The sequence below is a fragment of the Watersipora subatra genome, chromosome 7 (assembly GCF_963576615.1).
Source record: "Watersipora subatra chromosome 7, tzWatSuba1.1, whole genome shotgun sequence".
In the NCBI taxonomy this organism is placed as follows: Eukaryota; Metazoa; Bryozoa; class Gymnolaemata; order Cheilostomatida; family Watersiporidae; genus Watersipora; species Watersipora subatra.
The window spans coordinates 65,825,856-65,897,944 of record NC_088714.1 but is presented as its reverse complement, the minus strand read 5'-3'; the positions used below and the strand labels follow the sequence as shown (position 1 = coordinate 65,897,944).

General features: G+C 37.1%; 3 protein-coding genes across 7 annotated transcripts in view; all 3 read right to left on the bottom strand.

Moving 5' to 3' along the window:
- The window catches only part of LOC137399500 (streptococcal hemagglutinin-like), a 42,706-nt gene extending 22,444 nt beyond the window's left edge, over positions 1 to 20,262 (bottom strand). Inside the window, exons 1-6 of one of the 3 annotated variants that reach the window (XM_068085641.1) lie at positions 20,133 to 20,262; positions 14,304 to 14,539; positions 12,248 to 12,390; positions 10,450 to 10,544; positions 10,142 to 10,195; positions 5,861 to 6,040 (exon numbers count right to left, since the gene is read on the bottom strand). In XM_068085641.1, the coding sequence (XP_067941742.1) occupies positions 5,861 to 6,040; positions 10,142 to 10,195; positions 10,450 to 10,544; positions 12,248 to 12,390; positions 14,304 to 14,539; positions 20,133 to 20,184 (760 nt within the window). In that variant the 5' untranslated portion in view covers positions 20,185 to 20,262. Of the gene's footprint in view, positions 1 to 5,860; positions 6,041 to 10,141; positions 10,196 to 10,449; positions 10,545 to 12,247; positions 12,391 to 13,655; positions 13,750 to 14,303; positions 14,540 to 20,132 lie in introns of those variants that run through there. The other 2 variants (XM_068085642.1, XM_068085643.1) reach the window with 2 other exon arrangements.
- An 11,030-nt stretch (positions 20,263 to 31,292) lies between these two features.
- On the bottom strand, positions 31,293 to 36,884 carry LOC137399710 (ovochymase-like). Its single transcript, XM_068085912.1, has 11 exons — positions 36,830 to 36,884; positions 35,787 to 35,965; positions 35,405 to 35,552; positions 35,013 to 35,227; positions 34,648 to 34,792; positions 34,364 to 34,492; positions 33,558 to 33,747; positions 33,376 to 33,472; positions 32,204 to 32,357; positions 31,847 to 32,001; positions 31,293 to 31,489 (listed from the first exon to the last, which is right to left on the bottom strand). Exons 1-11 carry the CDS (start codon positions 36,873 to 36,875, stop codon positions 31,313 to 31,315), a joined length of 1,635 nt encoding a protein of 544 aa, XP_067942013.1. The 5' UTR covers positions 36,876 to 36,884; the 3' UTR covers positions 31,293 to 31,312.
- Positions 36,885 to 38,001: 1,117 nt separating this feature from the next.
- Positions 38,002 to 69,443, bottom strand: LOC137399966 (cubilin-like). Of its 3 annotated transcripts, XM_068086246.1 has the most exons (13): positions 69,295 to 69,439; positions 69,108 to 69,201; positions 57,811 to 58,036; positions 51,202 to 51,659; positions 45,102 to 45,240; positions 42,533 to 42,771; positions 42,240 to 42,349; positions 41,504 to 41,613; positions 40,927 to 41,132; positions 40,738 to 40,836; positions 40,542 to 40,634; positions 40,334 to 40,454; positions 38,002 to 38,486 (listed from the first exon to the last, which is right to left on the bottom strand). In XM_068086246.1, the coding sequence occupies exons 2-13, from the start codon at positions 69,166 to 69,168 to the stop codon at positions 38,282 to 38,284; spliced, it is 2,067 nt and encodes a 688-aa protein (XP_067942347.1). In that variant the 5' UTR covers positions 69,169 to 69,201; positions 69,295 to 69,439; the 3' UTR covers positions 38,002 to 38,281. The 3 variants fall into 3 exon arrangements, with proteins under 3 accessions (XP_067942347.1, XP_067942346.1, XP_067942348.1); XM_068086245.1 differs by having other exon boundaries at positions 69,108 to 69,439; XM_068086247.1 differs by lacking the exon at positions 38,002 to 38,486 and adding an exon at positions 39,260 to 39,342 and having other exon boundaries at positions 69,108 to 69,443.
- Positions 69,444 to 72,089: the final 2,646 nt, after the last annotated feature.

Below are 72,089 nucleotides of genomic sequence, written 5' to 3'. Positions count from 1 at the left end.
CAACGTCACATATATAATAGTATATCACATTAAAGATCTGTCACGCAAAAACCTGGAATATTGGAATAGTATGGATTTTAATATAGCAACGCAGAGTCATAACCCATTTGGTAAAAAAGAACTTGATTTGAAGGTGTGTGTGAATACTTGCAAACAGACGGCATATTTTAAAACTGATAATCATACTACAAAGGGCAAAATTTGCTGGTTGAATCTGACAAATTTAATATTTAACATTGAGATTTATAATGCGTTTATTAAATTTTGCTTAGATAAGTGATGTAAACAATTGAAACTGGCTAATATAAGCTGATTAGCAGATCATTGTTTCTAGAAATGATTTCAATGCAGCCATGGTTTAAAAAGCGTCCAAGTTTGTGATTTATGGACTTAACAAAAATCTACAAGATTGCTGAAGTATTTTGGTCACTCAGTATGCGTGAGAAGGATAGGTCTATGGATGCTCAGGTGAAAACAGATATATTTTATATATGTAGTCTAGTTGGTGTTGCATCGAGTGAAACAATGCTTTGAACATTGTTTAATGCAGGAGTTCCCAACCTTTATCATTCAGTTCCCTCTTATACCTTTTCATAAATTTGATTCCCAACGCACTTTTGACTCGCATGACTAAAAACCACCGATACAAACTATAATCCCATTTTATTATACATATCTAAACATATAACAACATATTATTAATTTTTATACAGCACACATAAATACATGACCTTCGGCATGGCGGTGAATTGGTTTATGACTAGGTTAACTCACTATCCAATCAAAATCTGGATGGATGTGTTCATATATATCTGGGTTCTGACTAGTAGCTCATTATTAACCACTAGTGTTATAGATAAAACCAAAATGTTAACTGCACTGCAAACAAATTAAAAATTTAACAAAGCGGACACCTCTCTGTTCCCCTTGTATATTCAAAATTCCTCCAGAGGAGAATTCCTCCCTGGTTGGGAACCCCAGGGTTAATACTTTCAAAGTACCGTATTTTTCGGACTAGTAGCCCATACTTTTTCTGACGTTTTGAGCCATGCGGCTTATAAAAGGGTGTGGCTATTCTGTGGTTTTTTCTATCGCCGCTAGGGCGCATTAACCGGAATCTCCGGTTAGTGCTCCTCAAGCGGTGAAAGAAAAAATGAAACAATGCCTAACAGTACTGTTCCGTTAGGCACTGGGTTAAAAAGCGTCGGTTAATACGAAACAGTGCCTAACGGCACTGTTCCGTTTTAACCAGCAGAGTTGCGGCCGTGTTAAAAAGCACCGTTATGAGTTCTGCGGCCTATACAAAGGTGTGGCCTATGTATTGTTTATTATCATTTTTTTAAATAAAGCAAATGCGGCTTATATAGGGGTGTGGTTAATAGTCCGAAAAGTATGGTATAACATTGTTTCAAACCGAATAAGCCTGAACAAAAACTATGTTTATATTTTAAATTTTGAAAAACTTGAGTTATGTAGTTACAATTAAACAAACTTAAATTGACTATTTACTGTTGATATAATTGGCTGCTTGTAATAGCACGATAAACTGCAGTGAAGAAAGAGATGCAGCTTCTATTCACCGCTTTAGTGTAAGGATCAAACATGACTATACTAAGTGCATGTAGATCGGTACCAAATATCAAGTGTGTTATGAGAACTGCATTTTTTGACTAAGATAGTTTTGATAGACCTATGCACTGTAATTTCTTATGAATATCAGATTTGGTGATGATGACCAGACCAGCATCGTGAATAACTAGAGAACTAAAAAGTTGGCCAGGGTGCAAACATGATTCGTATTTTCATTGCAAACACCAAGGCTGCCTAATTTGAACTTTTGGTTGGAAAATCATGGTAGAAGGTATAACTAGCTTCTAAGGAATGTCATCAGAAACTGGCTGAATTGATGCCATCTCCAGCCTCATTTTTACAGCTTTCAACAGACCAGGAAATAAAAAGATGCTATCTATACTATCTCACAAGTTTGAATCTTCTTCATTTTCTATTTTGTTGCTTAAAACTGGTTTTACACACTTAACCCTTTCGCGGGCGAATTTTCAAAACTAAATCAGACCCCTATGGGCGAATTAATTTGCCAAAAATCAATTTTTTTTAAAAGGTTCATACACTTTTCTGTGTGTTATTATGTGCATATATCTATGTTTAAAGGTGCAAATGTATACATGTATATGTCCATAGGCATATATATATATATATATATATTATAAACGAATAAAAATGTATAACATAAAATATATGCTTTTCATAATAATTCTCTATTTACAAATGATATTTTCGAAAGCATTCTCCTTTACAAAGGTCCACATCACAGTCTTTGCACCATGTATTTATTCGTGTAACAAAGAGCTCCCACAAAGATGTACTTCCTGGATTGACAGGCTCAAAAAACTTTTCAAAATACTCTACTGGTTGAGCATCTACTGGAGTAAATACTGGGCCTGTCACTGCTATAAACTGCTGAATTGTAGGAGATTTATCTCTGTTCATGTTGGTTATATTCTTCCAGGCACTGGCATCACTCTTACGCACATCCTCATCATTACTGCTACCAGCCTTTTCATCACTGTCACTTCCAGATGTAAAGTCATTCCAATCACAATCCGAATCTGATTCACTGCCATCTCTTGCTACTAAATCTAAAAAGTCACTGTCAGCTCTGAATCTCTTAGTAATTTCGGTACTAGTACTTGCTTTATTAGAATAATCTCGGGAGGTCCTTTTAGAAGTCGCCATGACGGTAAACTAAAATCAAACTCTCGAAAAATTCGGTAAATAAAAGCTAAAACCAAACCAAGAAAAATAAAGGTAGATAAATTATTCAAACAATTTTCTAATTTTTTTCGAAAGTTTATTTATTCATCACTGCTAAAAACGATGGTTTTTTTGTCAGCCTTAAAATCAATTTTTGAGGCTAACCGAAACTACTATATCGTAGCTTGCTATTGGTAAAAAAATTAAATCAAAAATAGCATTTAGCTAACCAGAAACTGCAATAATAAAATACATTACCGAAACGACAAAAACGTCGCACTGCCCATTAGCATCCGTATAGCAAAGCGACAAAAACGTCGCTCTGCCCGCGAAAGGGTTAACAGAATTTTATGATCTTTGTAAATTAACTTGGATACATTACTTGGCTTATAGATAAAATCAGTCTCACAACATCTCTGATGTTAATTATGGGTCTCAATGCATAGATAATAGGTTCTACATTTCCTATACTTTTACACTGGAAACCATATTGTTCCAACCATGATAAGTTGCTCCTTTGTAAGCAATTGCAAAGATTTTGATATTTGCAAACTTTTGAAGGCTCCCATATTTGTTGCAATTATATGTGACAAGAAATTCTTAGTTGACTCAAAGGGTCAATATCCTTTTATAGGCTCATTTTATTGAAAACAAGCGTCTTACAGTAAGATTTGTCCAGTGAGTTTTTAATATAAATCTAGGCTTGCTAAAGATTTCATGTCATAGTCAAAATCGACTACAATAGCCATACGAAGGTTAAGGTATCTTAGTAGAGTGTGGAGAAAACTTTTTAATTCATTGAACATAGGCATCAACAAGTAAAGAAATACCATAATAACATCAAGAGTTACGTGGATACACGACAAGAGGTCTCATAATGTTCAGTTATGCGAGTCGTATAAGATATCAGCACACATTTAAGTTAAACCCACTTCTTAGGAGGACCATCACAGTATTCAAGGGTTTAAGATCTTCCATTGTGTATTGTATCAAATGTACTTACCATTTCCAAATGTTACCAGAGAGGGCAATGTGGTCTTCTTGTCTTCTATATTGAGTCTGACAGTAATCAAAGGCTATTATAAAAGCGGTTGTAAGTAAATAATCACACCGATATGTTTCTCAACGATAGTATGTGTAGAAACAAGTCTGTTCTGATTTTCAACGATAGTATGTGTAGAAACAAGTATGTTCTGATTTTTAACGATAGTGTGTGTAGAAACAAGTCTGTTCTGATTTGGATATAAATTCAATGCAACTCTCATCAAAAACTAAATGGCTGAGAACTCGAAAAACAATACGAAAATGGGTAAAATTTTGGCTTCCAGGTGTTGAAGCGTACGTATAATCACGCCCATGTTTTGGCACGATCGCTGTGCGCGCACAATACACAATGTGTGTATGCGTGTAAAACCTTCACCTAAAGCAATTTCACAAAAGTTAACCAAATCAAGTATTGAAATCAAATACTTAGAAATAGCTGCTCAAACAGTAAATGAAAAGCAAATGAGCGGCATGCAATAGTCAACTGGTAATAAGCAGAACTAGTCGAGTGTCAACAACAGTCAAGGACAGAAAGGGGCATAGAGAGAGAGAGAGACAGAGAGAACAACTCTGTGCCATGTTTCGCATTCTTACCCTCATATCCTTTATATCGCTAGTCGACAAAAGAGGCAATCCGATCAACAGCAGGAAGGGGCACCATAGGGACATTTCATAATTGACACAGGGAATAGAAATGATGGACCGCCCATCTTACATAGCTTCACATTATAGTGAGATATATAATGAGCATCAAGCTGAAAGTGGCATTTGCAGAGGACTGTCTCATGCAAAAAATTCTGACCAGTTCTATTGAAGTGAAACCTATAGTTTAAAATATAAATGTACAAATCATGCGCTTTGGAAGAAAACTCCTCTGCTCTCACCTCCTAGTAACAACCAAGTTTTTTGTCAAAACCATTGCCTACGAAGTACGAGAAGATCATTTTTGCAATTATGGCGTATAACTTTGAGCAGTAGGATACCGTCACTATAGGTGTTCAGTCCATCAAAGTGCTCCTGAAGAAAACTGGTGGTCCTTCTAAATAGACCAGGAACTGTACTTATCAGAAACTTGAAGAAGGGACAATCATTGCTGCTGACATCATTAGTCATGACATTAATACTACAGAATTTATGGTATAGTTTAATGTGCTGTGTCTTCATCATTATTTGCATGCATGTGGTAGGGTTAAGCACAAAACTAGTGCTGCACGATATCTTTGCATGTACATTTGATTACTTGGTCTCTAAATATGTCGAAAAATATCGAACATTGGAGTTGTCTTCTTTCGATATAGTGTTAGGCTTTAACATGAACAATATGAGGGGATATTGGTTAACATCGATTGAAAAACAGGAGTTGTCCTCTCTTTACAATAAGGAGAATAGACAACTCAAGTTTTACAAAATAAAATATCGGCTTCGATATTCATATCGATTTGAAAACTGACCAAATATAAAATCATCCACTGAAATATACCGTCACATCGAATTACATCGCTTTATCATGCAGCACTACACAAAACTATAATCATGAAAAATGAGAGGGTAATTCCAAATCCATGTTATGACATTTGAAATTGAGATCAAAATCAACAACTAACTACGGCAAATTTTTCCTAGATTTTAATTTTGACACAGATGTGAACATCTTAAAGAGATTTTGAGACTTTGCTTAGCGAACTTTGAAAAGATAATTTTTATCATTCGCACTAGCACTCGTCATATAGTGCCATAAATGGCTCCATCTGCCTGTAAAAGGGTTAACAATTTTATGAAATCTTGAAAGATGTGCATGTTTTTAAATGACTTCAAGTGAACTTACCATTATAAATATGTGAATGGTTATATGTATTGTTATATTGTAGCTTTCACATAGCTCTTAGACAAAAAGGCAATATATTACTAAGCATTTAGTTTACGAACCAAAATTGTGAAACTTTATAAGTCAGATAGTACCAGTGAGTGCACCTTTGGTTGAGTGGATAAGCAACTACGTAACAATACCAAAACAAACTGAGCTGAAAGCAATGGGTAGACTTACCCAAGACATATGGAACCTGAGGCCTAGTTAGCCTTGGTCTCTTTTTCTTTTTACCGACAGGTGAGTATTGTTTGCTTGGCTTCGGGTGCACACTTTTTGCGCTTTTAAGTGAGGACTTGGGCAATCGTTCTAAGACTACCTTAGCCGACCTCAACTTGAGCTTTTCTTTCATCTGTCTCTCTGTGATTAGAATACATTTGTTACTTGACTATAGGAGCCACTTTTAGGCAGATGAAGTACTACTTTCACATACATATCCCCTAATCATTTTTAATAATATCACTCTTTTAATGAGCTTGTAGACTTCTGGAAGGTAAAACATTCCAGCAATGTGTGAGAGGAGTTTGTCATTTAAAGTCAAATTTCAAGCTAGTTCCACTAGATCATTATAAGTGACTGCATGAACATACCACTGAAGCTTTTTGCATATACTGTTAGCAAATAACTTTACTTTAGAAAAAAATCGCGAAAGAGCTGAAGTATTTAAAAATTCGGCCTAGTATTTTCTAAATATTAACCCACTATTTTTTAATGTAATTTAATATCTGGTTGTGTGCATATACAAGTCAGCTAGTTACAAAAAACTGATGCTCCAAATGACCTAGAATTTGTTTTTGAAACATAGAAGACGCTGCTGGTGTTAATAGATTGTTTCACCTGAAGATGACTCAATATAAACTGCGAAGGACCAACTAAGTAACAGCGAACTTAAAACAGCCATAAATTACTTCACAATAACTCAACTGAACCTAAAATTATAGATGTATTCAGATGTACCGTCAGAACATTTTCTCATACTATTTATTAAAACTAAATAAATGAGACAAATAGACACATTTCTAAAGACTATCTATAAACATGAAAGTGGGCAAACTCCCTAATAAAGTTGAGAATTTGAATGTATATTATATGTAGAGATTAGTAGATCATTTTAAAACAATTCTGTCATTTAATTTTCTATTAAATCATCCTAATTAATATATAGCCAAACTTGATAATTTTAGTTATAATAATGCTTACGGCCTTCATTGCATTTCAACTGTACTATTAGTTAGCTTACATTTAATGGTAAGTTCTATGTGCTAAGTTTTACATGGTAAGCTTTGCATAGTAGGTTCTAAGTGGTAAATTCTAATATGTTGACACATCTTTGTAATCTACTGCTGCAAGGCGCAAAGCGAATAGCTTCAACTGGCTGTGAACTGTTATTCTCTATTAGCTTCAACTTGGAATACAGACATCTAGAATTTCATAAGTTTAGATGAAAATGTCTAATTAGGGGAAGGTTAAGTGTGTTGATATACTGCAGGCATCATATGAAAAGAAAAATAAAAACCGCAATTTCTGGAAACAATCAACTACAGTAGATGTTCCTACAATGTAAATACAGGGAACCCTCGCCATACTACGGTATGGTTACCTTAATAGTATGTTAACCTTAGTAACTATAATTACCTACAGTGACTTTGGTGTATTTAGTGCTTATGAACTGCAGTACATAGCATAGGGAGTTCTTACCTTCGAGACAGACGTATAACATAAACATTGAACTTAATTTAAATGAATATAGCTTACTAAACACATACTTAAAGCTAGGTTTTAGAATGTATTTTACTAAACTCCAACTTAGCCATCGTCTGATATTTATCTCTTATCTATTGCCGGTTTCGTTTTCACTATAACTTATAACGAATACCGCTGAACAGAGAAAGAGCGAGCATTGTTTATTTTTCAGGCATTGTGAGAAGTTCGGCGGATAATGTATTGGCATCTTCATTATTTCGACGTGTTCATACTGCCAAATTTTAATCCCGAGAGAAAAGTTTGCTAATATCGTATGGAGAAAAAAATGACGAGGACGAAAAAACATCCTGTGTGACATCGAAGGCGAAAAAATCGTATAACATGGACATCGTAACCCAGAGGCGCACTGTAATCCATTCTGGGACGTTTTTGTTATAGGAATTTTACATTAAATACAAACTGTAAAATGCATGTCAATTGCCTAATCTGTTCCAAGATCTTCCCAAACTCAACCTTTGGCCCTTCAAGTTGAAAAAAAACAAAACTCAACTTTTTAATCTACTTCCAGCACATTAACTCTGGTATTAATGGTTTATATAGACAACTTTTCTCCTTTTTCATTACTTGACTTGGTTTTACTGTTAATGGTTACAGCAATATCCCGTCACACTAAGGGGAGAGGGCGCACACCTTCAATTTCAATCGAATTGGTTAACTTTTTTTCTAGACAGCAATGTCTATGGTGGAAATATAGAAAAATGATGTATTTGTCTAAAATAAAGCGAAACAAAGATGTTCACCATTGGAAGACAAGTGTCTGCCTACCCATCTATTTTTCTGAAGCCAGGGTTACAGTTTAGAATAAAAGACTGATTTCAATAAGAGTTCAATTCGTGACATTCAGGTTGCTAGACCGACAGTCTTACGCCTGCACCAATCGACCACCTCTGAGTATTTCTAAATAATTCTGCAACTACTTGTTCTCTTTGCTTTATTGGCACACATGACAATCACTCATGGCATGCTACACTGTGGGAATACTAGTATGTATAACAGACATCTATATGTCACACCTGACAATCACTCATGGCATACTACACTGCGGGAATACTAGTATGTATAACAGACATCTATGTCCCACCTGGCAATCACTCATGGCATGCTACACTGCGGGAATACTAGTATGTATAACAGACATCTATATGTCACACCTGACAATCACTCATGGCATGCTACACTGCAGGAATACTAGTATGTATAACAGACATCTATATGTCACACCTGACAATCACTCATGGCATGCTACACTGCAGGAATACTAGTATGTATAACAGACATCTATATGTCATACCTGACAATCACTTATGGCATGCTAGACTGCGGGAATACTAGTATCTATAACAGACATCTATATGTCGTTTAAAACCGATAGTGTGAAGGCTAACTAGGAGATTATTATATTACTAGTAATAATAATTATTAATATATACAGTGAAACATGGATAACTCAAACTTCACGAAACCGAGCAAAAGTGTTCGAGTTATCAGAGCGTCCAAGTTATCAGAGCACTGTCACAAGTGCATGTAATTATCAGTAAATACATGTACATATACAAACTATATACAAATTAAAAGCATAGATTGCTTGTTGCAAGTTAAATGGCCTCTCATGTGAAGCTTAAAAACTTTTTATCAGAAAGTATAGATATTTTTCTATCATTTGAGATTTGTTTGTTGTTTTAGGTGATCTGACTGCCAGGACGTTTTCAGATTAAAATTGGCAAAACTTGATTGCGGTTAAAACGCTCAGAAAAGACATATTTTTCTCCTGAGCGTTTTAACCAAGATCAATTTTGCCGATTTTACTTTAAAGGTTGACTTGCAACAAAATTTACATTACAGTTATTTGGTATCATAAGATTCACCATGTCTTACTCTGTTGCGTTGTAGGTGCAAAATATGTGGAAATGTGATTACAAGCTCTTAAAAGATAAAAACGAACAGTTAATCGCAGCCACACGAGACCACCGTAGTTTGGATTCTCTTTCCAAAACGGCTCAAATGTGATGTAGTCGTGAAAGATGGTTTCTGTTTACACTTTCATGCAATCTCATTCGTCGAAATATTTTCACAAATATACTTCACGCATTCAATAAAATCATGTCTATTGTTCTTACGTGTCTATTTTATCGTCATTGTAATGCTGTCACTTTTAGCACATATCTTTTAACTTACCTGAAAAATCGTTAAACTTTTTAACCTTAGCTCGAAGGAGTACATATCATTGTCTGATAATCATTACGAGCCTGTTGGTTACCTGTGATAATCAAAAAGTGCTGCAAAAATTATTTTCGAAGTATTGGGTCACATGATCAGATTACGACTTGACGATTAGTCCAAGCCGAAATAAAACTGTAAAGTAGTGAGCATCTATATTTGATACAGGGTCTTCGGTGAAACCCGAAGTGTTTGTCATAAACTAGTGCTATGATAAGTTTATATTGAGCTTTTTATTGGCCTTTCAATTCACGTGAGAATGAGAACATCACGTGACAAGACGATAACCAAACTGTAATGAATACGTCAGATAAATAAAGAGATTCCAATCTACGGCGGCTTTTCGTTTTTTAGCTTTTAAGAGCTCGTAATCACATTTCCACGTATTTGGCACCTACAACACAACAGAGTAAGACATGGTGAATCTTTTGATACCAAATAACTGTAATGTGAATTTTGTTGCAAGTCAAAGCTACTCACTCATTCTTCGCTCTCTTGCCTGCACTGACTCAGCTGTGAATCCAATCGGACATTCTGCAATAAATGCAAGTATGAAATAGGCAAACTGTACATAGATGTACATATCTACACTTGTATATATGGTATATATGGAGTACATGTAGGAGTGTATAGTACTTGTATAGGAGGTATGTATATAGAGTACATGTATGTAGGAGTGTATAATTGTATGGAAGCTACACACGGTGAATGTATATAGGGCACATGGTGAGGTACGTGTATGTAAGACACGTGAGGTAAGCAAGGTAGGTGTATGTAAGTTAACTCACCTCGGGATAGGTCAGCAACATGCTGTGTGAGGTGATGCTCTAAATTCCTTCTTGCCCCGCTTTCACTACCAAAGCTCTTGAATGTGCTCGAACAACTGGTGAGAATATAAAAAAGCATTAGCCGATGGCAAAACAAGCAGTTGCTATCTGCTTGTCAACCATGCATCTGATTTCTGACATGAATAAGTTTCATGACAGTGAAAATATTATTCTCAAACACTTTATCTAATGGGAAAAACAAAGGAGTTAATCTGAACAGTTGCAACAGACCGATAAATCCAAAATCAACCAACTCACATCAAAATGGAATGATTGAAATTAACTAAATTTACTGAATGATGAGCAGTTAACAGTGGAAAAGAAGTTCTAACTTACTTGAGTGAATATCTCAGTAGTATAGAAGAAGTTCTAACTTACTTGAGTGAATATCTCAGTAGTATAAAAGAAGTCCTAACTTACTTGAGTGAATATCTCAGCAGTATAAAAGAAGTCCTAACTTACTTGAGTGAATATCTCAGTAGTATAAAAGAAGTTTTAACTTACTTGAGTGAATATCTCAGTAGTATAAAACAAGTTCTAATTTACATGAGTGAATATTTCAGTAGTATAAAAGAGGAAACAAAATCTTTAAATTCATGACATGGTGAGTCACAAAATCATAAATAGCCGCGTTTTCTGCTAAAAACAGCCCATGTGTGGTGTAAAGCACTTGAAACTGTAAGAAAATGGTTTTTAAACTGTTTACAAAATTTAAAAAGATTAGTTGTGTGTTATCAACTCATAGCATGAGTTTTCACCATTTGTAATCTTGTTTATCATAAGTTTGTATATAAACAATATTATAACGCTCGCGACACTTACTAGATTTGAATTTTTACTCATCTTAGGCAGGTACCACTAGCTCAAAGGTCATGAATGCATATTCATACAAGCTGTTTTAGTAGAGAACTATACTTGCTAATATCGACTAAAGCTACTTCATATTCCGTGTCAAACGTAGCTACAATCATTTGAAGCAGCGTGTACTGAGAATGGTTGTAAAACAACACTAACAGACAAATTCATTTTGACATGTCCTCTAGATGTACCATCTATTACATAACTTACTAACTAGAGCTGCAGTTTCTCATAAAGAAAAAGCGAGTACTAAGCCGAAAGCGTAGCGCTCTCGTGGCCGAAAGCGTAGCGCTCTCGTGGCCGAGAGCGTAGCGCTTTCGTGGCTGAAAGCATAGCGTATTGGCTACATACATAAAGCGTAGCGTATTGGCTACCATATAGCGTCATATATCGCTTAGCAAATCTATCAAGCTTGTGTGGCTGAATTGGTAGGGTGTCGAACTGGTGAATGAGAGGTTCTAAGATCAAATTTTTTGCAATGCGGATACTTTATTCAAAGACTTTTATGGTTATAGATGGGCATATAAACAACGACAGACACACACAACCTTTGAGAAATATAGATATACGGTATGGTGAAATCTTTCTTGTTGACTATTCAAATTATGGACGAGAAACAGCTCGCACATACGGAAAGGCAATTCATCCATCGTACTAAACAAAAGCATTAATCATCCAACTGTTTTTATGTGACAATGGCAACATAGGAGTGACACAGGAGCGATACAGAAGCTATGAAGCATAATTTCATAGTCAGGCCGATCTCAGCTAACTACCAAGATATACTTTGGTATTCCTGAAAAATTGAAACGATACTTTTAGCAAAAACGATCAGCATTAGTCTTTAAACAAAACATTTCCTTATTTGCATAAAAATGACCAACAAGAGCAAAATACATACCTAGAAGGCAAAAGCTGACATTTGTAAGTAAATTGGCGAGAGATTTCGTCTGACTCAAGGATACCAAAGAGATCTCTCAAACAGGAAGCATTAATTGACTCTAATAGTGTCAGAGGTATTCTGTCCATTGCTCTTAGCGAAACCTACAAAATAAAAATTTCATGAGATGCAGGTCTACAGTAATGATATCAGAACCAATACAATGGAATCTCAAAAAACAGACCACTAGACATCAAATGGAAGTACAGCCATACCTCGACATACAAGATTAAAATGCGTTCCGAGACTGAGCTTGTCTGTCAATTTACTCGCATCTAAGGCAACATTTCCTATATAAAACGACTAAGTAAAAATTAATCCGTTACCGTATTATGAAAAACTACCTAAAGAGGATATTATGGAAGTGTTCTTAATTGTTATAATTCAGTACCTACACTGACAAAGTAACTAATACCCATTTAATTGTTATGATCTGCAATACAATGTAACATCACTATGCACACTGCCGTATGGAGTTCTTACCTTCGAGACACATGTTGTAGATAATGGTGGTCTGCAAGAGATTTATGATCAACGTGATTGGTACACTAAAGATTTGTGACCTTACGTCAATCATGTAGAAACTTTGAATCAAACTTCAATGAATTTAGCTTACTAAACACACACTTAACCCTTTTACTGCCATCTATGTACAAATTTAGCTATCGGCCTACTGCCAGCCATTTTAGCGAAAATTGCTAATTTTGCTTCATGATACATATACAATTTTTTGCAACTTCAAACTCTATCTAGAACACTTTTGTTCTATATTTTATTTTGCCAATATGTTAACAAATAGTGCTATACAAAAAATTCAATGTATCTATATTTTGTGCATTGCTAAAGCTATGTGAAGCTACGGTTGCTGCAAAGCTAAAACGATCCTCTACAATGTTCCTTACTCTTACGAAACTATTACTTTCAGGACCATCAGAGTCAGTGCTGCTACTTTAATTATCTGTGTAATCACAAAAATCTGAATCTGAATTGGCTATAATGTCATCAACATAAGTAATAATCTGTTTTCTAACTCGGAAGGTACTTACAAAAGCCACAATAACACTAAATAGTTTGAACGTCAAAAAGAAAAAAGGTTCGTTTTTATGTTGGAAACTCCCAAACAAAAATATAAAATTGCTTTGTTATTTTAGGCTACTTTTATAGAGAAGTTTTCAGACAACACTGTCAATACCATAAAAGCCCCAAAGATCGTAGGTTATGTTGTAAACGAATAATAAAATTAAGTTACTACAAAATTGCTACGAAAGTCGCAAAAATGCGTCTACGGCAGTCGACCATAGAAGATGCATAAATGCATCTACGGCGGTGAAAAGGTTCAAGCCAAGTTTTAATCTTTTACTCAACTTACTGTGATTTTGTCGTCATATTTTTTAGTATCTGTTTACGCCTTTACGGTTATGCGCTTGTGCCTCATGTTCACTACCACTATTAGCCAATCTGTTTACGCCTTTACGGTTATGCGCTTGTGCCTCATGTTCACTACCACTATTAGCCAATCTGTTTACGCCTTTACGGTTATGCGCTGGTGCCTCATGTTCACTACCACTATTAGCCAATCTGTTTACGCCTTTACGGTTATGCGCTGGTGCCTCATGTTCACTACCACTATTAGCCAATCTGTTTACGCCTTTACGGTTATGCGCTGGTGCCTCATGTTCACTACCACTATTAGCCAATCTGTTAAAAACTTTTTCAAACTGATTTGAGGAGAAAATCAGGCGATGCTGTTCTCGAATGCGGCTTCTTGCATACTTGGCCATACAGTGTAGTGGCCATAGAAAACCAGCTAGTGCGCTCATATCTCAAATATATCTCGTATCTCAAGGAAGAAACTTGCTAGAAAGTCAGCTTGTATCTCAAGTTTCTGAATGTTGGGGCAGTTATATGTAGAGGTATGATTGTAACTAATCACGATCACTATTATTTATTCGAAATCTGTAGGTTAATTACAGCGAACAAACATTTAAAAGTTTGGTGGAATTGTATATAAACAAACCTTGCTGTGAGCTATCTTTTTCTGTCGCTGTAACCCAACAGTAATAACTGTATCTGTAGGAAGAACACATGTCTCATCTGGTTCCTGTTTTATCTGATCGAACAAAGGAATGAGACATTGTTGATTTACTTTTGAAGAATTGTATTGCTGGCTTTCAGCATTGTCCGCGGTGAGACTTGCTGCTTTAAGCTCTTCTGACGGACTAGTATGTGTGTCAAGGTCATAGTCCACACTAACTGCAAAAGATACCAGAAGATGTGACCAATCCTTACTAAAACTAGAGAGAATTTTGCTAACTAGCTACATATAGCCATTTTAGTCAATGTTCTCAGAGCCACAAATTATTTAGTTTGGTCAGCAGTAGCAATAAAACAAGATTTGAATGTTACTAGCGGAAAACATTCCGTTATACTACTCGTGTTAAAGGTTCAGTTATACTACTAGTGTTAAAGGTTCAGTTATACTACTAGTGTTAAAGGTTCAGTTATACTACTAGTGTAAAAGGTTCAATTATACTACTAGTGTTAAAGGTTCAGTTATACTACTAGTGCAAAAGGTTCTGTTATACTACTAGTGTTAAAGGTTCAGTTATACTACTAGTGTTAAAGGTTCAGTTATACTACTAGTGTTAAAGGTTCAGTTATACTATTAGTGTTAAAGGTTCAATTATACTACTAGTGTTAAAGGTTCAGTTATCATAAAACCTCTAATTAAATGCCACATTTATTTGAACATCGCCTCCATTTGATCGCCACTATAAGAGAAAGGTTGAAAACTGGAGTGCCACCCTTTAATGGAGCGGCAGCCTTCATTCGCCCGCCATTTTAACATTTTATGACCTTCGTTAAACCATAATAGAAAATGATCAGTGGAAAATGGTCCACAAAATCTTACTATTAATGACTCGGTTACATCAATAACAATTAACTATTTCGTTGTTTCTGTTCCTAGAGAAGTCCGCTTCCCACTCCCAAAGCTGTTCAGTAAAACTTTGAAATCAACACCATAAAATAATTAATAACTGTCTCAGGCTAGTAGTATTTCCTTGTTTAATGCAAATTCTGATCCTTCGACATATGTGAACAACGGTTTACATTTAAAATGGTAAATTGACGACTAGTTTCAGGCTAAAAGTTGGTCTCGGCACGCATGCGGTTACAAGTTTATCATTATTTGTGTGAAATGCACCGCGTACAAATTTTGCTCTGCTAAAAAAATTGTTTGGACGTTAATATCGACTAGTTCAGCAGTGCAGAAGAAAAGCCACCATCAGAAAACATTGTGGAAGGTACTGAAACGCCAAAAGGTGTTCGTTCCATCGAAAGCTACAATCAGAATGCAACTGGCCAAGCAAATGATGCAAATATTTTGGTATGGTTCATGTATGTCACTTGTTTTTTAATATACCATAAAACCTCTAATTGAACGCCATGGCGCTTAATTTTTCAACTCTTCCTCTAGAGTGACCGTCATTTGGAGGCAGCGTTCAAATAGAGGCTGGCGGTCTATTTTTCAAATAGCTCGTCAGAATTTTTGGAAGATAAATTTAGCCCTAATACGGGCGAGGCGAATGTCGCCTATATCTTGCTCTCTTTTTCCGATGGAGCGATATTAAACCTTTTGGATGCAATAAATCTGCTGACTCATTTAAAGGTTGACTTGCAACAAAATTCACATTACAGTTATTTGGTATCATAAAATTCACCATGTCTTACTCTGTTGTGTTGTAAGTGCCAAATATGTGGAAATGTGATTACAAGCTCTTAAAAGCTCAAAAACGAAAAGCGGCCGTAGATTGGAATCTCTTTATTTCTCTGACGTAACCACGAAATTTGGTTATTGTCTTGTCACGTGATGTTCTCACGTGAATTGAAAGGCCAATACAAAGCTCAATATAAAACTTATCGTAGTACTAGTTTATGACAAACACTTCGGGTTTTACCGAAGACCCCGTATCAAATATAGATGCTCGCTACTTTACAGTTTTGTTTCGGCATTATTCAATCGTCAAGTCATTCTCTGATCATGTGACCCAATACTTCGCAAATAATTTTTGCAGAACTTTTAGATTATCACAGGTGACCAACAGGCTTGTCATGATTATCAGACAATGATATGCACTCCTTCGAGCTAAGGTTAAAAAGTTTAACGACTTTTTACAGTAAGTTATAAGATATCAGTGCTAAAAGTGACAGCATTACAATGACAATAAAACAGACGCATAAGAACAATAGACATAGTTTTATTTAATGCGTGAAGTATATTTGTGAAAAGATTTCAACGAATAAGGTTGCAAGAAATTGTAAACAGAAACCATCTCTCACAACTACATCACATTTGAGCCGTTTTGGAAAGGGAATCCAAACTACGGCGGTCTCGTGTGGCTGCGATTTTCTGTTCGTTTTTGAGCTTTCAAGAGCTTGTAATCATCTTTCCTATGGCGCCTTACAGTGCCTCGCGTTGCGTGTTCGCAACTCGAGTTGTACAACTCGAGTTAAATATATATACACATTTAAATTATGTATATTGACGATATTTGAGCATATTTATTTCTATAAATATAACGAGACAAAAACAATTGTAGAATGTAAAAAGCAAACTAAAAAACAATCTATGTGGGAGCCGGGCAACTTCTTTTTCAAATAAAAAAAGAGTTATCTCTCTAGAACCTGACAAGAAACTGAATGAACACCGAAAATGAACATAGAAATTATTTCAACGGCGTTTAATGATGCACCAAAAAAATTCCATATAGCTAGAGAAAATGAAACGATGAGATGTTCTCAAGCCGAGTTGTTGAACTCGAGTTGCTGTTGAAAGAACTCGGCTTGGGTTTTGATGAACTCGAGTTGTACAACTCGAGTTGTACAACTCGAGTTATATTTACACAACTCGAGTTGCAAGCACGGCACACTATAATTCGCCATTAGCTTTAGTTTTACAGTACATGCACACATAGCTTAATTTCTATTAGCTAACGGGTGCCTATTGATGTACCATTGTTAATATAACCAGATCTAAGGTTATGCTTCCGTAATACCAATATATTGCACCTTACTTTTACAAAGTCGCGTTGCGTGTTCACAACTCGAGTTGTGCAACTCGAGTTGTGAACACGCAACGCGAGGCACTGTAAGGCCCCATACCTTTCCACATATATTGCACTTACAACACAACAGAGTAAGACATGGTAAATCTTTTCATATCAATTAACGGTAATGTGAATTTTGTTGCAAGTCAACCTTTACGTGCAGAGTGCACATAAGTGCACTCTCCACCTAAGTGGAGTGCAAAATACAGGAAACATTTACTTTGTCCGTAAAAGGGTTAAATTTTTTTTCTCAAAATTCAAATGAGCTATTTAAAAAATACAAAACCAGCCTTTCTTTGAACGCCACCTCAATTTTGCCGCCACTAAAGGAGGGATGAAAAATAGAGCGACCTGGCATTCAAATAAAGGTTTTACGGTACACCACTAATGAAAAAGGTTCAGTTCCGTTACTAGTGTAAAAGGTTCAGTTATTCTACTAGTGTAATAGTTTCAGTTATAATACTACTAGTGGTAAAGGCTCAGTTGAACTGACAATGTGAAAAGTTTGACTGAACACATTGTTAGATTGGGTAATCAACAAATTAATTAACAGGCAAACTCTCCGTAACAATGTGACAAATAGTCCCACGAGCAAACGAGCGGAGCGATGTGTGGAAGTTTTTATGATAAATGCATGTGCACACAACTTACGAAAATTATTCATCAACAATGAGACGAACCCTTGGCTAGAAATTTCATCAAGAAATTTAAGCATCGGAATGTAAAGTCGTTAAAGTATAATAACGATACAAAACACATTTAAACCTATTTAAATCTGTTACCAAGTCTTTGTAAATTGTCGATATTATCTTTAAACTTACCCATCTGATCGGATTATACACAAATAGACAGATTTATTTGAACGAAAATTGCCACAAAAAGCTTGAAAAGCTCGGTTTAATAAAAGTTAAGACCGGAAATTGAAACGCCAATAAAGCCGTGCGACCGATTGTAGAACTATTTAGTAGTGCGTATTTCACAAGAAAACCGTGTTCATTTTACCAGTCTATGGTGCTGTTTACTTGTAATCGAATTTATTCGAAGGTTTTTGTAATAAACGTAGACCGTTTGAGGCGTAGACCGATTTACAGGTACGAAATTGTGGTACACCGTTTATCAGCCTATGTTTTTTGTCCAATCACCGAAGGTTTCATTATTTAAAACGTTAGCCGAAATTCTTTACAACTTACGTACAAGCTAGGGCCAAACTACAACGCCCCTTCATGACGAGAACATTTTTTATTTTGCTACATTTTTATACGAGTGAATGCTCCTACCCGCTTTCTGTTAAAGATCGCCTATCAAAACCATTCTACGTTCAACGCAACCAACTTTCAAACTGTGTATAGTACACAGTAGCTTGCCATTTTACTTCTAATTATGCATTTCAGAGTTATAATAAACATATTTCTTTATTGTTGTTGAATTACATACATTACAGTAAATTAGGCCCACAGCTTTATAACACTTTTATAACAGCTTTTATTTTGCTGCAGTTTGCAGAAATCTTCGAGACGCATTAACGCTCATAGGTTTTCTATTATTGCTGTATTACTATATTAACAATATTGGTTATTTTAATAATATCAGTGCATTTTACTTATAATATTGGCCAACATTGCATTTCTCCTATTGCAAGGGAGAGATATAAACGTAATATTTTCCTTTCATTGTTGTTTGTCATGACCGAACACTTTTTAAAAATAAATTTTCTAAAAACCTATATAAATACCACAACTTTTCGATATTGCTACCTATGACGTTTTGAAATGTAAACAAAATTGTGTATTGGTTTTCTATTATTACTATATTAATAAAATTGATTATTCTAAGAATATCAGTGCATTTTACTTCTAATATTGGCCAATATTGCATTTCTCCTGTTGCAGGGGGAAAATATAAACATCTTTTCCATTCATTATTGCTTATTGTTGTATATAATAACACCCAGTACATTACAGCTACCATTGCAGTTATCCTATTGCACTGCAGAGCCATTTGATTGCTAATATTGCATTTCTCAACCATTAGTACCCTTTATTTTTTTGCCAATATCTCTGGCCATCTCTCTGGTCGTGGGCTGTATGACAGTGGAATTTCTAGTATATCATATACCCAAAGATAACATGTGCGTAAAAAGCATACCATTACATTACAGAAACACAAATAATATTGAATGACGCTCGATAGTGCAACATTATCAGCCCTGACAGAAGCAAACATTTTATAGTATCATGAAAATAGGTGTATCATAATAAATAGCTGAGGTTACAACGGTTTTCTGTAATTTTTTAAAGCTTAGTTAAAAATCCCCATCGAAGAAAACTGGAATAAAATACAATTTCACTTCGGGTAGCTAATCTATTGGAAGACCTTCCATTTGAAGTTGATTTGAAACAAAATGTTAAAAACATGTTATGCAGCAGTCTTTTATAGACAACGACTATTTTTTACAAAATCTAAAGCCTGTAACTTGCCAAACGACGCACGCCCATTTGAACACAACTAAATAACTGTTTTGGTCGCTGACTAGTCATTTGACGAAGTATGTGCACTCATACATACTCGAAACCATCCAACATTAATTAAACCCATTAAATATGAATGAAATTTTGCAATGCAACAGTATATGTCTTAACGGTTTTTAATTTTTACCGCTTATTTACCAGTATCGCATATCATCGCATTACGTTTATTTTCAGTCTATTTGTCATTCGATTTAAAAACAATACACCTACCAAAGTCAGTAAATGTTTTGGTCTTTCTGGCACGTTTGGGACGCCAAGACATTGTTATTGGAAAATATAAAACGAAAATCAAAACAAAAACGTCTGATACTGTCTGCTTTGCTGTCTGTTTCTATACCTCGTTCGCGCAAGAAAATGGCGAATTTACAATTTCCGGTAGATTGAATTTACCTTGGTACTTAATTTTATTCTAAAGACGTTTGTTAAAAGTGAAAGCTCAACGGGACCAAATAATAAAACATTTTATTGTGTCTAAGCAACGTTTTTATGTGTTGATAACAATATTTAGAGATGATTTTGAGATAAAATACGAATAAGGTAGAACTTGTCACGTGATGAAAACCTAACATACATGTACATACCTGCCAACTCTTACGCATTAGGCGTGAGACTCACGCAATCACCCCAAAGAAAAAATGAAAATGCGTGAGAAATGCGTGAGATTTTTGCCCTAATTTCTACAATTTTATATATACTATCATTGATACATCAATTGCCCTAAAACCAAATCACCCGCATTGCCCCACTCTTGGGTTGGCAGGTCTGAGTGTGTGTAAGCTCTGTTTGCATATATGTTGAAAATGAAATATACATGTTTTTCCAACACTGGCGAAGGGATAATTCAACATGTAAGCAACATGTAATTCAACAGCAACATGTAAGCTGAGTTTATTTGATGATAGGCTTGCAATTAGAGGCTTTTTTATTATTTTGTTATTGATAAAATAAAATATTACTGGCTACTACTAACTAACATGTAAGCTAATATTATTGTCATTTATGGCCATTTATTGCTGAAGCTGCAGTAAGCCAGTGCCATGTGTGAGAGAGTTTGGCGACCAATGGAAGCTATATAGAGGATACTAGTTTCCAAAAAAACAAGTCACGCCCACTATTTTATATAATCTATAACGAGAGACCATACCCATACCATTAACAAACAATAATAACTCCTAATTGCAGTAGCTCTAAAATTGATTGTTGTATTATACACTGTTTAGAAGAAAAATTTCCTTATGAGATGATGCCAATAATTTTATATGTTAAAATAATATAACCTTCTTAAAGCGCAAGTCTAAGCACAAGTCTTGCCTAAATTTGCATATAGGTAACTCAAATTCTAATAGGTTTCGTATTTGTAACCAGTTTCTGATGAGTGTTTTTAGAGAAATTATATGTTTTGGTTATTGCGTAAAAACCTCAGATGGTGCTGCTCAACAGTCAACAGATATAACAACATAGTGGCTTGCAGCAGTAGTCATTTGAATACTGTATGTGGATGCCTTTCCTTAATTTGTCCGCCTCACCAATGATATACAGCCCCCTCAGGGAGGCTGTATATCATTGGTCTGACAAGCACACAAATTGCTTATCAGTCAAGCACGAGTGCAGCAGCATTTGCAATTGAAGTGTTATCTCAAAAGGTTTAGAGTATATATCGCAATACAATTTAATTGCAAAAATACAAAGGTTAGAAAAGTACCGCTCAGAGTTGGAATTGTAAGTACAAAAAACTGTTTTCCTTGCACAGCTCCATTTTTATCTACCGACACACATTTAAAGTTATTTTATATATGGTAAGCAGATTAACAGGCAGAGTTAAAAATGAAATATTAAAAACAATACTGCTTACAAGCATCAGTCATTGGGCATATTACGCAAGTATCCACATGAATATTGCCGCCAGCCATTGTGCTGTTATTGGGGTTGAGGCGATGGCAGTAATTGCAATTAAATTAATAATTAGTTAGTAGTTTATGCATATATATAAATATATATATACATGTATATATATAAATATATATACATGCATATATATAAATATATATATAAAAAATTGTTTCCTCACCCCGGTTAACCCGTATGGGTGGTAATTTCTGCTCTAACTCGGATCTCTTACCAGAGACCTGGGAGTTTAAGCACTCGCCTCAAGATCTTAGCCGTTCCCAATAGCACACTTTTCTGCAACTCACCTGAGTTGACTGCTGTTGGTATTTGGGCAAGCCACATTTTGTGCGCCGGTGTTATTGCGCCCAGTGCCCCAATGACTACTGGAATTACAGTTGTTCTTACATCCCAGCATTTTTCAATCTCTTCTCCAAGAGGGAGATATTTCTCTACCTTTTCTTTTTCTTTGTTAGCTATATTGTTGTCATTAGGTAATGCTATATCTATTATAGAAGCCCTCTTGTTCTCCTTGTCTACCACCACTATATCTGGTTGGTTTGCTAAGACATGCTTGTCAGTCCGGATGTAGAAGTTCCAGAGGATCTTAGCGCGGTCATTTTCATTGACCTTACTAGGAGCTTCCCACCAGTGTTGTGGTCTATTAAGGCTATACTCATCACATAGACTTTTATACACAACACCTGCAACATGATTATGCCGCTCAGTGTATGCGTTTCCTGCTAGCTGCTTGCAACCACTGATGATGTGTTGGATGGTCTCAGGTGCATCTTTGCACAGTCTGCATCTAGGATCGTCTCTAGTGTGATAGATTTTTGTTTGGAGTTGCCTTGTTGGAAGCACTTGCTCCTGGGCTGCCATGATTAGCGACTCTGTTTTGGCCGTTAGGTTTCCTTTGTTCAGCCACATATATGTCTGGTGAAGATCGCCAACATTAGATATTTGTCAGTGGTAAGCACCATGAAGAGGTTTCGTTTCCCAGTCAATTTCCTCATCATCAGAGCGAAGCTCCATTGTAAGAGCAGCCGATTGAAATTCAGCTAGCAACTTATCTGAAGTGGCCATGGAGGCTGCATAGGTTTTGATGCTTTGCTCTTCTTTTTTCACTGTCTGCTGTACACTTTTGAGTCCCCTAGCGCCATCTTTCCTATTGAGATACAATCTAGTAGTATAAGATTTTGGGTGAAGTGCTCCATGCATGGTCAGCAGTTTTCGAGTTGCAATATCTGTTTCCTTGATGGCTTCCTCAGTCCACTTTATTATGCCTGCTGGATATCTTATTACTGGCAGTGCGTAGGTATTTATTGCCATGACTTGGTTCTTGGCATTGAGCTGGCTCCGTAGGACCTGCCGAAGGCGTTTCTTGTATTCGGTAATGGCTTTGTCACGTACCTCAGCTTCGTGGTTGATGTTGCTTTGCATAATCCCCAAGCACTTGTACCCTTTTTCTATATCTTTGATGGTACCATTTGGCATTCTTAGGCCATCTGTGAGCATAGAATGGTCTTTCTTAAGAATTAGCCTTCGACATTTCTCAATACCGAAGGTCATTCTGATGTCTTTGCTGTATACCTGAGTGAGGTGTATTAGCGAATCAATGTCCCTTTCTTTGTTAGCGTACAGCTTGATGTCATCCATGTAGAAGAGGTGGTTTATTTTGGTGCCACTCTTAAACTGGTACCCATATTGAGTTTCCTCCAGCATATTGCTTAGACGGTTTAGGCATATGCAGAAGAGCAACGGTGATGAGGAGTCACCTTGATAGATGCCTCGCTTAATTTTTACACTCGCCAGCTTTTTGCCATTAGCCTCCAGTTCCATGTTCCATTTGGTCATTGCATCTTGATGAATGCTACAAGAGCAGGGTGAACATTGTACATACTGAAGCACTCAAGTATCCAACAATGGGAAATTGAGTCATAGGCCTTTTTGTAGTCAATCCGAGCCATAGCAAGATTGGTTCGCCTTCTCCTGCTGTCTTGACAGACCGTCCGATCTACCAGTAACTGATGTTTGGCTCCTCGGGTGTTGCGCCCAATTCCTTTCTGAGCCCTGGTCATATAGTGAATCATGTGCTTTTCCAGTTTGTCTGCAACTATTTCTGAGAGCAGTTTTCAGGGGGTGGGCAAGCAAGTTATTGGTCGATAGTTTTTGGTTTTCTTTTATCAGAAGAACAGTTCGTCCTTTGGTCAACCATTCTAGATGGTCACCTTGTTCTATTAGGCATTCCATCTGCTTAGCCATTTTAGTGTCAAGTGATGTCAATTTCTTCAACCAGAAGGCTTGATCATGTCATGGCCAGGTGCTGCCCAGTGCAGTGGTGTTATGAGTAGTCTCTTTCTCCCAGTTGTCCATCCAGAACTTTGAAGTGCTGGATTGGAGAGGATCTGACATTGGCCTCTGCAGTCCATCTTTGAACTGGGAATACACTCTAGATGGATTATTGATGAACAGATTGTTCATTCTCTTATTATCCTGCTCTTTGGTGTACCGCTTCAGTCGTGCCGAGAGTGCTACTAGCTGTTGTTTGGCAGATTCTAGAGCTTCCATTGTGGCTTCCCTTTTTGGACGCTCCAAACTGTGGTTAGATCTTTCACTGAGCCTACTAACTTTCTTGCGCAAGTCCTTGATCTTATTTTGTAGCCTCAGCTGCCAGGATGGAATGGCTTGAAGCCTTGTTGGCAGTGGCTTAGTACCCATCTCCTCCAAAATGACGGTTGCTGTACTGTAGATTAGGGCATTAGTCTCACTGATCGATCCAGTTGAGATCGACTCCAGTTCCAAGTTAATGTCTTCTAACAGCTTCTTAGGTATGGCCTTGCTAACTCTTCATAGTGGTACCTTGCTTCCATAATCATTAACAGCTGGCATCTTGTTGATGATATTTTCCGCAAGCTCTTTCACCCTTGGGTCAAGGTGAAAGTGCATGTCTTCTTCAACCCGTGATTCAACACAAGATTGTGCATGTATGACAGTGTGTGTTGATATGCACTCCTCATTGGTCGAGGTTATCTGGATGAACTGTTCCCTAATTTCATATACCTCAAGTTCTGATATGAGGTGCCGCATGTAGGTTACTCCTCTGAGCTACAAGTTGCTTAGCGGTTCGCGACAATTCAGGGCGCATGTTTATCCACAGTTGATGCATCCTTCCCATGTAGCCCCACTTTTGAGGTTCACTCATAAAGTAGCACTCCATGAGGTCCGTGTTATCAGTTCGAGTCCATTTCATCCGTTTTGAACCAGTAGCCCATTTTTCACTGTCTTGTCCTGGTTCAGCTACAGGCAGCGCGGACCTTGTTTGACCGGGCGATGTCCGAGCCGGCATGGCTTAGGTTATTGCACTCATCATAAAAATTGTAGACAACATACAAGCAAAGGTCTTGTCTAAGGATCACTAGAAAAGTGAAGTTGTTGGGGTTTGAACCTAGGACCTAATGATCACTTTCCCGATACCTTATCAGCTGCACTATCTGTCCTGTTATACATATATACATATATATATATATATATATATATGTATATATATATGTATATATATATATATGCATATATATATATACATATATATACATACATATATGTATATACATATATATATATATATATATATATATATATATATATATATATATATATATATATATATATATATATATATATATATATATATATATATATATGTATATATATATATATATATATATATCATTTCTCTTTAGAGATGAGAAGTTCAAAGAATAACTCGGAAGATGGGATGTTCAACATGTGCCTAGCTCTCCTCGTAATCCGAGTAGCAATGGTGAAATGGAACGGCAGTTTGTACTGTGAAATTTATAATGAGTACAAATGTAGACTTACAAGAAGCCCTTGCTATGTACAGAGACTGTACATAGCAATAGAATGTACAGCCAATAGATGCTCTGTTCATAGCCAATAGATGCTCTCCATCTTAGCTTTTTAACAATAGAATCATGAACCTTACGAGAATTGTATGTTAACAACAAATAGATATCAAGAGGTCGGTAAATTTTAAGAGGGAGCAAAGGAGAAAGCAAACAGCCTGGTACAACAGTAGGCATGCTACAATAGAGAGAATGCCTCTTCAGGTTAGTCTCGGTCAATCAAAGCTCTCTTACATTCTAATGACACCACCCCTTCCACTTGAGTTATATCGTCCCTAACACTATATAGGCTCTCTAGAGCTTTGAAACACATTTTCTCCTTAGAATGCAAACAGAATTGGTTGCATATAATGTTGAATTTACAAGCCTTTAAACCATCTTCTGAATCTTTTGCCTTCTAACGTTTTAAAGGTCACCTCCTGGTAGTTCAGAAACAATGTTTTATTGGCTGCTTCGTCTAATCGCTGTAATTGGTCGCTACCAAGTTTCTTGGCGGCGTAAGTTTTGCTATATAAATGGGAAAGCACAAAAAACAAATATGACAGCTATATTAAAAAAAACATACTGTTACAAATTTCATTCTTCGTCTCTAGCTTCCCTTCCTGCAACTGAGGATCTTCAGTTGGAGATCATCAGATCTGAAAACTGAGATTCTCAGTCTTTCCATTTTGCTAACGTTTAATCTTTTAACTGTTAAGTGAGCTTTCTGATGTGAAAATGTTTAAGGTTCTTTCAGACTAATGCATAATTTGGAAGTCATTGTAACACTGGGAGTTTTATGTCCTGGGGAAGACTGTCATGTGTACTAAGTATATGCGCAATTATCCTTGGACGTGGTAAGGGGATGTGTGGTGCAGTGGTAGGGGATGTGTGGTGCAGTGGTAGGGGTTGTGTGGTGCAGTGGTAGGGGTTGTGTGGTGCAGTGGTAGGGGATGTGTGGTGCAGTGGTAGGGCGCTGGGAGTTACATTGAATACCGTAGTTTAATTCTTGTGCAAAGCGATCTTTTTTCCAATTCTCGAACCGACAAGGCTCTTATTACATTTATAGTGAAGATTTTCTGTTTGGTAGTGTTAGACACTCATATGCTATAGTATTGTTAGATACTAATATGCTATGGCAGTGTTAGATACTCATATGCCATGGTAGTGTTAGACACTCATATGATATGGTAGTGTTAGACACTCATATGCTATGGTAGTGTTAGACACTCATATGCTATGGTAGTGTTAGATACTAATATGCTATGGTAGTGTTAGACACTCATATGCTATGGTAGTGTTAGATACTCATACGCTATGGCAGTGTTAGACACTCATATGCTATGGTAGTGTTAAATACTAATATGCTATGGCAGTGTTAGATACTCATATGCTATGGTAGTGTTAGACACTCATATGATATGGTAGTGTTAGACACTCATATGCTATGGTAGTGTTAGACACTCATATGCCATGGTAGTGTTAGACACTCATATGATATGGTAGTGTTAGACACTCATATGCTATGGTAGTGTTAGACACTCATATGCTATAGTAGTGTTAGATACTAATATGCTATGGTAGTGTTAGATACTCATATGATATGGTAGTGTTAGACACTCATATGCTATGGTAGTGTTAGACACTCATATGCTATAGTAGTGTTAGATACTAATATGCCATGGTAGTGTTAGACACTCATATGCCATGGTAGTGTTAGATACTCATATGATATGGTAGTGTTAGACACTCATATGCTATGGTAGTGTTAGACACTCATATGCTATAGTAGTGTTAGATACTAATATGCCATGGTAGTGTTAGACACTCATATGCCATGGTAGTGTTAGACACTCATATGATATGGTAGTGTTAGACACTCATATGCTATGGTAGTGTTAGACACTCATATGCTATAGTAGTGTTAGATACTAATATGCCATGGTAGTGTTAGACACTCATATGCCATGGTAGTGTTAGACACTCATATGATATGGTAGTGTTAGACACTCATATGCTATGGTAGTGTTAGACACTCATATGCTATAGTAGTGTTAGATACTAATATGCTATGGTAGTGTTAGACACTCATATAATATGGTAGTGTTAGACACTCATATGCTATGGTAGTGTTAGACACTCATATGCTATAGTAGTGTTAGATACTAATATGCTATGGTAGTGTTAGACACTCATATGATATGGTAGTGTTAGATACTCATATGATATGGTAGTGTTAGACACTTATATTCTATGGTAGTGTTAGACACTCATATGTTACGGCAGTGTTAGATACTCATACGCTATGGTAGTGCTAGATACTCATATGCTATGGTAGTGTTAGACACTCATATGTTATGGCAGTGTTAGACACTCATATGATATGGTAGTGTTAGATACTCATATGCCATGGCAGTGCTAGATACTCATATGCTATGGCAGTGTTAGACACTCATATGCTGTGGTAGTGTTAGAGACTCATATGCTATGGTAGTGTTAGATACTCATATGCTATGGCAGTGTTAGACACTCATATGATATGGTAGTGTTAGATAATCATACGCTATGGCAGTGTTAGATACTTATATGCTATGGTAGTGTTAGACACTCATATGCTATGGTAGTGTTAGACACTCATATGTTATGGCAGTGTTAGACAGTCATATGATATGGTAGTGTTAGATACTCATATGCTATGGCAGTGTTAGACACTCATATGATATGGTAGTGTTAGATAATCATACGCTATGGCAGTGTTAGACACTCATATGTTATGGCAGTGTTCGACACTCATATGATATGGTAGTGTTAGACACTCATATGTTATGGCAGTGTTAGACACTCATATGTTATGGCAGTGTTAGACACTCATATGATATGGTAATGTTAGACAATCATACGCTATGGCAGTGTTAGACACTCATATGTTATGGCAGTGTTAGACACTCATATGATATGGTAGTGTTAGACACTCATATGCTATGGCAGTGCTAGATACTCATAGGCTATGGCAGTGTTAGACACTCATATGCTGTGGTAGTGTTAGAGACTCATATGCTATGGTAGTGTTAGATACTCATATGCTATGGCAGTGTTAGACACTCATATGATATGGTAGTGTTAGATAGTCATACGCTATGGCAGTGTTAGATACTCATATGCTATGATAGTGTTAGACACTCATATGCTATGGTAGTGTTAGGTACTCATATGTTATGGCAGTGTTAGACACTCATATGATATGGTAGTGTTAGACACTCATATGATATGGTAGTGTTAGATACTCATATGCTATGGCAGTGTTAGATACTCATATTCTATGGTAGTGTTAGATACTAATATGGTATGTTAGTGTTAGACACTCATATGTTATGGCAGTGTTAGACACTCATATGCTATGGTAGTGTTAGACACTCATATGCTATGGCAGTGCTAGATACTCATAGGCTATGGCAGTGTTAGACACTCATATGCTGTGGTAGTGTTAGAGACTCATATGCTATGGTAGTGTTAGATACTCATATGCTATGGCAGTGTTAGACACTCATATGATATGGTAGTGTTAGATAATCATACGCTATGGCAGTGTTAGATACTTATATGCTATGGTAGTGTTAGACACTCATATGCTATGGTAGTGTTAGACACTCATATGTTATGGCAGTGTTAGACACTCATATGATATGGTAGTGTTAGATACTCATATGCTATGGCAGTGTTAGACACTCATATGATATGGTAGTGTCAGATAATCATACGCTATGGCAGTGTTAGACACTCATATGTTATGGCAGTGTTAGACACTCATATGATATGGTAGTGTTAGACACTCATATGTTATGGCAGTGTTAGACACTCATATGTTATGGCAGTGTTAGACACTCATATGATATGGTAATGTTAGACAATCATACGCTATGGCAGTGTTAGACACTCATATGTTATGGCAGTGTTAGACACTCATATGCTATGGTAGTGTTAGACACTCATATGATATGGTAGTGTTAGATAGTCATACGCTATGGCAGTGTTAGATACTCATATGCTATGATAGTGTTAGACACTCATATGCTATGGTAGTGTTAGGTACTCATATGTTATGGCAGTGTTAGACACTCATATGATATGGTAGTGTTAGACACTCATATGATATGGTAGTGTTAGATACTCATATGCTATGGCAGTGTTAGATACTCATATTCTATGGTAGTGTTAGATACTAATATGGTATGTTAGTGTTAGACACTCATATGTTATGGCAGTGTTAGACACTCATATGCTATGGTAGTGTTAGACACTCATATGATATGGTAGTGTTAGATAGTCATACGCTATGGCAGTGTTAGATACTCATATGCTATGGTAGTGTTAGACACTCATATGCTATGGTAGTGTTAGGTACTCATATGTTATGGCAGTGTTAGACACTCATATGATATGGTAGTGTTAGACACTCATATGATATGGTAGTGTTAGATACTCATATGCTATGGCAGTGTTAGATACTCATATTCTATGGTAGTGTTAGATACTAATATGGTATGTTAGTGTTAGACACTCATATGTTATGGCAGTGTTAGACACTCATATGATATGTTAGTGTTAGACACTCATATGTTATGGCAGTGTTAGATACTCATATGCTATGGCAGTGTTAGACACTCATATGATATGGTAGTGTTAGATAATCATACGCAATGGCAGTGTTAGATACTCATATGCTATGGTAGTGTTAGGCACTCATATTGTATGGTAGTGTTAGACACTCATATGCTATGGCATTGTTAGGAACTACACAAACTCGTTACAAGACTATTGGCTTGCTCATTTACTGTCATCATTTCATGCAAGCTTCACTTGCACAAACACTCAAATGCGTTCACTCGTTACAACTGCTGCAATAGGAAAGAGCTGCTAGAGGTGCATTTACCATTGCATCGATGTGACAAAGTTACACTATTTATTCAGAGGAAACCAGATGTTACCCATGACCAAAAGTGTTTTGTTGCTGCATGGAGCTAATTTGAGTATAGTCTACGATATTACTGAATTTGTATTACTTGCTAATGCGTTGTTGAATGAATTGCAATTGTCTGTAGATATCAGAGCTGCGTTTTATTTGTCAGAGTAATTTTCTGGTTAGAACTATTATGCTTATCAAGTAGGATTCACATTACATGAGTTTTGTTTTATTGTTGTAGCTGGCTATATTATTGTTCCATAGAGTTATTCACTTTCTCGAGTACGGCTTTTAACTATGGTTACTTGTTGTCATCGGAGTTGTCTTCCTTTCATGTCAGCTTACTCCTAGTCAATTTACTTTATTATTAACTAGAATATTGTTAGAGGATGAAATTCTCTCAAAGATTGCGTATTTTATAGAATTACACCTCCATGAGTTTGATATTTATCCATCCATTATTAGTTTTATGTCTCGCTTGAATATATTGCTCATCATTGTGTTTCAAGCAGAGCATGGTAGTCTTTGCAGTATATTCATGATGTGACATAGATTACAATAAGCACAAGTCACACAACTATAACTCATGATTTATTTTCTTCTTTCTCAATGTAAGATTGTACAACATATGAAGCCTGTCTTTAGTTAGCTCTGACGGTTCCCATTAGCCATGATCGGAAGTAACTGATTCTACTGTAGACACTTGGGTAGCCAGCTGTCTGACAACCGGTGCGGCCCCAGGAGGTGGCACCAGCCAGTATCCATCTCGTCACACCATCTCTAGTTTTTTGGCAGGCCAAAGGACCACCGCTGTCACCCTACAGGACAACGCAGTACAGCTGCTTATCTTTGTAAAAATTTGTATTGTTTAAATATACAGTATATAATTTTTGAAATTGAAAATTTTAAAAACTATATGTATTTATGAGTATCTATGTTTATATGAATATTATTATGTCTTCTAAACACCTATTACCAAGAGCTTGGGTGGACTTTTGGCTACTACCTTGGTTTTATTTGGTTCTTTAACTAAGCAAAGAAACTTTTTCAAATATTATTATAAGCCCTGATCTATTGACGCCATTTTCTCAATGATGAGGGTGTTGCCATTGAGACAAGCATTTTTCCAAATGTTGTTAAGAGAGCTTTAAAGCTCTACAATGTAGCATACTTACATTGCAAGCTCCGGTGTCACCAGTACCCACACAGATGTGTCCGCTGTTCACATAAGTTGAACCCCAAACATTTCTGCACTCTGCCTGCTCCCAAACATTGACACTCAACTCGTTGAGCACTTCATCATCGCCAGTGCCTTGGGTGTTACCCCACCCTGCAAACATGTTAAAATAACTCTTAAGATCACCATTCTCTTGCTCATGCGCAATAAATAAACAAATCTGTACTATTTGCAAACTTTCAAGATTCATTCAAGCCCCACTCAGTCAACCCTGATTCCATGTGAGCAATGTATGTCCAGACTCAACTAACTGCAGCCGTGCATACAGTTCATCACGGCAGCGGTGCATACAGACCTGTGATGAAACAGTTGTGGTCTCCGACAAACACCTCATCTTCGTCAGCAAGGCAGATGGCATTCCTGTAGTCATCGAAGCGCATTGGTTGTTGGAGCTTGACTAAGGCGATGTCATTAGGGAAGCCTGCTCCGTTGCCGTCGTATCCCTCATGCTGCAACACGTTTGATGCTTTATTTTCTTCTGTTTTTACTCGAGCTATAAGTGAATTAGTTTTACTAGGGCAGTTTTACTTTCTTCCTAATAAAAAATATTTCTTTAAAAACAAAGTTGACAAGTCAGAGTAAGTTTGTTCAAGTGATTCTTGAAATGTCCTTCTCTTTCCTCTCATACAATCTTGCCTGTCTCCAGACTTTACCTCTACGTCTCAGAATTGTTGAGGTGTCAACTCATCGAACACTTTTGTCACACGTACTACCTTTTAGCATTGCGACTAAGACTATTCACTCACGTACTAAGGAATCTAGCTGTAAATAACTTGAGATTAAAAATAGCTGTAGTATGAAACTCGTGTTTGTAAATGTGTGTTTTTAGAACTTATTTGTCATCCTTCTACTAAAGATTATTAAAAGCAGGATATAACTTCTTTCTCATAGCATTTAGCTTACTTCTAGCAGGATATAATTTGTCTCATAGCATTTAGCTTACTTCCATCAGGATATAACTTCTGCCTCATAGCATTTAGCTTACTTCCAGTAGGATATAACTTCTGCCTCATAGAATTTAGCTTACTTCCTTTAGGATATAACTTCTGCCTCATAGCATTTACATGTAGCTTTTTACATGTAGCTTATTTCCATCAGGATATAACTTGTCTCATATCATTTAGCTTACTTCTAGCAGGATATAACTTGTTTCATAGCATTTAGCTTACTTCCAGCAGGATATAACTTGTCTCATAGCATTTAGCTTACTTCCAGTAGGATATAACTTCTGTCTCATAGCATTTAGCGTTATCCGTTTATTTTCAGCAGCTAAAATTGTTTCACTCGGTTTGTTATTTCAAAGCGTTAGGATATGTATGCCTTCTATCTTAACCCGCCTATTTCAAGTATATGGTTGGACAACTCCTTTTAGTTTTCTATTTAAACAAAGCATTTATGAAGTCTTTGATAATTTTCTCAAACATTTAAAAAGATCTATTGCTTGCATGAATGACATGCTTGTCTCACCATTATGATTTTTTCAACAGCATGGTCCATTTCTCTTCCCGAACTAGTGCCCTTGTCGTGCTCTCCTGATGTTATCTTCAGCGTGCTCGGGGAGTCTCTACAGTAAAATAACAATGGTTTTGGCTACTGCCCTGTAGAATACTTCGCTGACACACGTCTTTAACTCACTGTTATAAACATACCCATCAACACAGTGCGCTGCCGTCGCTATCCATCTCTCACTGATTATGCTGCCCCCGCAAAAGTGGAAGTTTGAGCTGACAGTGCGGAGGGACACCTGCCATGGCCAGCTGTGCCTCGCGGCCTCGTCTCCTCCTACAATTCTTGGCTTTCCACCAATAAGAGCTACCGCTGGTGGAAGAACCCCACAATCTAAAAGGAACAATGTTTTAGTATATAGAATCACCATGAATAAATAAATGCTAAAACAGTCATTGTGCCAAAGTTTCATGGCAAATTCAAAGTGATTGATAACAACTACTTTGAAGACGTTCATCATGTGATTTTTCAAAGCTTACCAGAGTATTCCCTGACTTATCCATGAACAACTATTTTATGACTATTACAATTATACTATTCACAGCTCAATGAAGGAAAGAGAGCTCAGGGCAGAGCTAGGCTGAGATACAAAGATGTAGATGACCGAATTATAAAGTTGAGGGAACTAGACACTAACAGATGGCAAAAGAAAAAGAAGGTGATAAACAGAGTTGCACGGTAGTAAGTGATGAAGTTTAAACCATGAGACAAACAGACAAACATTGTCAGAACAACCAACTGCAAGGCATACACCAGAGTATGATCATCTTGGCTTAGATTGGTTTTGTGATCCGTAATGGCGGTCCTATGAATTAACTGGCAAACAGTTGGAGCAGGTGTGAGGCAGTTGGAGCAGGTGTGGGAATATATTAGAGCAGCTATCTAATAGATATTCATTAGGAATTGCCAAAAGAGTCAGAAATTTAGTGACAAATACACTTGGTCATACCTCCTTGATCAAATGGTGGCTCGCAGCAGACGCCTGAGTTTTCGCAAAAGAGCCCGTCTTTGACTACACCGTTACCACAGGCAGCGACATCGGCCACACAGTTCAATCCCTTGCTCAGGCAGGTCAGTCCTGAAGCAACGCAATCAAGTTTAATGCTAAAATAATGCCTACGAGCGACTTGATATCCACAATTTCATCTAAGTTTGTCAGATTCTTCAACATCATTTCAACTATGAAAAAGAAATTGCTTGGTTGTTGATTAGTTGAACTGGAGTTGTACTCACTTGACCAAGTCAGACTGAAGCCTGTCTGCTGCACGCTGCTATCACTGGTGAAGACAAGTTTCACAGAATTAGATGTTCCATCAATAGTTGGATTTCCTGACCCACAGAGAGTTGCAAGAAGGGCATTGCTGGCACCGTCGTAAACCTATGATTAATGTAAAAAGTCTATACAGTGAACTACCTCAATGTACTGTAATAATTGAATTCTACTTTAGTGAACAGATACATAAGCTGTAATTCTATCTACAAACACCATGTGTTTCCATGTTACACATTTCATAATTGCAGCAAACAATATAAGTATGCTATACTCCATAAAGGTAAAGATTTTGTCAAGTAAATTCTAGTTAGACTTTTCTGTGTACCTTAAGGGAGTCGTATGTGCACCCTGCATTAGACTCTATGTCAAGAGTGCTGAAGCTGAGGCTAATAATGCCACTCGGAATGGACAATGTCCACTCACAGTTAGCACTCGCTGGGTAGCTTGATGGATGATTTGGAGAGCTCACTGTGCCTGTAGCCCCTGAAAAGTCTCCTCCACAGCCAGAGGATGGTGGACTAGTTACAGTGCCATCATTCACTACAAAGAGCTTAGTCTATGAAACAATAAGATGCACATAAAGCTTAGTCTCAGTTCCTAGTTATGATTTAGGCTTTGACATGAATGTTAGCTACGGCATTAAACAAAAACAGATATCGCTATATTATCATGTTAGAATCTCAATCACCGCTGTTGTGAGGATCACAATCGACCCACCTCTCCAGCTGGCAGCAAATCCACTGTCAGTGACAGACGAGTCAGTGGTCATCTGCACAACAACAGTTCTGCCAGAAGCTACAACTGAATTGTAAGCTGTTCCGCAAAAGGTGCCAAGGATAGCACCAGTCGAGCTCCCATCTCTAATCTGCAAAAAGGACAATCCATGTTTGTCACCACTTTCGAGCAGACAACTTCAATATGAGATTTTTATATGCTGATAGAATTTTGTTTGATATAAAAAGAGAACTACTGGTGGTAGATTTTGATTTGGAAGACCTCGCAGTTTTAGAAAGTTGAAGACTCTGACAGCAAGAAAGTTGCCATGTTGAATATGTCTGGTAAGAGAGTTGCCAAACATGTATATGACAGCCGCACGTACCACAAGTTTGTCATAGCTGCAGGTTGAACTGGTTTCAAGACTGAAGTCACTAAAGTCTATCTGGATGATTCCGCTGGGCACACTGATAGTCCACTCACATGAAAGACTGTTAGTGTAGTCACTTGGATAGTTGGGAGAGTTGAAAGTACCAGTCAAGCCAACCAGCACATCTCCACACCCTGCAGAAGACAAATTTAGCCATGAGTAAGCAGAATGTCAAACGCCTATAACTGTCAGCAATGCAAGTTAGAAAAAGTCATCATGTGCTAAAGGTTTTACTCAAACTTCACCACTAGTATTTACTAACTCTCTAATGGTATTTCTTGCAGTTAGCCACTACTTTCTCACTTTCTCTACTAGCACTCACTATTGCAGTAATAATAACGCATATAGGGGGTCACTGTGAAGGCCTGGCAGATAGAGCCATAATGCTGTGAGAGAGCTGGATGAGAATTTTACATGACGTAGAGTGACACTTGTCACTAAAGCTTGCTCTCACGGCTCTTATTAGTAAGTAAAACGATATGGATACTAGCTTGCTCAAATTAGCAATTGGCAATGTGCCTTGATAACGGCAAGTGGCAGGCAACTACCTTACCTGCCATTGTTTATAAGCTATTTTTAATGCCTGCGCAACCCTGGGCTTTCTGCTAGTATATTTATATATATATATATATATATATATATATATATATATATATACCAGCAACAATCAACACAAAGCTGCAGATAAGCACGCTATTGGATAAGGCTAAGATCTTGAGGCGAGTGCTCAAACTCCAAGGTTTCTAGTAGGAGACCTTGGAGTTGAAGTAAACATTACCTCTCACTTGGGCTAACAGGGATGAGAAAACCATTTTTTATATTTATTTTTATATATAAAAAGGGTTTATATATACACAATATATAAAAATATATGTATATACATGTATATACTGTAGTTTTTTACATAATACAAATATGAGAATGGTCCATCAAAGTAATAGAGTTAGGTATACAATAGTACAGCTGGGGGTAGAAGACAACTCTAAAAGCAGACTTACCAAAGGCAGAGGCGGCTAGGCACGACAGTAAGATAGCAAATCTCATACCGACTGCTTGTAGTCTGACAACAAGACTGTGGTACTAGCAGGTTCTCTTGGCCTTTATATAGATTTTCATTGCGCTGTTTTTCTTGACAAGTTCTAGCAGGTGCAAAAAAACCAAATTAGAGGCACTTGTCCTAACCAGCTGTTGGGGTCTCATAGAGAAATTTTAATGTTAGTAGAGATATGAGTTTTATGATGACATGAGTGCCATAACACTTAGCTCAGGTACCACCAGCGGGTGTCAACGGTGCCTAAAATGCTTCCATCACAAAACCACTATTCTAAAGGCTATTCTTAAAGCTACAGAAATGCATCTCTAATCAAGTATGATATGTGAGAAAATCATGTTGCAAATGTCAGCATCTCTGTAATCTAATATAGATATGTACAAATATATATATTAATAGATTTATGTTTATTAATATTTATTCTACATTCAAAAATAATTCTACGGCTAAACATAAGTAAAATTCAGAACTTCAAAAGAACTTTACACTAATAGTAGCGAGTGAAGTAATTGTTTAAATTAAAACTTATTTGGAATTTGAATTTTTCACCACAAATCAACAGAATATGTATCTATCTATATATACATGTAGCTAATGGTGTCAAATAGGTATAGGCAAAAAGAATTTAATTGTATAGAGATCAGTCAGACAGTAGACATAGTAACATAGAGCCATTAGAAATTCGTATAGACAAATGAATAGAAAGTCCACAATTATCTTTGTTTTACTGTTTGTAGGCTTTAGAAATCTGAGCATTCTATAATAGTCACTATCTGGTATAGTCTACCAATTTATCAAAATCTATTTTCCTTTAACGGTAAAGAAACACCGTAGACTTCAGAATTATCAACTTGTGTTGCTTCAGATAGTAGATAAAGCATTACGAGACACTCATCAGACACTTGCTGCTACTTGTCAACCCCTCATATGCAGGTGCCTTATTCCCTGAGAAGCTAGAGGTCAAAATCCAAAACAGTGATGTTGCTATGGGCAATGTCTGCTGTTTTGGAAACTTGTATCTGCATGATTAGTGACTCTTCAATAAAATTGAAAGCGCAAAGGCAGCAAAGAATAGAGCACTGACAGCCGCATACCTGAAGCAACCCTTGATTTGTTAATCGTTTTTTTATGTCAGATAATGTTTCACATAATTATGAAATAAAACAATAAAACTGTCATGTAAAAACTTCATAAATAGAATAAAAATAAATCAGGAACCATAAAGAAATATCATTCACATTTGGAAGTGAAATATGAGAAAAACATCTTGATAAGGTAAAAGTAACTTGGAAGACTGAGGAGCAGAACATAGAAGGTTAAACAAGGAGGGCACAAAGCTAGTAGTGCCTGAAGGTAGTTGCTTCATAATATTGACAAGTAATTTCATCTTTTGATCATTCTAAACTGTAGTCTGAGTTGAATGCTTATTTATATGAACTCTTCGACCTGCCGGCACCCTGTCTTTATTTGTATAAGAAGGATGTCCTAGTAATGCAGCAGAGTTAGAATGAGAGTTTAAATGATTGAAGTAAACTGGGTTGGTCAAACCATCTCGAGAGCTCTCCATGTTTGTATAGCAAGGCTTGTATTTTTCTAGCTTTAACCTGCGCATAGACATCAGATATAAAAGAATCGCATGTCACTGACATAACAAGCAATCAACATGGCCACTGTTAACCAAGAAAGGGCATGAGTCAATTTTAGAAACCAAAATCTTTTTTGTTAAAATATAATAACAGATTTGTTTAATTTTATCTTTTTAAAACATGGAAGCTTCAATTAATGTTTAGTATTCAAATGATTCCTAAACTAAATATTCCTCGGAGCAAGTCCCTATCAAAATGCTAGAGTTGATAGGCAAATGCTACAGGAAGTTGCAAACGCTGCCAATGTAAAAAAATGAAAAGCAGCTGTCAATATTTATCCAGAAAAAAACCTTTCACACATTAAGTATAAAACATAAATTTGCCATTGGTATTTTTATTACAATATTTACAAAGTTCAATACACAATCACGACTCCTCTATAATAATGCTGGATGACTAACTTTTAAAGCACGTCTGTTCAACTAAATAAATAATTCCTGATTTCTTTCTTTTCGTATAATTATAACGAAAAAAAACATTTTTCTTGATCACCAATGTCAATAAAAAGTTATATATACATATATACAATGTATTAAAATATCTGTTGTCATCTTTTTGACCAAATGCTTGCTTCCATAACCCAAACTTTGGAAAACTAGTTTTTATATACTGTCCAGCTTTGAGATATTTTTAAAACTTGGAACAGCGATGAGAATACATCTTTAAGCACTGAATGTTTTGGATACAATCAGAGTTAGATAACTCAAGCCTGCTGCTCATATCATATACTGGGGCAATGTATTGACTCGTAACGAGTCTTTCCTGATTACTAGGTCATGAGGAAGCCCAGCATCTACTTGAAAAGTTCTGTTTCCTTTAAATAGACACCATTAAAATTACAATTCAGCAAAATATTGAAAGTAGCAATTTATGCACACGCGCTACTCATTTAGTTAAAGGTTGACTTGCAACAAAATTCACATTAGAGTTACTTGGTATCAAAAGATTCGCCATGTCTTACTCTGTAGTGTTGAAGGTGCTAAATATGTGGAAATGTGATTACAAGCTCTTAAAAACTCAAAAACTAAAAGCCGCCGTAAATTGGAATCTCTTTATTTCTCTGACGTAGTCATGATCATTTGGTTATTGTCTTGTCACGTGATGTTCTCACATGAATTGAAAGGCCAATAAAAAGCTCAATATAAACTTATCGTAGCACTAGTTTATGACAAACACTTAGGGTTTTACCGAAGACCCCGTATTAAATATAGATGCTTGCTACTTTACAATCTTGTTCGGCTTGAACTAATCGTCAGGTCGTAATCTGATCATGTGACCCAAAACTTCGCAAATAATTTTTGCAGCACTTTTCGATTATCACAGGTGACCAACAGGCTCGTAATGATTATCAAACAATGATATGCACTCCTTCGAGCTAAGGTTAAAAACTTTAATGAATTTTTACGGTAAGTTATAAGGTATCACTGCTAAAAGTGACAGCATTACAATGACGATAAAATAGACACGTAAGAACAATAGACATGGTTTTATTGAATGCGTGAAGTATATTTGTGAAAATATTTTGACGAATAAGGTTGCATGAAAGTGTAAACAGAAACCATCTACCACAACTACATCACATTTGAGCCGTTTTGCAAAGAGAATCCAAACTATGGCGGTCTTGTGTGGCTGCGATTAACTGTTCGTTTTTGAGCTTTTAAGAGCTTGTAATCACATTTCCACGTATTTTGCACCTACAACACAACAGAGTAAGACATGGTGAATCTTTTGATACCAAATAACTGTAATGTGAATTTTGTTGCAAGTCAACCTTTAAGTGATAACCAGGTGAGTGACAACCAGACCTTTTGAGTTTGATTAGGAATATCGTCATGGTGATAAGAACTGCAGAGAGGATGCCTATGATTGTTATAATCCAGTAGTACCAGGGTACGTTACACTCTTGGCTAGCTGCTTCACTTTCATCTGTCAAACATAAGTTCGGTACAATCAATCCAGAGTTACAGACATACTTAGAGAATCCTGGAAAGGGATGCATTTTGTTGTACTTACTATTGGGTGACTGAGTAACATTTTCTTGTCTGATTGATTTTGTGTTCTTCCCGTTTTGAGAATATCTCATATGGTTGTTGACAGACTCGCCATCTGTAAGCAGACCACAGCCTTTGTACTAGTAGAACCATGAGAAATAACAAAAGTTGTACAATGAAATTGAGAATAGAGCGTGCTAAGTTGGGTCTTTACTGACCTTCTGTAGTGATTTCACTATATGTGGCAGTTATTTCTGTTCCTTGCTTCATTGCTGCTGCCGAGTAAGCAGATGATATGCTGACTTTGCTGGCCTCGGCTACAAATAGGACAAAAGCAAAAATCAAGTATGGGGAGACAACTGTGTAAGAAGAACGCTGAGTTTTAGCTCAGAAGCTAAGAAGCTTACTGCTTGAAGTAATTGTAGCAGCCATAGACATCGGTATAGTTGTACTTGAAGTTGTTGATGTAGTACTAGCAGTTACATATTTGTCTATGCTGATATAGAATCCTTGGTGGTCACCAGATGTGTCAGACTTAAAGTTCAGTTGTAAAGAAACGGCGGAAGAAGATAAATCCAGTTTCTTGCTATCACCTCCACGGTTCCCACAGAACCTGTCAGAGATGTGAAATAGATGTAAATATAGTTGAAGTTAGTGCACTTTTAGGAAAAGTTTACGATAAGAGTTGTGCTCTCATAAGCAAAATCCTAGCACAAGTTAGCGTCCATTTAGTTTAGCTCTGAAACTATGTACCCAACTTCAATGCTTTCTTTCACTCTAGTGTAGCTTGTTGCACGACAGCTGACAACTAGTATCACTATTGAGATTGCTCTGCGTCACTGTAAAAGAATCCTACTAACCCAATAGCAACAATTCTGGGTGTTTTAGAGCATTTATTTTTTACCCTGAAACTAATAAAAGATAGGAACAGTCATTGAGTTCAGAGCCAATCAGGCAGCAATAGAGTACTGTAATTGTACTAACCTCCGACCATTTATAGATAGATAGTCTATTGAGCAGGTGTCATCCCTTTCTATGTTAAACACTAAAAACTCTATAAGGAGTCTGTCAACTCCTGCCACATCCACATTCATCTGTAAACGCGAGTGTATGTCATATTTCACATTATTTCACATTTTATAAGTGACAACCTTAATAATGACGGTAGGACAATGCATACCGTGAAACCTATATTTGAATGCCACTTTTATTTGAACGCCACTATGGGAGAAGGGTTGAAAAATAGAGCGCCACTCTTTACATGTACATTTATCAGCTTCCTCGTGCATATTTATTTAACGAGTTGGAGTATGACAAGTTAGAGGAAAGTTAGCAAATTTCTTGCATTCAAAAAGGTTTATGTCGCACCGCCCTAAGGAGAGTGCAAAATATGGGCGACATTCGATTGGACCCATGAAAGGCTGAATCGAAAATTGAAATTTATCTTTCTCAACATTCTGATGAGGTGTTTAAAAAAAACTCCACCCTTTATTTGAATGTCATCTCTAATAAAGCCACTCTAAGAGAAGGGTTGAAAAATAGAGCGACATGGCATTCAAATAAAGGTTTTACGGTGTATTGCTAACAGACTGTTCATAGGATTTGTAGCTTCATGACAACTCATATCTAGTTTACAGCTCAGTCATTGTTCACTATAGCCTAAGGCTTTAAGATGGGTGAGTATCTAACCATATGATGGAGATTAGCCTTTTATTCTTACCTGACAGCTCCCTACTCCAGGGTAATTGCCCGGAAAGCTAGGAGACTTCACCAGTAAAGGAAGAGACAACTTCTGTCTGTCTGCACAGATGTCAACGGCATTCTCATAGCCTGTGAGTCACATTATAGTGCTATCTGACAGGTAACTAGTAGATTTGATACCAGTATATTGTTTTTTTATAAATCTAAACTCAACCCCTCACATGATGTGATACTTTATAGTCAACAATTTCAGAGTACAACCTTAGAGTATGCCGCAGAGGAAGGCTGAGAGATGTCAGCAGGTAAAACTACCTTGGTAGCTGAGATAGAAACCATTATTAGTGCCGAGGTCAGCTAGGGTCAGCAGCTCAATTGTCAGTGGCCTCTCCATCTGGTAAAATTTCCTACGGGCTCCAACCATATTACCACAGCTGGCTGTCTTGTTTATTACTAGCCTGTCTCCGCAGTAACAAGGGTTGTTATTGAGGGAGTCCTGACAGGGCCTCTGCTTCAAGTTATAATACTTAAGGTCCACTGCTACTATGTCAAACCTGTAAAAAGTTACAGGTTTGTTTGCAGTTACAACCTGTTACAATAAAGTTACAACCTGCTTGTTTGCTACAAGCTGATTGTACAAACTCTCTAAAGATATCACAATTATTTAGTAAACTTCCAGACAATAAACGATGTGCTACATTATTCCACAACACCGATAAGAAGCATATCAATGCTACCTCATATGGTTAGAGCTTTTTGCCTCACCATTTTGAAATCAATGTTTTGTCTCTATTATTTATTGACGATAACGCTTCTGGCCTCGTACAGCTTAGCGACGAAATAAAGAAATAACTTTGGAATAAAATGAAAAATGGATATTATTATTATAAATCATTACTGCAATGTTTGGATTTAATTAAACTAGGAAAGTAGACAAACAAAAGAATTCTAAAAGTGATTCAGGCAATGAGTAACAAGTATAGTGGGCCAGTAATAATAATAATAAGCGGCGCCAAACTGTGAGGGGCCAAAATTTGTTCGGGCAAAATAATTTGGAACCCAGTAGCTGAAGCCGAAAAATCAGCGGTAAAAAAACAACCATTGCAAAATCATAATGGTGAGGTAAACAATTGTCGACATGTCAATGTCGCCCACCATTTGACTTTGTTTATGTTAATTTTTGAAATGCCAGTTTTTGAGTAACCTTGTCAATAGCAACTTTTTAAATATCTTTTAATGCATCAGAATGACTGATTTACTCGCAGTCATTCATATAAGGTTGAAAACATGCCTACAGTGTATGAAATTAAAGTCAGTGAACTCTCATAGAAACAAATGTCCAGAAATAGGTTGCAGAGCGGAATCACCAACCAAAACCTTACCAGCCACGCTTTCTGTTATCAGGAGAGGAGAAAGGGAATCACGACGTTACGTCTCGAAGGAGGGCTCGGTGAGTCCCTAGTGGAGGCAGGATTCCTGTAAATCACTAGTGGAGAGAGGAAAAGATGGAAGGAGGAGAGAAAGATTGTCGAGAAGCAGCAGTTGAGGCGTGAGCTGAAAGGCACCTTCACAAAGTCAAGGAAGAGAGTGTAAAGGTGCTGTTGGACAGGAAATAAGGAACCAATAGGAAAGGGAAAAGGAAGTAAGGAACCAATAGGAAAAGTTGCTAAGTGGCAGCATGTTAACAGTGAGGGAAGGTGTCTTGTCACTTCCATAGCTGCTGTAAAATCAGCTCCACCTGCAGTGTCGTCATTACAACTAAATAAATATTTCTCAGACTAGAATCACTGTAGAGAACACTCGTCATAGTGTTTTAGGTTCTACTGAAAGTAGAGAGTCGCCTGAGTTTTTATATAACAATAAAGCATATCATAGATGATGGAGTTGGAGATATGAAAGAAGGATTTGTGAAACGAGAGAATATGGTCTCCTTGATCCACAATTATAAAGACAAAGACCAGAACTTTTTGTAACATTGTTAAGCATATTTACAACTATAGTTATATAAAATTTATAGCCAACATGTTTGTAATTTATTTTATATTACGCTGGATGCAAACAAAAAAATTTTTTTTATAATTGACAGCTGCCTCCACTAAACATAATCTATTATTCTTTTTTGAGACAATGAGTTTAAAATTTATCTTAAAATTATTTTAGGCATTTGAGTCACTCTTTTACCTTCTAATTACAAACACAAATAGTGTTACTCTTATGTGTAACTTTAAGGTTTAGCAGAACGGACAGTAAGTAGCAAAAAGATCAGAATTATATAAACTGAGAAACTAAAGGAGAGTGATATAATATTTTCCATCGACACAGTGCTGACTCAATTGAGCTTCTCTAGTCAGTTTGAACTGTTTCATGTTCTTGCTAACTTGCTGACTTGCTGACTTGCCGATTGCTTTGAATGAATGAGCAAGTTGTAATATTCTATTTGTCACATCATAGCATGAAACTGTGGTGCTACTCTTAATGTGAATTTATTAAATTTTCTGCATAGAATGAAAGAACATGACTACAAATTGGTTATAATAAAAATAACATTTTCTAAAATTGAACTTGAAAGATTGATAGAGAAATGAAAGGAATGCGAATTTGATTAGAATGCTGTGGTTAGTGTCAACAGTTCCAATTCATCACATACCCGCCATCTTGTGTGGCCAAGTCATCACTTACCTGCCATATCTTATGACCAAGTCATCACATACCTGCCATGTTGTATGACCAAGTCATCACATACCAGCCATATCACATGACCAAGTATGACCTTGATCAGCTAACAAGAAAGGCTTTGTTTATTTGAGCAGTCAGCTAGTATCAACCAATCAGATGACAGTTATTCTAATAGCACTCCAATTGACTGATGATTTCTGATGCCTACCTGGGAGATATAGTTATAGTGCAGTTTAACGGTCCAGAGAAACCACTCAGGTATCCAGGACTACTTATGCTGCCTTCGGGCAATGAGAGTTCATTTCCTGTCTGTGAGCAGATGTCCATAGCAGTAATTCGAGATTGTGCTGCAAAGGAAAAGAGCATTGTTTTCTGAAGATCAATCAACCAATCAAAAAGCGGAAAAATAGAACTCAGCCTAATTAACTATTGGTGTTTTTGGGTAGCTTTTGAACAGACGACTCCTGCTAAAATGGACCCCATGAGACTGGATAAGATGGACAAATTTGGGCATAGCAGCTGCAATCAAAGTAAAGTTATGTTCAAACAATTGATAATTGATTTATAATGATTTTTAGTAACAATTTAGAGTTATAAAATGTAAGAAACCCTTGTCTATTGAAGTTGTTCATATAAATGACTCACAATGGTAATTGAGATTATTCCATCTTATCGTTTGTGTGCTATTCGACGTTCACAATGGCGAAATATAATTTTACGATTTATAAATGTTAGAAAACCAAAAATTAAGTTTGAAAGAGTAATTTATATAATATTCAGCAAAAATTAAACTTGCAGACTTGTAATTAAACTTGAACTCTTCACATGAACAGACAACTCCAGTTATGGGAAATTTTCACAAATAGTGTCTCATTACTGGAGTTGTTTAACCTCTATTGTTATTTTAAAAATATTCCGCAGCTTAGAATTTTTTTCGCTTTTGCTCATAGGGTATATATTTTAAAGTATATACAGTTACTGGTTGAGTGCCCGCGTAATAAAAGTTGTGACACAGAAAATTTATTTTTGTTTAACATATTTTACACTAGCTGTGCTACCCGGCGTTGCCCGGGTAGTAAAAAAAGTCTTTTGACAGAAAATTGATTTGTATTTAACATATAACAACATTTGCCATTCTAACTTTCAAACTACATATCATGAGAGAATTGTTTTGTGTAGTTGAAATAAATTAAGAGAGAAAACAAAACAATTGTAAAGGTTTTCAAACTTTTTCAAACAACTACAACTTTCAAACTTCATATCATGAGGAAAAGGTTTTGTGCAAGACAACTGATTTAAAAATAAATAAAACAACTGTAAAGGTTTTCAAACCGATGTAAATTTAAAATTTCATAACTTTCAGCGACCTATATCCTTTGATAACGTATAGTGGAACCTCGGTTCTCGAAGATCCAAAACAATTTTTCCCATTAAAATAAAATTATGTAAATTTTAATCCGCTCCAAGGCGAGAAAACAACTACGGTAAAGTATTTTTTCAACATTTTACACCATAAGCTATATATACTTGCTAAGCTTGTACTTGTATGTAGTTGCTATTTTACACCATAAGCTGTACTTGTACTTGGGCGTTGCCCGGGTAATAAAAACGTCTGCACAGAAAATTTCTTTGTGTTTAACATATGTAACAACATTTGCCATTCTAACTTTTAAACTATATATCATGAGAAAAGTGTTTTGTGTAGTTGAAATAATTTGAGAGGAAATAAAAACAACTGTAAAGTTTTTCAAACTTTGTCAAACAACTGAAACTTTCAAACTTGATATCATGAGGAAAATGTTTTCTGCCAGTCTAATAAATTAAAAAAAATTAAACAATTGTAAAAGGGATTAGATGTAAATGTAAAATAATTAGCAAGTTATAGCTAAATTAAGTCGGTTTTGTGATAATTACAATAAAAGATGATACAGTAATGATACAATTAATACAAACTGAGAAAACAAAATAAAATTCATGAATATCTTGAATTATTAATAGCAGTTTTTGCATAAAAGTGTGGGTATAAAAAGATTACTGTTCCATCAGAAGCTATCCATCAATTCTTTGAATACGACGATCGAAAAAATATGACAGGATATGGTAGTATTTTGTAGTTAAGATTTTATTAGAACAATGTCTGCCAAAAATGATTGAATAAAAGAATAATATTAATAATAAAGATTGGAAACTAATCAAGTAATAATAACAGTGATAGGAAAATGAACAATGTTTAAACTTCAAACACGGTACTCAAATTATGTTTAAAAGAATGCAAGTTGAAATAATAACGACGATGAAACAAATTTTAAAAAACTTTTATTATAAACTTCAAAAGTTATAAGAAGTTTATAAATGTGATAAGAGAATTTAAATATGTAAATGTATGTAAATATAAGATAGTGAGGAATATCTGATACTTGTAATCTTACACGATAAATCTTACAGTAATCTTACAAATGTTTGTTGTAAAATGTAAAATTAATTACGAAAAACTAATTTGTTAGGTTTAAAAGGAAAGATGTGTAAGCTAATACATCTAGCTGTACAACCCAGCGTTGCCCGAGTAATAAAAAAGTCTGTGAACAGAAAATTGATTTGTATTTAACATATAACAACATTTGCCATTCTACCTAAAAACAACTGCAAAGGTTTTCAAACTTTGTCAAACAACTTTTAAACTTCATATCATGAGAAAAATGTTTTGTGCAAGTCAAATAAATTAAAAAAATAAAATGACTATAAAAGGGTTTAGATGTAAATGTGAAATAATTAGCAAGTAGTAGCTAAATTGAGTCGGTTTTGCTACGATTACAATATGAGATGATTTGGTAATGATACAATTAATACAAACTGAGAAAACAAAATAAAACTCGTGAATATGTTGAATTAATAATAACAATTCTTGCATAGAGGTGTGTGTATAAAAAGGTCGCTGTTCCACCAACAGCTATCCATCAAAACTCTAAATACGACGGTATACTGGTACCACAATATGTAATGTAAAAATAAAATATTGTAGTGTCTTTGTCTGATCGAAGGTGAGAGAATCTAGATTCTAGAGGCGGTTCCTACTCGAGATAATACAATTGTTCGCGTGAACAGTATTAAACTTTACGGCGATTTAGCAATTAAAACTTAAGAAAAGCCGGAAATGGAGGTTCACAAAAACAGCATCGTGTTTCATAGAGAATAGAATTTAATCGCCAAATTCTAATATCGAGAGAGTCTATTGTCGATATCGTTTTGCCGAAAACAAATTAGCCCAAATACGTCGAGGACAAAAAAGCATCGCGTGTCATGTAGCTAAAAGAAATTCATACAGTTGTAATTATTATGTCATTTTTGTGTGAAAACGGAAAACGGTGAATAGGTTATGTATAGAGGCGCAGTAACTGGAGATTCCTGTTAATGTGCCCTAGCGGTGAAAGAAAAAGCCACAGAATAGCCGCACTCTTATATAACTCAAACCATCAGAAAAAATAGCGGCTAATAGTCCGAAAAGTACTGTACTCTATAAGGTGGACACACACACAACGATTGCCGTTTATATAGTAGACTAGCTGCATTACCCGCCTACAGTAACAGATTCACGTGCAGCATAAGGTTTATTGAGAGTTGGCTTTCATACTGTAAAACAACTCCAAATATGCAGTTACATCTCCCTCTCTCCATCTCTCCTTCTCTCCCTCTTTCCCCTCTCTCCCTCTCTCCCTCTCTCCGTCTCTCCCCCCTCTCTCCTCTCTCTCTCTCTCCCTTCCTCTTCTCCCTCTTTCTCTCCCTCTCTCTCTCCCTCCCCTCTCCTCCTCGCTCTCCCTCTCTCTCTCCCCCCCCCTCTCCTCCTCGCTCTCCCTCTCTCCGTCTCTCCCCTCTCTCCCCCTCTCTCCCCTCTCTCTCTCTCCCTCTTCCCCCTCTCTCTCTCTCTCTCCCTCTCTCTCTCCCCCCTCTCTTCCTCGCTCTCCCTCTCTCTCCCCTTCTCTCTCTCTCCCTCTCTCTCTCCCCTTTCTCTCTCCCTCCCTCTTCCCCCTCTCTCTCTCTCCCTCTCTCTCTCCCTCTCTCTCCCTCTTTCTCTCCCTCTCTCTCTCCTCCCTCTCCTCCTCGCTCTCCCTCTCTCTCCCCTTCTCTCCCCCTCTCTCTCTCTCCCTCTCTCCCCCCCTCTTCTCCTCGCTCTCTCTCTCCCTTTCTCTCTCTCTCTCCCTTAGTTCAACGCAACACTTGCGGATAGACAACATTTTTGGTTTTTCTGTCGGGCGTATGAAGAAACAGTTTTCGGCGTGTGCCTACTTTTGAGCAGGCGACGTATAGCTGGTTATGGCTGATGCAGGGTGACAGTGAGTCGATAGCAGCTGCTCTCTTTCTTTTCACAATAGCGTATCGCAACCCTCGGAGTACTCGTGAAAGTTCTGTAATAGTAAGTTACAGTAGGCCTACTTGTAGCTGGAAAAAATTAGTAACTCGGCTGCTGAAGGAAATGAACATGACCCACTATCACGAACAGCGGCAAATCCAACGTTATTAAGTAGTGGAGATGTGGCAATTCATAGACAATACAACATCGTATAAGAAACACTTACCTTTTTGATGTGGAAATTTAGTAGGTGAGAAATGCGTTTTTCCAGTGGCTCCAAGAAACAAACGTTTACGTGACCTTCTCGGTACACGTTGGCAGTAAATATTAATTGCATGTAAATAACTACTCGTGAATTTATTTTATTTAATGAATAGTACATTTGTATAGCTGTATAGACACCTTTGTATACGCCGCAGAACTCAGGAAAGGTGCTTTTTAACACGGCAGAAAATTTGCCGTTTAAAAAGCGGGCTAACCGGGGATTTTGGTTAATGGGCCCAAGCGGTGAAAGAAAAACAACAGAATTGCCACACCTTTATATAAGCTGTTTGGCTCAAATCATCAGAGAAAGGTAGCAGCTAATAGTCCATATTACGAAATTACGATATTACGAAATTACGATAATTAGTACTCATATTAATTCGGTTGGCTTCGTTCGACCGAATGGAAAAAGAAAGACCGCTCTATAATTTATTTACTGTTATTACACATATTAATTCAGTTCGCTTTGTACTACCGAAATTCGTACGACGATAAAAGAAAAGACCGCTCTATAAGGCGGACAATCAATCAATCAATCACACAGATTTCACAATATGCACAATTATCAAACAAAAGAATAATATTAAGGGCATTCAGCCTTCAAAAGGAATAACTATAGTTTCAAAACGCCGTAGCGATCTACACAACAAGATGGAGAGACTGCTCATGCTTTGGATAAAAGAGAAACGATTGGCCGATGACGGCGTAACTGAAACGATACAATGTGAAAAGACCAGTGCTATCTATCAAGACTATAAAAAATAGACATTTGGACAAGTTGGCAAGTGGTCGTGCATTAGCCCTTTGTGATGACACCTGTGTTCGTCCTTCTCCCAACATGTTGAAAGAGCGACAAAGGCAAATGTTCTTAGATAGGTTTCTCTTAACGTGACCGGCTGACCATGAGAGCAAAACAAAGGAAAAATTAGCTAAGTCGCGGAAAGAAATTTTAAACTATGATCACCAAAGAAATTTTAATTATGTTAAGCTTAAAATAAAAGTTTGGTTTTAATAATATGCATCAGAATCCAAATTTATCAATGTCAAATGTTGTGATAAAGAATTACTTTTCTCTCTCTATTTGGCAAATGCTAGCATTAGCTGCTATTGTATGTATTTAATTTACATGTTAATTAATCACATTTCCTTGCATTATTTTTTATTTGTTACTTTTTGAAAGCATGTAGTAAGTTAGGACAATTACTAAAATGTTTTTTCTGTTACAATATCTTGTTTTACGTGTTTTTAATTGTTTTTTTTTCAGAGTATGTAAGTCAATTAATACATATTTAATCGTTCTATATATATATATATATATATAAATAAATTGCACCCACATGCAAGTAAATTGACATACGAGTCCCAGAACGCATTAAGCTCGTAGGTCAAAGTATGACTGAATATAGAAGTAATTATAATAGTACACAGTATATAGTGCAGTGTATATGGGAATTGCTTTACTGTATATATAGACCTATATAGCGACACATTGGTTAAACCAGACCACTCACGTAAATGGACCACCCACCATGCCTATTAGTCAATTTTAGCGAGAATTGTCTAGATGATCACGCACACCTACATACACGCACACACACATACGTGCGCACACGCACGTACACACACACGTGCACACAAACCGTTGGTCTTGTAAATCTTGAAACGTTCTGGTTTCTAAAACATTGCACGATAGACTCACTAGTGAACATCCAGAAGAATCCGCAGTTATAGCCCTGCTGAAGTTCTACCCTGATCATCGGTAACCCAGTAATATTGATCCCATCAGAAATAAGACATTCGACTCCTTGACATAATTTAAGACCTAGCTCAGTTTCTAAGTAGACAGCGTCTGTAGAAGAGCAGATCCCAGATTCACTGTCTATGGACAATGTCGATACAAGGAGTAGATGTGCCTCAGAGGTGAGGATGCTAAGGAAGCACCTGCTGTCAGCGTAAGAGGGACCATGTGATTGATGTATGACAACAGGGGTGGCACTTATAGGTTCAGTCTGTTCGCATACTTCATTGTAGATCACGTAGCGAATGAGAAAGCTTGGATTATTAGAGATTCCTCTCTGATATGATACCTCAAGCGGTGCAGACGATGTAGACGTCTCATTGATCTCTATGGTTCTGTTCATGATTGAACTGCAATACCTGTGAAATATACACAAAGTGAAAAAATAGTTGACATATCAATTATTATTTAAGGAAGGGGAACAATTTAGTCTCGTGACAATTATGCAGAGCACAATCAAGTCATTGAATGTACTATTTCATTTAGGAAATCACTAGTTCAGATTGATAACAAACCAATAACTGTTATAGGCTACACTATGACTTTGATTTCCATATGTAAAGTACATTTGACCCTCAGTAAAATGGACTAATAAGGGTGGTAGGTGGTCTGGTTTAGCCGATTGTCAAGTTTTACCAATGTGCCATGTATACCGTAAAACCTCTAATAGAGGCTTTATGGTATACATAGGTTTTGCTAATTATTTCTGTGGTGTTACTTTCAAAGTTGTAGCAAAAAAACTGAAAAGTTTTAGGGTTGGAAAACAGACTTCAATACGAAAAAAAAAACAATTAAAGACTTAATTGCTATTGATGTAATCAAGTCATTATTAGCACAATTTTGTGGACACTTTTCTACTGATCACTTTCTAGTAAGGGTTCATAAAGATCAAAGAATGCCAGAGTGGCAGTCAAATAGAGGTGGTGTTCAATAAAAGGGTGGCATTCAATTAGAGGTTTTACGGTAGGTCTATATGAAGGAAAACGTTAACAAGGATTATTTACATTGTAGGCCTACTTTGTACTGTACACTGTAGGCCTATTTTGTACTGTACATTACATTGTAGATAATTTAAAATATCTAGCCTCAGTAGCCTGTAACAAAGAAAATTTCAAAGCTGCAGAAAGTTCTAAAAAATAGCAACAGGTTATACAACTCCTGCTAGAGCAAATTATTTGTAGAAATTTCCATTTACCCATGGTATTACAAATGTTTTGTTGTACTGAATATTAAATAAGTTACTCTTTCAAACTAATGTTGTGGTTTTTAACATATTTATAAATCATAAAATTGTATTCCACCATCGAGAAAGTCGAATAGCACACAAACGATATGATGAAATAATCTTTATTACCATTGTGAGTCATTTATAGTCCGATATTCTGTCTAGTGGGTCTATTTTAATAAAGATCGACTGTATGCAGAATCAGACCCCATTTTCAAGTGACAGTAGCGTAAAACCTTTATTTGAATGCCACTGTAGGAGAAGGATTGAAAAATAGAGCGCCACCCCTTAATTGAACACCGCCTCCATTTGACCTTTACTTTGGCATTCTTCAATCTTTCCAAGCCCATAATAAAAGGTGATCAGTAGTAAAGCGTCCACAAAATCGTATTAATATTGACTCGTTTACATTAATGACAATTAATTCTTTCGTTGTTTTTGTTTGTATTGAAGTCCGTTTTCTCGCTATTTGATCGCCACTATAGGAGGATTGAAAAATAAAGCGCCATGGCATTCAAATAGAGATTTTACGGTAATAGGTATGAGGCGCCACCTTCCCTACCCGCATTTACTGACACTTAGTAGCAGGTGATGTCAGAAAGTGTATTACTGCATACATTGCTAAAGAGGCTCATGAATGAGAGCTGCCAATGAAGGCAGCATCATTTGCACTCCACTCTTATTTGGTCGGTACATGAGAATTATGACTCAATATGACACTAATTTATTATCTATAACCGCTATAGTAGTGTAGTTTATTAACCTTTCTCCACAAACAAAACAATAGAAAAGCAATTTGCTACAATCTCCGGCGCAGTCTCTGCTACTCAGGAGATGGTTGCAGATGTATGAGAAGTGCAGTGAGTTATTAAAAATAGAACAAAATAAACAGGAAGTAAAGCTATCTAGGTCAACCGACCAGTTGCTTTTAACAAAACTGTACTGACAGGTAGGTCAAATTAAATCAAGTTGTGACAGCAAACTAGAGAAGTCTCAATATAAACAATGAATAATATCTCAGAGCATAGCCTTAGCCATGCATGTGCTTAAATAACTATAGTCTATGAGCTACAAATACATCAAATTTGTGACAACTGGTCTTTGTTTTAATTGGCACTACAGCTTTGACTGGAGTATACAGGTGTGTATACCAGCTTTGATTGGGCTATACGGGTGTGTATACACCGAAATGTGAGCGATGAAACACCTGGATACCCTGTGTGAGCGATGGTGCATCTGTATACAGGTGTATACCACACCGATTAATAACCACCACATGCTAACAACCATAACAGAGTAATGATCATAACAGCTTAACAGCCATAACAGATTAACAACCATAACAGCTTAACAACCATAAAAGATTAACAGCTATAACATGTTAACAACCATAACATGCCAGCAATATTAACAGGTTAACAACCATAACATGTATAACAACCATAACATGTTAACAGTATTAACAGGTTAACAACTATAACATGTATAACAACCATAACATGTTAACAATATTAAAAATCATAACATGTTAACAACTATAACATGTTAACAACCATAGTTACCATAACTTAATTCTGGCTACTGAAAGTTGATCTGCTAAAACTTACACCATTTGGTCACACACAGTCTGTTCTGCCTCTATGGCGATGGTGCACTTCTATGGAAATCTAAATCTGAGAAAAACTAGATTATTAGTTGCTCTGCCTTTAAATTTAGTCACATGATGTTAACTGGCTCAGTTGCAAAGCCGAGAGAAGGGAGAGTAGGAGGTGGTACCAAGGGTGAGAAGGGTAAGATGGTGAGTGATGGTACAGGTATATACAGGTGTATACAGGTGTGTATACACCTGTAGACAGGTGTATACATAGATGTATACACCTGATGTGTACACCTAGATGTACACATCTAGGTACAGATGTGTATACACATCTGTACCTAGATATGTATACACACCTAAGTACAGATGTGTATACACATCGGTGTATACACATCTGTATACAGGTATATGTACAGGTTTATATATACCTATATACTGGTGTGAACGTATATACCTGTATATAGGTATATGCACACTTGTATACAGGTGTATACACACCTGTATATTTTTATATATATACCACCTATACCTATATATATACACACACACCTGTATATACCTCTATACAGGTACACCATCGCCATAGAGGCAGAACAGATCGTGTGTGACCAAATAGTGTAAGTTTTAGCAGATCAATTTTCAATAGCCAGAATTAAGTTATGGTAACTATGGTTGTTAACATGTTATAGTTGTCAACCTGTTAATATTGTTAACACGTTATGGCTGTTAACATGTTATGATTGTTAACATGTTATAATTGTTAACATGTTATAATTGTTAACCAGTGGTGGTTGTTAACCTGTAAAGATTTTTAACCTGTTATGGCTGTTAACATGTTATGGTTGTTAATCTGTGATGTTTTTGTATTTCTATTGATTTATGGTATCAGCAAGTCATTTTGAGGTTATCTATACTTAGTTAAGTATTTCTTTTATTTTACATTTTTAATTAAAATCACATTGAATGAAATTTTACTATCGGAAACTGGCCCAAACAATAAAAGTAGGAATCATATGCAACAAGTTCAAGAGAAGGAGGTGTATGACAGATTAGGATATTTCTATATGAAAATTCCGCGCTGATGATTGGCTAAAGAAGAGATCTTATATTTATTGCTCGTGGACTCTTTTCAGATGTATCATAAGTCCCGAATAAAGCACCCGCTCGAATTTGAGTGTTTCAAAAAATGATCTCATTCAAACACTTATATCTCTGGACAGGGTTGGTCTACAAAGACAAGAATGACACCAAACTGTAGCTGATCTTTCAGCCTTTTATTAACCTTAAACCGTAACTGTCACGAACAACTTTTATCGTATTTACTAGGTGAATCAGACACGCTGATTCCAATTTTGTACTCAAAATAAAGATTAGTCCACTAACTTTCAGAGTAATGAAGGCTTTTTTACAGCGTTTTAATATCGGTCTTGAAAACAACACGATCAGCATAACAAGCTCCGCCTATAAATACGTGACGTAACCTAGCTTTTTAGTAACAGAAGTTACGTAGGGATGTTTAGACCGATTTAGAATAATAGATATGGGTGTTTTAAAATCCATTAATATCTAAATTCAGCCTTAAAAATAATATCAGTCTTTTCTGAAAGGTAGATGAGCTATTTAACATTGCATATTTAAAAAAGCGCGATAACAACGCTAGCTTGTGATAAAACTGCGCTTTTTGAGCTCATTTTCCTCGGCGTCCAGCCCATTTAAATGTCATGTAACAAGCTACGAGCAATTTCAAATAGTTTATATACCTTTCATAAAAATCTGAAATTATTTTACAGGCTGGATTTAGATAATAATGGGTTTTAAGACACCCATCTCTATTATTCTAAATCGGACTAAACATTCCTAACTTCCGTTCCTGAAAAAGCTAGGTTTCGTCACATATTTATGGGCGGAGCTTGTGATGCCGATTGTGTTCTTTTCGAAACGGATATTGAAACGCTTTAAAAAAGCCTAAATGACTTTGAAGGTTAGTGGACTAATCTTTATTTTGAGTACAAAATCGGAATTAGCGTGTCTGATTTACCTAGGAACAACGATAAAAGTTGTTCGTGACAGTTATGGTTTAATATCATTTGATCGACTTTTTTGACACAATCACATCTTTAAAGTCACTTGGCAAGGACTAGCCTCCTATCAGTGAAACAATGGAGATGGTAAGGACTAGCCTCCTATCAGTGAAACAATGGAGATGGTAAGAATTGTATGTCTTCAAAGAGTATGAAGTGATGAGAATTACTCCTTGACAGCACTCAAGTGTGATATGCGAAGAGTATGAAGTGATGAGAATTACTCCTTGACACTCAAGTGTGATATGCGAAGAGTATGAAGTGATGAGAATTACTCCTTGACACTCAAGTGTGATATGCGAAGAGTATGAAGTGATGAGAATTACTCCTTGACAGCCCTCAAGTGTGATATGCGAAGAGTATGAAGTGATGAGAATTACTCCTTGACACTCAAGTGTGATATGCGAAGCTGAAATAACAAGAGTTGATTTTTATAAAGTTTTTAAAACAAAGATTATAATTGTGAGATTCATATGTACAGTTAAACTTGGAAATGCAAAGAAATTTCCTTTATGTATTATCTTTGTCTTATCTTTATCTTATCAACGTTGATGTTTAATCCAACCTTTACAGCAGCTCATCACAATAAAAATTCACCTTAATCTTGTCTAACAGCTTTGTCACATAAAAGCTGTGAAATGAAATCGCATGAAATAGTTTATTTGTGGCAACATTTATAGCTGTAACAAACCACATAAACTGAGAGCTTCCATTAGAGGTTTCTACATTGTATCTCTATGTATGAATACTTGATGTCATTGATCAGAAACCATCTGGAAACAAGGGGAGATTAAGAACAGGACTATAGCGGATAGGCAGAGTGGTAATTAAAATGGCACATATAGTGATAGCTGTGGGTAACAATATGATATTATGATAGTTTTCAGCTAAATGGCATTCACAGCTGATTCATCCTATTATGCACAGCATATCCATAAGCTATGCCTGTGTAGGTGTTTGTAGCCTCGATGTTATTCAGTTTCCTTCATTGCTAAAGCACAAGTGTGATTGGTGAGTCGTCTTTTTGTGTACCGAATGAAAAGATTGCAGTCTGTTTGGAGCCAGCGCCTCTAAGGAATTGTGCTCTCTTATCTATTACAACTATTACCCTATTATTACACTTGCGGTTAGAGTAGCGAAATGCTCAGCGCTAGACAGGTATTAAAACAGATGATAAAACGGTGGCAGGTAATGTAGTTGCTCGCCACTTGCCATTAGTCTGGCATATTGCCAATGAATAATTTGGGCAAGCTAATACCCGGCTCGCTAAATTTACAAATAAGGCACTTGTGAATGACTGTACTTACCTGTATATATTAGCTACTAGCAAGTACTCCACATCAAATACACTACTCACTTGTATATATTAGCTACCAGCAAGTACTACACATCACATACACTACTCACCTGTATATATTAGTTACCAGCAAGTACTCCACATCACATACACTACTCACCTGTATATATTAGCTACCAGCAAGTACTACACATCACATACACTACTCACCTGTATATATTAGCTACTAGCAAGTACTCCACATCACATACACTGCTCACCTGTATATATTAGCTACCAGCAAGTACTCCACATCACATACACTATTCACCTGTTTATATTAGCTACCAGCAAGTTTGCTCCACTACACCCCGAATCATTTGTGCGATTGAAGTATTGTATGGTAATCTTCAGTTTAGCCTTAGAGCTTCGAAACAGATCTCTGGCTATGGCGAGTTTGCAAGAAGATGGGCTGTCTAGACCTCCAGGAGGAAGACTGAAGATGCCAACTGGAGTGTATGCAGTCTGCGGGGTAGATACACAGTGATACTCATTACCTGTAAGTATACAGTAAGTACACAGTAACTGGTATGCAGCATCCACACAAATATCTATCAAGCAATGGGCCTAAGCATATAAAATTTCAGCTCACACACTTTAGCTGGTGCCACATACAAGTGATACTTTCAATGTACCATAACTTCTGCTAATTACAATACTATTAGGGTGACTACTATTAGTTACAATAGTAATATAGTGACTACTACTGGTTACAATAGGATTAGAGTGACTACTACTTGTTACAATAGTATTAGAGGGACTACTACTAGTTATAATAGTAATAGAGTGACTACTACTAGTTACAATAGTAATATAGTGACTACTACTGTTTACAATAGTAACAGAGTGACTACTACTAGTTACAATAGTAACAGAGTGACTACTATTAGTTACAATAGTATTAGAGTGACTACTAATAGTTACAATAGTATTAGAGTGACTACTACTAGTTACAATAGTATTAGAGGGACTACTACTAGTTACAATAGTAATAGAGTAACTACTATTAATTACAATAGTAATAGAGTGACTACTACTACTAGTTACAATAGTAATAGAGTGACTACTACTACTAGTTACAATAGTAATAGAGTGACTACTACTAGTTACAATAGTAATAGAGTGACTACTACTAGTTACAATAGTAATAGAGTGACTACTACTAGTTACAGTAGTAATAGAGTGACTACTACTAGTTACAATAGTAATAGAGTAACTACTATTAATTACAATAGTAATAGAGTGACTACTACTAGTTACAGTAGTAATAGAGTGACTACTACTAGTTACAATAGTAATAGAGTGACTACTACTAGTTACAATAGTAATAGAGTGACTACTACTAGTTACAATAGTAATAGAGTGACTACTACTAGTTACAATAGTAATAGAGTGACTACTACTAGTTACAATAGTAATAAATTATTATCATTCTAATGCATATTCTTCACTGCTATTTTCTAATATGCAATGTCCTGTGATATTGATGGAGTGTCTCACAACCCTCTCTCTTTCTGTGCGTTGGACAAACATAAGGAACAGCCGTAAACAGCCATAAACGGTGCAATGACTGTCTGAATGGAGCTCTTAGGAAGATGAGTCAAATACCAAAGCTGCTGGAATAGAAATCACTTTTTGGTCTGTAAGGAGATTACACTAAAGGTAGTCTATAGCCTAACCTTGTGCTTCCTTCCTACTCTGAGGCTAACCTTGGTACAACTAAAAATCTGTTGCCGATGTGAGGATATAGGACTCAAGTTTAAAGTAACAGCCAAACTTGCATGAAAACTGAAATCAAACCGTAGAGAGAGATGGATATATCTTATTGAGAGGCTTTGGAGTAGAAAAACCTGACAACAACGTCTTTCACCTAAATTACAATTACAGCAACCCATTGTTGAAATGCTGCCACAACAGCAACTGGTATGCCGGGCACTGACTTGAATTATTGTATCTTCGTGGAACCAACTAGCTGTTGTCAATAGATAAAATCACGGCTAAAGATGTATGGGGTAGACATCTCAGTGTTGTCAATAGATGAAATCACGGCTAGATATGTATGGGGTAGACATCTCAGTGTTGTCAATAGATAAAATCACGGCTAGAGATGTATGGGGTAGACATACATAGACATCTCAGTGTCACATAGTTTATGATTTAGATTGTCTCCCTCTGGATGCTTGCCAAATGCGATACAGTAAACAGGGAGGATTTGGGAGGGAGCGCAGGTGCAGTAGTCACCCAGAATGTTTAGACTTAAAATCTAAACATTCAAAACTAAAGTCTATCTAACCAGAAAGGAATTTTAGACTAAGGTTCCTGCGTCAATAGATTTATGTTAATGTTGATGGCATCTGTATAAAAACTCACCGTGTGTTTGTTAAATTTAAATAACATTTGAAGATACCAAGAGCTTTAAAATATTCATACTAAATGTCTGCTTAATACTCTATTACTAAAATTTACGTCAGTACAGTTAGTTTTTATAAGGATGGAGTGTTTAGAAAAGCCAGTGTACAGTCAAATATCGACTTTAGATAATTTTTGTCTACAAGTTTATTGACATAAAATTTGCTCAAATGTCTGTCGCAACATCTAAAGAAATGTTCAACATAAGACGTCTGAAATTTCTCAAAAAGGCCACAGTTTGTAACCCAGTAACACATTGTTTGGTTCTACGATGTTTGAATAATGGTAAACAGCGTTTACACCTTCATTTTCTAATAGTTTAAAAATTGTTTATCAAAGTTTTCAATAGTTTTAAAATTATAAATCTCTAAAATACTAGATAAGGGTAGAAGGGGTGAAAAAGGCTTTCTTCAGACCTGAAACCAGAACATATAGAAAGAGTTCAGCAAAAATCTCCAAATCAATTCTATAAAACTTCTACGAAGTCAGTTACTAGTTACTAGTTACTAATAACTAGTAACTAGTAACTAGTAACTAGTTACTAGTAACTAGTTACTAGTTACTAGTAACTAGTAACTAGTTACTAGTTACTAGTTACTAGTAACTAGTAACTAGTAACTAGTTACTAGTTACTAGTAACTAGTAACTAGTTACTAGTTACTAGTTACGGCTGTGCAAAAGTAGAGGTGGAACGAGACACGAGACGTCTCGAGTATCGACCTGTCTCGTCTCGTATCGGTCTCGTCTCGAGTTAACTATTGCCAAACTCGAGACAGGAAATAGAACTAAAGCGCCTGCGCACGGTCGTTAAAACATGGCTTCTTTAGCAACAACTCCATATATTGTAACGGATTGCGGGCAGCTGCCTTTAAAGTTCTACCCGGTCCGTTACTACCTGTTGCTATTGATTATGTTGGCCACTGAGTCTAATCATGTAGTCCGGACAACGGCCCTGTTATATTTTAGTTCGGTTCTGTGTTCTTAAAACAGATACCGGGTCGTATCTAATTGCTCTTCGGATAATCCACTTTAATAAATTGGATAACTTTTGCGGGTAAAATGTCTGTATTTTATCGTATCGTGTCTAAACACCAACTGACCTTCATAAAATTCGGGCCTCTTTTACGTATATACTACCAATCGCGGGTAAAACTTGCCCGGACACGGAGAAACGAACGAAAGGCCGTGTCGACCATAGTCCGTGTTCGGTTAACAATGACGTTTTGTTAACTCAATATAAGAATATACATGTATACAGTAATTAATATAATTTCATGAGTACAATTTAAATATAATTCACATACTACAGTTAACACATAAACAAAACTTAACATTAATGAAACAATAAGAATGAAAGTATTATCGTGTGTTTTTTTATTTGCGGTATTTCTTTGTAGAGCGACGGCTATCGGTTTCATTACATATTACATTAAAAAGTAAGAACTATTCAATAGATGGTAAAAATATACATGTACAAAGCAATATGTTTAAAATAATTATGATCAATCAAGCTCAAAATTCGTAGAATATATAACTTCGGTATTTTAGAGCTGTTTGTGTCACTTTTGTTTACAAAAACTACATGCATATCACTATAATAATTAAAATGTTGTATTTAAATCGTTTACACCAGTTGAAAATTCAATTTAAAAATAGATTTATTAATTTATATATACCGAGTAGCTGGTACTTGTGTAGTGAAATCATCACCAAATGCTCTTTATTTTACTGTCTCGTGTCTCGAGTCTCGACTTTTCACAAGACAGTGTCTCGAGTCTCGTCTCGAACTTAAAAAACCTGTCTCGTTCCACCTCTATGCAAAAGTAAAAGAATGCACAAAAACAAATCCTGAAATGTGTAAAAATAAGAAGGACATGATGATTAGAAAAAGATATCAAAAATGAAAATAAAGAATTATACATAAATTATATTAATTTACTTTAGACTAACTTTGTATCTATACATTGCATGTCCCCTACAACACTAAGGCTGTACCTCGTATCTATACATTGCACGTCCCCTACAACACTAAGGCTGTACCTCGTATCTATACATTGCATGTTCCCTACAACACTAAGGCTGTACCTCGTATCTACACATTGCATGTCCCCTACAACACTAAGGCTCTACCTCGTATCTATACATTGCATGTTCTCAACAACACTAAGGCTGTACCTCGTATCTATACATTGATGTCCCCTACAACACTAAGGCTGTACCTCGTATCTACACATTGCATGTTCCCTACAACACGAAGGCTGTACCTCGTATCTATACATTGCATGTCCCCTACAACACAAAGGCTGTACCTCGTATCTACACATTGCATGTCCCCTACAACACTAAGGCTGTACCTCGTATCTATACATTGCATGTCCCCTACAACACTAAGGCTGTACCTAGTATCTATACATTGCATGTCCCCTACAACACTAAGGCTGTACCTTGTATCTATACATTGCATGTTCCCTACAACACTAAGGCTGTACCTCGTATCTATACATTGCATGTCCCCTACAACACTAAGGCTGTACCTCGTATCTATACATTGCATGTTCTCTACAACACTAAGGCTGTACCTCGTATCTACACATTGCATGTCCCCTACAACACTAAGGCTGTACCTCGTATCTATACATTGCATGTCCCCTACAACACTAAGGCTGTACCTCGTATCTATACATTGCATGTCCCCTACAACACTAAGGCTGTACCTCGTATTTATACATTGCATGTTCTCTACAACACTAAGGCTGTACCTCGTATCTACACATTGCATGTCCCCTACAACACTAAGGCTGTACCTCGTATCTACACATTGCATGTCCCCTACAACACTAAGGCTCTACCTCGTATCTATACATTGCATGTCCCCTACAACACTAAAGCTGTACCTCGTATCTATACATTGCATGTCCCCTACAACACTAAGGCTGTACTTTGTATCTATACATTGCATGTCCCCTACAACACTAAGGCTCTACCTCGTATCTATACATTGCATGTCCCCTACAACACTAAAGCTGTACCTCGTATCTATACATTGCATGTCCCATACAACACTAAAGCTGTACCTCGTATCTATACATTGCATGTCCCCTACAACACTAAGGCTGTACCTCGTATCTATACATTGCATGTCCCCTACAACACTAAGGCTGTACCTCGTATCTATACATTGCATGTCCCCTACAACACTAAGGCTGTACCTCGTATCTACACATTGCATGTCCCCTACAACACTAAGGCTGTACCTCGTATCTATACATTGCATGTCCCCTACAACACAAAGGCTGTACCTCGTATCTATACATTGCATGTCCCCTACAACACTAAGGCTGTACCTCGTATCTACACATTGCATGTTCCCTACAACACTAAGGCTGTACCTCGTATCTACACATTCCATGTTCCCTACAACACAAAGGCTGTACCTCGTATCTATACATTACATGTTCCCTACAACACTAAGGCTGTACCTCGTATCTATACATTGCATGTCCCCTACAACACTAAAGCTGTACCTCGTATCTACACATTGCATGTCCCCTACAACACTAAGGCTCTACCTCGTATCTATACATTGCATGTTCCCTACAACACTAAGGCTGTACCTCGTATCTATACATTGCATGTCCCCTACAACACTAAGGCTGTACCTCGTATCTATACATTGCATGTCCCCTACAACACTAAGGCTGTACCTCGTATCTACACATTGCATGTCCCCTACAACACTAAGGCTGTACCTCGTATCTACACATTGCATGTCCCCTTCAACACTAAGGCTGTATCTCGTATCTATACATTGCATGTCCCCTACAACACTAAGGCTGTACTTTGTATCTATACATTGCATGTCCCCTACAACACTAAGGCTGTACCTCGTATCTATACATTACATGTCCCCTACAACACTAAAGCTGTACCTCGTATCTATACATTGCATGTCCCCTACAACACTAAAGCTGTACCTCGTATCTATACATTGCATGTCCCCTACAACACTAAAGCTGTACCTCGTATCTATACATTGCATGTCCCCTACAACACTAAGGCTGTACCTCGTATCTATACATTGCATGTCCCCTACAACACTAAGGCTGTACCTCGTATCTACACATTGCATGTCCCCTACAACACTAAGGCTGTACCTCGTATCTATACATTGCATGTCCCCTACAACACAAAGGCTGTACCTCGTATCTATACATTACATGTTCCCTACAACACTAAGGCTGTACCTCGTATCTATACATTGCATGTCCCCTACAACACTAAAGCTGTACCTCGTATCTACACATTGCATGTCCCCTACAACACTAAGGCTCTACCTCGTATCTATACATTGCATGTTCCCTACAACACTAAGGCTGTACCTCGTATCTATACATTGCATGTTCCCTACAACACTAAGGCTGTACCTCGTATCTACACATTGCATGTCCCCTACAACACTAAGGCTGTACCTCGTATCTACACATTGCATGTCCCCTACAACACTAAGGCTGTACCTCGTATCTATACATTGCATGTCCCCTACAACACAAAGGCTGTACCTCGTATCTATACATTACATGTTCCCTACAACACTAAGGCTGTACCTCGTATCTATACATTGCATGTCCCCTACAACACTAAAGCTGTACCTCGTATCTACACATTGCATGTCCCCTACAACACTAAGGCTCTACCTCGTATCTATACATTGCATGTTCCCTACAACACTAAGGCTGTACCTCGTATCTATACATTGCATGTTCCCTACAACACTAAGGCTGTACCTCGTATCTACACATTGCATGTCCCCTACAACACTAAGGCTGTACCTCGTATCTACACATTGCATGTCCCCTACAACACTAAGGCTGTACCTCGTATCTATACATTGCATGTCCCCTACAACACAAAGGCTGTACCTCGTATCTATACATTGCATGTCCCCTACAACACTAAAGCTGTACCTCGTATCTACACATTGCATGTCCCCTACAACACTAAGGCTCTACCTCGTATCTATACATTGCATGTTCCCTACAACACTAAGGCTGTACCTCGTATCTATACATTGCATGTCCCCTACAACACTAAAGCTGTACCTCGTATCTATACATTGCATGTTCTCTACAACACTAAAGCTGTACCTCGTATCTATACATTGCATGTCCCCTACAACACTAAGGCTCTACCTCGTATCTATACATTGCATGTTCCCTACAACACTAAGGCTGTACCTCGTATCTACACATTGCATGTCCCCTACAACACTAAGGCTGTACCTCGTATCTATACATTGCATGTTCCCTACAACACTAAAGCTGTACCTCGTATCTATACATTGCATGTCCCCTACAACACTAAGGCTGTACCTCGTATCTATACATTGCATGTTCCCTACAACACTAAGGCTGTACCTCGTATCTACACATTGCATGTCCCCTACAACACAAAGGCTGTACCTCGTATCTATACATTGCATGTCCCCTACAACACTAAGGCTGTACCTCGTATCTATACATTGCATGTTCCCTACAACACTAAGGCTGTACCTTGTATCTATACATTGCATGTCCCCTACAACACTAAGGCTCTACCTCGTATCTATACATTGCATGTTCCCTACAACACTAAGGCTGTACCTCGTATCTATACATTGCATGTTCCCTACAACACTAAGGCTGTACCTCGTATCTATACATTGCATGTTCCCTACAACACTAAGGCTGTACCTCGTACCTATACATTGCATGTTCCCTACAACACTAAGGCTGTACCTCGTATCTATACATTGCACGTCCCCTACAACACTAAGGCTGTACCTCGTATCTATACATTGTATGTCCCCTACAACACAAAGGCTGTACCTCGTATCTATACATTGCATGTCTCCTACAACACTAAGGCTGTACCTCGTATCTATACATTGCATGTCCCCTACAACACTAAGGCTGTACCTCGTATCTATACATTGCATGTCCCCTACAACACTAAGGCTGTACCTCGTATCTATACATTGCATGTTCTCTACAACACTAAGGCTGTACCTCGTACCTATACATTGCATGTCCCCTACAACACTAAGGCTGTACCTCGTATCTATACATTGCATGTTCTCTACAACACTAAGGCTGTACCTCGTACCTATACATTGCATGTCCCCTACAACACTAAGGCTGTACCTCGTATCTATACATTGCATGTTCTCTACAACACTAAGGCTGTACCTCGTACCTATACATTGCATGTCCCCTACAACACTAAGGCTGTACCTCGTATCTATACATTGCATGTTCTCTACAACACTAAGGCTGTACCTCGTACCTATACATTGCATGTCCCCTACAACACTAAGGCTGTACCTCGTATCTATACATTGCATGTCCCCTACAACACTAAGGCTGTACCTCGTATCTATACATTGCATGTCCCCTACAACACTAAGGCTGTACGTCGTATCTATACATTGCATGTCCCCTACAACACTAAGGCTGTACCTCGTATCTATACATTGCATGTCCCCTACAACACTAAGGCTGTACCTCGTATCTATACATTACATGTCCCCTACAACACTAAGGCTGTACCTCGTATCTATACATTGCATGTCCCCTACAACACTAAGGCTGTACCTCGTATCTATACATTGCATGTCCCCTACAACACTAAGGCTGTACCTTGTATCTATACATTGCATGTCCCCTACAACACTAAGGCTGTACCTCGTATCTATACATTGCATGTTCCCTACAACACTAAGGCTGTACCTCGTATCTATACATTGCATGTTCCCTACAACACTAAGGCTGTACCTCGTATCTACACATTGCATGTCCCCTACAACACAAAGGCTGTACCTCGTATCTATACATTGCATGTCCCCTACAACACTAAGGCTGTACCTCGTATCTATACATTGCATGTTCCCTACAACACTAAGGCTGTACCTTGTATCTATACATTGCATGTCTCCTACAACACTAAGGCTGTACCTCGTATCTATACATTGCATGTCCCCTACAACACTAAGGCTGTACCTCGTACCTATACATTGCATGTTCCCTACAACACTAAGGCTGTACCTCGTATCTATACATTGCACGTCCCCTACAACACTAAGGCTGTACCTCGTATCTATACATTACATGTCCCCTACAACACTAAGGCTATACCTCGTATCTATACATTGCATGTCCCCTACAACACTAAGGCTGTACCTCGTACCTATACATTGCATGTCCCCTACAACACTAAGGCTGTACCTCGTATCTATACATTGCATGTTCTCTGCAACACTAAGGCTGTACCTCGTACCTATACATTGCATGTCCCCTACAACACTAAGGCTGTACCTCGTATCTATACATTACATGTCCCCTACAACACTAAGGCTGTACCTCGTACCTATACATTGCATGTCCCCTACAACACTAAGGCTGTACCTCGTATCTATACATTGCATGTTCTCTACAACACTAAGGCTGTACCTCGTACCTATACATTGCATGTCCCCTACAACACTAAGGCTGTACCTCGTATCTATACATTGCATGTTCTCTACAACACTAAGGCTGTACCTCGTACCTATACATTGCATGTCCCCTACAACACTAAGGCTGTACCTCGTATCTATACATTGCATGTCCCCTACAACACTAAGGCTGTACCTCGTATCTATACATTACATGTCCCCTACAACACTAAGGCTGTACCTCGTATCTATACATTGCATGTCCCCTACAACACTAAGGCTGTACCTCGTATCTATACATTGCATGTCCCCTACAACACTAAGGCTGTACCTTGTATCTATACATTGCATGTCCCCTACAACACTAAGGCTGTACCTCGTATCTATACATTGCATGTTCCCTACAACACTAAGGCTGTACCTCGTATCTATACATTGCATGTTCCCTACAACACTAAGGCTGTACCTCGTATCTACACATTGCATGTCCCCTACAACACAAAGGCTGTACCTCGTATCTATACATTACATGTCCCCTACAACACTAAGGCTATACCTCGTATCTATACATTGCATGTTCCCTACAACACTAAGGCTGTACCTCGTATCTACACATTGCATGTCCCCTACAACACTAAGGCTGTACCTCGTATCTATACATTGCATGTCCCCTACAACACTAAGGCTCTACCTCGTATCTATACATTGCATGTTCCCTACAACACTAAGGCTGTACCTCGTATCTACACATTGCATGTCCCCTACAACACTAAGGCTGTACCTCGTATCTACACATTGCATGTCCCCTACAACACTAAGGCTGTACCTCGTATCTATACATTGCATGTCCCCTACAACACAAAGGCTGTACCTCGTATCTATACATTACATGTCCCCTACAACACTAAGGCTGTACCTCGTATCTATACATTGCATGTCCCCTACAACACTAAGGCTGTACCTCGTATCTATACATTGCATGTCCCCTACAACACTAAGGCTGTACCTTGTATCTATACATTGCATGTCCCCTACAACACTAAGGCTGTACCTCGTATCTATACATTGCATGTTCCCTACAACACTAAGGCTGTACCTCGTACCTACACACTGTTTATCTTTGAGAACACCAAGGTTATACCTCGGCTCGCATGTTTTTATGCAATATTGAAATATGACAACTTGAGCTTTTCTATTGGTTATTATTTTACTAGTTTAATGTCTTATACATGTACACAATTTAATTTTTTACAACGTGTTTATTTTGATACTGTATATAATTATCTGAAGTGTTTATTGTAAAGTTTTCTGTGTTCTGAAAATGATTAAACGAAATACAATGTATTTTGATGAGAACAGCTTTGATTCAGTGAAGAAAGTATCTGGATCAACTTCTTTTGTCGAGGTTTGACTGAATACAATTTATCAAATCCGAGATAAAATTATTATACAACTCTTTCTTCTACGTAAACTGCAGTTCAGACAAGAGGAACCTCTCAGTCACAACATGAAATTCTATCAGTTCGTATGGCATGTGTTAAGGGTCAACATACTTCGTGACACGCCGGCAAGATCTATCAATGATTAGCTGGTTTGTCAACTACCCTCAGTTACACAGCATTACATCATCAAGATGCAATTGCTTATTTTGCTGCCATACAATAGAGGAAATAACAAAGTTTGTGTCTCACCTTCGCTGATATGCAAAAAGGCCAACTCCATGATAATAGCTAACCAATGTAGTCCCGGCATGTTGTTCAAGGCAGCCTCCAAGCAAGCTTTTTCCTAAAAAGTGTCTAATAATGAGTATCCTTAATGAGTGTCTAAAAGCTGTTCGAGCCTCAGTACAAATGCCAATGTTAGTAACTGAAACTTAACTTGGTCGGAGGCGAGGCTTGCAGACTCGGTGCCAAGCAATTTCGGTATCTTTCATTCCCTCCAGCCAACCATAATAAAGTATCACCTTGTTAGCCTGAGATAATAGCTGTAAAGATTGCAGCGTAGCCAAAAGTCTCTCTCTTTGAAACTGAGTTGAATGAACCTCGGCAGGTGATGACTAATGCTCATTAAAAGAATTTGTGTGGAGAAGAATAAACAGCTGGGGTCAGAGGCCATATGTGACAGCTGCTGCTTTGAGCCATTACATCTTCATGGTCAGGCCTCTCGATAGACTCACCGTGATGCCTTTACCATGAGCAGTCGGCACAGACCTGCCAACTTACGCTGTCACCTAGAAATGAGTTACTGTATTCACGGATATTGCGTAACAGCAAATATTTGAGAATCATGGGATGAGCCCTTAATAAAAGCGTACCATTGTTTACCTGTAAAACAAAGCCTCTTTGTCTGTTTGTCTCATGTGCATCACATGAGTCCTAAACTGTTTTTACAAGGCATCACTTGGTCATGCCAACTGCCAAATCTCGGCGCTGACGTAATAATTAGGAACTTCTTACATGGAGAGGAGACAGATATATTTTAAGGCAGCAATATGAACTATGGTGATTGCTAAGCCTTGCAGGCCGGTACATCCTAGCGTATTTCTTATCGTAACTACATGGCTTTTTTATTAATATGATTTTTTAAGCAAGGAAAACATTTGTCTTTGATTAATAATACTAGTATACAAAGCAATGGCTCACACAACATTGTCTGACACACGGAGTGAACCAGACAGCAGCACACAACATTGTCTGACACACGGAGTGAACCAGACAGCAGCACACAACATTGTCTGACACACGGAGTGAACCACACAGCAGCACATACTATTGTCTGACACACGGAGTGAACCAGACAGCAGCACACAACATTGTCTGACACACGGAGTGAACCAGAGAGCAGCACACAACATTGTCTGACACACGGAGTGAACCAGACAGCAGCTCATTTGTCATACTCTCCAGTAAAGCTTTTTAACACGTCATGCTCGGCGTATCGTTCCAACAAGCCTTTTTCTCACATGAACAGTATATATATATATGTGTATATATGCTGTTATATGTATAGATATATATACATGTATATATATATATGTTTATTAAACTACAGGTTAAAATCATTACTACTATTAGTTTCATGCAATTGCGTTGCAATCTTCTACACATCAACAAAATCTTGCCAGTTATGTCTATGGGAAAAGTACTTCGTCATATTCGAACCCAAGTTAGCCAGCCTTAACATTAGAAGTGAGCTGATATCCACATGCCGGCATGCCAGAAAACACCTAATTAGCTCAATAATATAATCTGACTACATCTTTGCTGTATACTATATATATATATATATATATATATATATATATATATATATATATATATATATATATATATATATATATATATATACAGTGGTGATACAAATTATGGAACCGCCTCTCATTTTCGTTACATAGCAATGAATTCTGAGTTGTGTTTATTTTTTCTACAATCAAAATTTTACATAACTATAAAAATTTATATATCATTTGAATTGTCACAATGTTGGCTTTTTGATAAACTTAAATTAAAATCACATTGTATATTCTATAAAAATATTATTAGAGGTTTACTGAAAGCTGTCAGAGAGTTGCTGTACAGTTATCATTTCTATTAAATAGTGTCTGACCAAAAGTCATTAAATATCAAATTTCTTTTCTTTGAAATGGCTTTTATTGTGAATTAACGTAAAGACAGGGTTTTGTAGCCTTGAAAAGAGCTGTTTTGGTTCTAAAGATGATCAATAGTTGGTTGGCCAGGCTTTGTTCTCAATCACTGCTCGGCAGCGCCTGGGCATACTATCTGTCAGCGTCTGAAGCTCTTCAGGTGTCACTATTCGATGCCAGGATTGCACAATAAGCTCCATCAATCTTCTTTTATTAGATGGTTTGTCTTTAGTTGCGAGATTGCCTATTCTGCTCCACAAATTTTTAATTGGGTTAAGGGCTAGTGACTGAGCAGGTCAAGTCAGAGTGTTAACGTTATTGTCAGCAAACCACTTCTTTGCTCTTTTGGCTGTGTGGCATGGAGCATTATCTTGCTGGAACAGCCACTCTCTATCAAACAGACTTCTAGCAGATGGTATCCTCACACTTTGTAGTACTCCACAATATTTTTCTGCATTTGTCATACCATCAACCAAATGTAATCTACCAGGACCAGCAGCAAAGAAACAACCCCACACCATTACTGAGGTGGGATGCTTTATCGTAGGTAAAATACATTCTGGTTTAAACTCTTTACCAGGACTCTTTCTTACATAATTGTTGCCAGAGTGATTTTGCACAGTAAGTGTGCTCTCATCGCTGAATAATACTGCTCTCCAGTTTTCTGGTGACCAATTCACATGACCTTTCGCCAATTGTAGACGAGCCTTTTTTTGTCGAGATGATAACAAAGGTTTTCTACGAGCTTTACAGCCTCGTAAGCCATTATCTCTCAATGATTTGCGAACAGTTGATGGTGCTAACTCTGTACCTGTTGATTCTTTTAACTTTTTGGCTAGCAGAGGAATGGTTAAATGTCTATCAACCAAAGAAAGTCTCACTAGGCATCTGGTCACTTGATCTGTTGCTAGCTTTTTCCTTCCCCTACCAGCCCTTTCTTCAACTTGACCAGTTTCCTTTCATCTGCAGATTGTTGTAAATACACCTTTCTTAGAGCAATCTACCTCTCTTGCAATTTCCCTCTGCGATT

What these genes read in the sequence shown, in the direction of transcription:
- LOC137399710 (XM_068085912.1), bottom strand. Translation starts at nt 36,875, where the DNA reads ATGAGATTTGCTATCTTACTGTCGTGCCTAGCCGCCTCTGCCTTTG. An exon ending in CCTAGCCGCCTCTGCCTTTG is followed by an intron (nt 35,966 to 36,829) that starts GTAAGTCTGCTT and finishes TGTCTTCTGCAG; the next exon opens with GGTGTGGAGATGTGCTGGTT. An exon ending in CCACAACTGTTTCATCACAG is followed by an intron (nt 32,002 to 32,203) that starts GTCTGTATGCAC and finishes ACATGTTTGCAG; the next exon opens with GGTGGGGTAACACCCAAGGC.
- LOC137399966 (XM_068086245.1), bottom strand. Translation starts at nt 69,168, where the DNA reads ATGCCGGGACTACATTGGTTAGCTATTATCATGGAGTTGGCCTTTTTG. An exon ending in CTTTTTGCATATCAGCGAAG is followed by an intron (nt 58,037 to 69,107) that starts GTGAGACACAAA and finishes GTATACTTACAG; the next exon opens with GTAATGAGTATCACTGTGTA. An exon ending in ACTATAACTATATCTCCCAG is followed by an intron (nt 42,772 to 45,101) that starts GTAGGCATCAGA and finishes AACTTTTTACAG; the next exon opens with GTTTGACATAGTAGCAGTGG.